Source organism: Chanos chanos, chromosome 4 (assembly GCF_902362185.1).
Source record: "Chanos chanos chromosome 4, fChaCha1.1, whole genome shotgun sequence".
NCBI lineage: Eukaryota > Metazoa > Chordata > Actinopteri > Gonorynchiformes > Chanidae > Chanos > Chanos chanos.
This window is the reverse complement of record NC_044498.1, coordinates 46,695,761-46,767,849: the sequence shown is the minus strand read 5'-3', so window position 1 is coordinate 46,767,849 and position 72,089 is coordinate 46,695,761. Positions and strand designations below refer to the sequence as shown.

General features: G+C 41.9%; 3 protein-coding genes and 1 non-coding gene across 4 annotated transcripts; 2 read left to right on the top strand and 2 right to left on the bottom strand.

Annotated features, from left to right (window-relative positions):
• Positions 1 to 11,664: 11,664 nt before the first annotated feature.
• hcar1-3 (hydroxycarboxylic acid receptor 1-3) lies at positions 11,665 to 12,661 on the bottom strand. Its single transcript, XM_030772381.1, has one exon. It carries the CDS (start codon positions 12,631 to 12,633, stop codon positions 11,665 to 11,667), a length of 969 nt encoding a protein of 322 aa, XP_030628241.1. The 5' UTR covers positions 12,634 to 12,661.
• A 5,274-nt stretch (positions 12,662 to 17,935) lies between these two features.
• On the top strand, positions 17,936 to 20,248 carry LOC115810781 (transmembrane protein 229B). The gene is made up of 2 exons (XM_030772790.1): positions 17,936 to 18,052; positions 19,264 to 20,248. Exons 1-2 carry the CDS (start codon positions 18,004 to 18,006, stop codon positions 19,746 to 19,748), a joined length of 534 nt encoding a protein of 177 aa, XP_030628650.1. The 5' UTR covers positions 17,936 to 18,003; the 3' UTR covers positions 19,749 to 20,248.
• Positions 20,249 to 20,597: 349 nt separating this feature from the next.
• On the bottom strand, positions 20,598 to 27,879 carry haao (3-hydroxyanthranilate 3,4-dioxygenase). The gene is made up of 10 exons (XM_030772789.1): positions 27,705 to 27,879; positions 27,263 to 27,341; positions 25,823 to 25,906; positions 24,763 to 24,869; positions 23,483 to 23,572; positions 23,316 to 23,359; positions 22,630 to 22,775; positions 22,090 to 22,158; positions 21,773 to 21,855; positions 20,598 to 21,277 (listed from the first exon to the last, which is right to left on the bottom strand). The coding sequence occupies exons 1-10, from the start codon at positions 27,791 to 27,793 to the stop codon at positions 21,202 to 21,204; spliced, it is 867 nt and encodes a 288-aa protein (XP_030628649.1). The 5' UTR covers positions 27,794 to 27,879; the 3' UTR covers positions 20,598 to 21,201.
• Positions 27,880 to 28,703: 824 nt separating this feature from the next.
• Positions 28,704 to 28,797, top strand: trnai-uau (transfer RNA isoleucine (anticodon UAU)). The gene is made up of 2 exons: positions 28,704 to 28,741; positions 28,762 to 28,797. It is a non-coding gene; the product is annotated as a tRNA-Ile (tRNA).
• The last annotated feature ends 43,292 nt before the right edge of the window (positions 28,798 to 72,089 follow it).

Here is a 72,089-nt window from a genome sequence, read left to right as displayed (position 1 = left end):
CTTATTGTTCTCATTTTTGAGTCCTTGATATTAAGTTATCAATTTATTAAACATGTTAAGGTTATCTTAAGCTTTCTAAAGACCCATACAAAACATGGATACATAAAGGAAGTCAGACTGTGTCTTGCCACTCCCTTGTGCTTCAGTAACCCACAGAGTGGGGGTGGAGGTGGGGGGTGGGGCGAGGACGCTTTGGTGTGAACTATGCCTATGGCAGTCAAATTCTGAGAAAGTTTAGTAACATTCTCAGAGTCAAGCTCTTTGCAGTTGCATCATGTGACACACAGAAGTGTGGAAATATTATGGCTTGTGTGTGAGCGCGCGCATTTGATTTGTTCAGGCATCTCTACAAATCTCTTACGGAGACATGATGCATTTTGATACCGAGGATATGAATTTCAATTGCATCAAAGAAAGAAAGAAAGAAAGAAAGAAAGAAAAAAAAGAAAGAAAGATGACATTAAAGAGTGTGTTTTGGCCTCAAAAACATGAAAGCTAAAACTTCTTTGGCCTTTTGCGGGCGTTGGTCCATTAAAGGGAGCAGAGAACTGTCTGACAGACAAGACGCTTCGTGCCAAACCCTTATCCCCCACTACACTCTTTCTGCCACTGACCGGGCAGATAATGGAGTTAAATGGGTCTGAGGTAGTCTTAATAAGACCTAAGGTTGGGACAGAAAAGAAAAAAAAAGCCCCATTCACCACCACTGTTCATTAGGGCTCTCCACAGCACTTTCATCCGTATTCTCAAAAGCCAGGCAATTTTCCTTCATACACAATCTCCAGACCATCTTCACACCACCAGCCACAAACACACTACACAACTGGTCAGAGGTATGACAACACGACACGCAGACATACGGGCACGCACACACGCACACACACACACACACACAGTGTTGTTTTGATAAAATGCACTGCTCCTTTGTTTAGTAGAGGACCTTAGAGTCAAAGGAAGTGCTTTTCTTCTTATTTTACTGTAGCTTAGTGCAAACTCCAACACCGATCTGATCAATGAGGTTATTTAGGAACAGACATTTTCAATTACTCTCCCTTTCCAACCACTCCAAAAAGAACTAAACACAGGGTACACCCAACGAGTTCCTCTCTGATTGATTATCTTGCCACTTTCAGTTCTTCAAAGGATTTCAGACGTACTGGCTTTCACTTCCTCGTTATTAATTGGAAATAAACGAGCCTTTGGATGGATATTCATCGTGTTGTTTAGGCTACAAAAGGCAAAGCCTAAAAAAAGATTTTTTTTACAAAATTTTGCTGACTTTATGACTGAGTGGAAGACTCCCTTTTCTCTTGTAGAACAGTGGCTGTCAAATTTAGGGAGGGTTCCGTCCGCTTGTCATCCACTTTTAGTACAAAGAGAGGCAACGACTCAGTGAAATAGTTGAGCTAGTCACGATTCCAGTCACAGTCTATGACGACTGACTTGCTTTAAGTGTAGCTTATAAATGGTTCGTACGACCGTGAAAACATAGCAACCATTTATTAGTCAATCTGCATTTTTTATGCACGCTGTCAGTTCTGCAATTGCTCTTTTCTCTGCAGGTTTTTCTGTTGACAGGCAACTCTCTTCTAAGAGATACAAAAGGTGGGTGTCGAGGAGCACATCAGATTATCTCCAATATATAGTATGTTTATTTGTTTACCTGTCAACTCATCTGGACTGTTTGACCCATTTGCGTCAAATGTATCATAAAATGGCGCGTTTAAGAAGTCTCAAAACACGACAGCATGCCTTCATACCTTCAGGCGTGTCATTTTATCGATCCGAGTCCGTGTACAATAAAGGACGGATGTGTCCGGAAAAGCGAGGCACAGTTCAGCAGGTTATATTCGCACAGGTACACTCCGGCACACACACACAACTCACAAAATGCACAAACAAGTAACGAACGTACATTGTCATCATCCGTGTCACCTTGAAGAATGCGGGGCGTAGAGAAGTGACAAAGAAAGTAGAACAGGTTGGGGGGGGGGGGGGGGGGTGGAGAGGGGGGGGGGGGCGCGTGATGTATTGTCATCACAGATGCACTCTTCCATTATTCAGATGTTTGATTAGATCGACTGATAATGTCTGACAGCATGACAACCCACAGACTTTTAATCAAATGTTGAGGTCAGTATCTGGACAATGACATCCTGGCTTTTTTTTTTTAATCTATTTTAAATAATGAAGTGATTTTCCTTAAAGAAGGAGTATAGTGTTTCTATACGCATCTGCTTGTTTAGATGGTTCCTTCTACTCAACGTATTTTCTCATCTCTTCCACCTTTCTCTGAGACTTCATTCATTTTTCAAGGATGATTGGACAATGACCTTTTTTTTTGTTCGACAACGCGAGGTGGCAAATGTGTCCACTTAGCGATGAATTTTTGTTTTTCTGTCTCTCTTTCTTTTCATCTTTTATCCATTTTCTTCTTCCAAATCAATGTCTTGCCTTGTTTTCACTTTGTACTCTTTCTTTTTGTGTGTGTGTGTGTGTGTGTGAATGCTTCTATTGAAAACAGAATTTTCAAACTCATTCCGTGTGTTATTATTCCCTTTGAATGCAGCACTTTGCTTTTCTGTTTTGACAATTATTTGTGAGTCTGATGAAAAGAGCTTCAGTGAACCTAGACCTTCACTGTATTGTGACTCTTACTGAATAGAGATCATTTTAGAGAAATACTGACCAGCATCAAACTGTGGTATAGCAACTCTTTTTCTTCCCCCATGCAATGGATCAGAACTACTCAAGACCAATGGTTTGGAAAATGCAGAGTCCAGGTTGCGTTGGAAACAGATCAAAGGACCTAAGGAGCAGTGAATTTTAACCAGGGCATCTCTCTGGCATGTTGTATCTATCCACCACCACTGTTCATCTCTGAACATTTGTTAATATACTGCAAGCAAGGCCTTTTTTCAAGTTTTTTTTATCAGCGACCCCCCACTGGTCAAGAAAATGTGGAGTCATTTCTACAGTAATGACATGTCCTAAAATGGATACACAAAGCTGTATTCATGTGCATCATTATTGCTGTGAATGAGACCATAAACAGCCTCATCCTTTAGCAACCAGCACAATAATGAATGCAAATGGGCCAACTCTCTTCACGTCTCATGAATATTCTGTCCATAATACACTTTACATAACTGAAATGTCTGTTTAGTGCTTTCATTTTCTTCACGGAAATGTTCTAAAGTACGACTTTCCATCTGTGCATATCTGTGGGAAAAAAAAGCATTTTGATACATACTGAATTGGGTTTTTTTTTTTTTTACTAGACAGCAATTCGTTATTGCAAGACTTTGCCAGAATTGTATTCGTCAACGGAGGCCTGTGAGAAAACATATTGGGGGAAGTTTTATTCAGACTTGATTTTCAATTCTTTAAATCTTTCAAACTGATACACTACAGACATTCCAAGAGAAACACTTTTAATGGAAAAATATAACATTCTACTTCTTATTTTCTATCTTCTATTCCTCTGTTTTGTACATGTGTCACGTTTTCCTTCTTCAAAATAAGCGATTTCTGTAAAACTATATATGTACTAATTTAGTGGTTCTGTTTTTGTTTTTTTTCTTACTGATAAAACTGGTGTGTAATTACAGAGGAAGGAGGTAGCACTACAGAGGTTAGACTTGTTATATTTAACTTCACGAATAAATATTTTTGGATCCTAGAACTTTAAAAGCTAACTTTTCAGTATCAACTGAAAACTGGTTTAAACAGGCAGACTGGTTTATAAGATGGAAATATTCTGTGAAGGAAATGGATCTTGTGTTTCACCTGTTACTTAGCTGTGGATAAACTTGCTATTTAACAACACAGGAGCGCAAATAGTCAGGGCCACACACACACCATAACCCAATCACAAAGGCCTTGTGTGTCATCAGATTGCCCTTGAGTGGTTTATGCCAAGATGCTGCATCCTTACAATCCTGTCCAAAGTGCAGCTTTAGATTTAGTTACAAATGAGTATGTCCCGAATCGAAACCCAAACCGGCCTAAGAGCTCCTATGTTATTATGAGACGGGAAGATCGACAATGCTTCATTTTATTTGAGTGGTAATAGGAAAAGAATAGATATCCTCAAATGCCTTTACTTTCTCTCTCTCTCTCTCTCTCTCTCTGTCATTTTTTCTCTTACCTGTGCTGTACCCTCTGCTGTGGTGATGTAAAATTCATCTGAACTGCACATGCTCTTGTCTGCTATGCTGCATCCCAGAGTCTACTGACAGAAAAAAAGAACAAAAAAAAAAACAAAAACCCGAAGTATAATTAAGCAAGTGAGTGTAATGTACCGGATGCATTGCACTGTAGCGCTGTGTTCCAGAAACTTCTCTGTTTGATTGTGCTGGTCTTATTCATTTCTCTTAAACCTGACAAACATCTGAACGATGGATATATGAGACACGCACAGCCTCTCGACTGCTCGCTACTGGATGCATTGCACTGTAGCGCTGTGTTCCAGAAACTTCTCTGTTTGATTGCGCTGGTCTTATTCATTTCTCTTAAACCTGACAAACATCTGAACGATGAATATATGAGGAAGGCACAGCCTCTCGACTGCTCGCTGAACGTAGCGCCGCACCCAGAGACGCGACTCACTTCTCTCCTCTCCCTTTTAGCAGACTTCAGGATTGTTAGGCATCTATGCTTTGCTTAATTTCTTTTGTAAATACTTGTTTTTACTCACTAACCATGAGAACAATACTTAGTTCTAAGGATTGTGACTCCGCTACATGTTGGACACACTACAGAATTCGTTAATTTGGGATTTCATTCATTCATTCTATCTTTCTTTCTTTAAGATTTGAAATCATTATCAAACCAGAAAGCTGACCAGTGCTTAATGGTTATTCGGAGCACTGCTATCCTGGCAATTCCTTTTCTATTTCTTTTTTTCCCTTTTGAAGACTTCTAGGCATTAGGCCAAGTGTGAGACATTGGCTGTGCATTTGAAGAGGGTTATTAAAAGACCTGTTTGAAGTAATCAAAGCCAAATGCTCTTCAAATCAAATGAGTTATCTCTGGTGTCTTCTGTGAGCTCATTTCATATCTGCTGGCAACAAGTCTCTGTCAAATTTGTGAAAGCCTGTTACAGTGAGTATAACCTTAGCTAGGTAATTCTCACTCACTCACACACACACACACACCATACCACACCACACTCACACACACAAACAAAGTCTTAATGTTTTCACAGAGGTGCCCCAGTGGTGTTCTATTTCAACAGATGGCTGAACTTCTGTGTACATATTCTGTTCCTTTACTTTCACTATGTGCTGAATTCTGACCTAGACCATCCATAGAGCTAGGGTGTAGTAAGGAGGCAGGGAGACAAAGTGGAACTACCAGCAGCTCCTTACCTCAGTCAAGCATTAATGGGATGCAAATGTGTGTCTTTCAAATGACAGGACTCTCTTCCTCTCTCTCTCCTTTCTCTCTTTCTGTATCTCTCTCTCTAGCTGTCTCTCTGTGCTGTAACATTGACTTGACTTCCTGTTTATTGTCGCATTCTGATTTGTATATCAGAAACATCCTTTTGTGAAGATTGACTAGTTTTCAAAGTAACTACGGGTCTGTTTGTGTGTATGAGCGTTAGCATACCTGTGTGCCTGAGTTGACCTTTTACATTTGTCTGTATTTGTGCTTGCTATTGTTGGTGTATTTGCGCTTTGAGTGAATGCAACTGTCTCCGCGTGTCCCTTAGCACCACAGCCAAAGAGCTAGAACTGTGTACAAAGGCAGCGGGTCTGTCAGAACACTCACTGCCTGTGACATTTAACATTTACACACTGGCCCCTCTGTTCAAGGCCAATTTTGGATCTTGAGAATGCTCCAGTTTTCTTGTCAAGACACATCACGGATTCCACCGTGAGAACCGATAATGAAAGCCCTTTCACGGTCCTCATTGCTCAACACCTCAGTCAAGGATGGGTCTGCAGACAAAGTACTGGAGAGAGAAATAAATTGCTCATTCATTCCAGGCTTAACGACATAGAAATATTCAGTGCTCAAGAAATTTTTAACGCATTGTGTAAACCCCCCCCCCCCCCCGTATGTGTGTTTGTATACATTTGTATGAGAGATTTTTTTTCTTTTTAATTGCAGAAAGCTGAACCTTTTCCATTTTCACAGTTTGTCTCTCCATCTGGAATGCTACTTGAATGCTGCTGTCAGTGTGTTCTTTAGACGGAGCTATTGGTTGTAGTCAAGGTCTGCCGTTCTGTTCTGGCAGGCTTTGTTCCTTGTGTTTTCCCAGTTTATAATGTACACCATCCTGCTGCCAGAGAGGTGGGGCCCTCCGCCAGACGATATTATCTGTAACCGGTTTACTGGTGCTTGTCTGGCTGTAGTCGTGGGATGGAAAGTACGAGGGCACACACCTCTCTCTCCTTCCATTCCCTTTCTTTCCCTTTCTCTCTCAGGGGCTGACTGTGAGTGAGGAGATAGGATCTGGCTGCCGTTATTTTTACCCCGGGCCTGTCGCTAGTACTGAGTGGGGTATAATTGGTAACGGCAGATCTAATTAATCCTGTTGGGCCTGGAGAGGTGAGAGGAAAGACACCCCAGAGAAGGATGTTAACACACAAACACACACACACACACACACACACACACACACACACACACCATATTTGGCTTGTCTTTTGCATAGATTAAATACATTACAGCTTTGGTCATTGTTGCCATCATCATCCTCATAGTGAGGATATGGTTTAAAAACATTTATGTTTTCAGCTTGTCTCAAACGATATTTTATTCAGAGTTTAATGTGTGTCAAGTCGAATGTGATGGTTAAGGCTGATTGAACGCGTAAGTTATTCGTTATCACAGACAGACCACTCCGCACTTCCATTGTCACCTTATTTACTTCTCTACTTCTAACAAGCAAAAACAAAAGGCATCAGAATAAGAGACCAAAAATTAGGAACCTCATCTTTCAGTGTCCATATTGCCATTCTCCAAATTATCCAAATACATTGTTTTGTATTTTGTATCTGGGCTCAATGAAGCCAAACAATAAGATGCAAATAGAAATCCTTTACAGAAACCTTCTCAAGCACAATTTGACTTTCAAATGTTACCACAGGAAGCCAACCTTCTAACTTCTCCTTTTTTCCTCGGACCTTTTGATACTTCCTTGAAGAAATAGTGCCCCCCCCCCCCCCCCCCCCCCTTCTCACCTCCATCCTCCTCCTGCTCAGTTTTGGGTGGCAGTTGTGGCCCAAAGGTTAGAGAGGCCAGCTTGGGACCGAAAGGTCACCGGTTCAAACCCCAGGAAAAATGTGGACGGGGGGAGTGAATGAACAGCGCTTTCCCCTCCCTCAACATCCATGGCTGAAGTGCCCTTGAGCATCCCCCAACTGCTCCCTGGGGGGCTATTCAGCTGTGTGTGTGCCCGCTGCTACATGGTGTGTGTGCTCAGTGCTCCTAGTGTCTGTGTGTTTAATGGGTTAAATGCAGATTCCTGATATCCCTCGAGGGACTAATGAAGTATCTATTATTAAAAAAAAAAAAAAAAAATCCTCCCACACTCCTCATGGAACAAATCACATGGAAAGTAAACAGGAAGGATAAACAGTTAAACAGTTCCTGGAGGTTTTGATTAAACCAGAATCATGCACAAAACTATGCAATATGAGACATTCAAAAACATTTTTGAGACATTCAAAAACTCATTCTCTCTCTTTCTCTCTCACATACAGACACACACACACAGCCTTGCGGAGAAATGCACTGACACTTGGACTACCATAACCTTTGTTAGTCTTACAGGACCAGACAACTAAGCATGACAGCTTCACTCTTATAATTACCTTTATAAGTCAGGGCATTTGCGAATGTTCTTACTGCAGTCAAATTCGTATCTAAGATGGCTAGATCTTGGCATTCATTAAACATTTCTCTTTTGAGCTAGCTTGTTATGTCTCTCTGAATATTTGGACCAGCTCCCTGAAGGTAGACACAAAAGCTTAGTGACTCTGTTTGACTGAGTGTTACAAGGTCTTATTAGACACTTTTTCCTTAGCAAGGCTCTGTAGCTTAGCTGCACTGAACAACAGCTAGTTTGAGCCCAGACAGTTGTTCTCACCAAACACAGAAACACCACATTCCAGCTCTCTGAAGGCTGAATGTCCTTACTCCTTTGCCAAAAGAAGTTCACACTGTGTTCAGAAATGTATTTAAAAATTAAATATTAAGAACACAAAAAAGCTTAACTTGTACCTTAAATCAAATTTTAACAGCACTTCACTTTATAAGCACTGCATTTAGATAAGTGTGCTTTGGTATTTAGGTTCCTGTCAGATTGTATGTGGTTCTTCTAGAATGCAGTTGACATGAAAAAGGTTATTGGTGTTGACGTTTCTGCGTTGTTTCTTCCCTCAGCTAAGTTTTGAGCTAATTTGCTTCTATTATGTCTGTAGTCTCCACAGCAATAGCAAAATTATAAAATCTTGCAATTATGGTCCTACCATTATGATCCACTATCAGACATTCATCACTGGTAACTGAATGGGAAATGTGCATTAATTTCATTTAAATGGGGAAAGACAGACACCATAGACAACAACAACAGATTATCCCATGCTTACTTCATAAAATTCAGTTTCATGGAGAGCTGATACAACCTCTGGTTTTGAGGGCCAAGTTTCAAATTAGCACACTTAGCTGGAAACAGCTGGAGTACGCGAAACAAAAATTTGACCAGCTCTTTTATGCTGTGACCTACAGCCATTACAGATTAATCAAGATCAATGTGATCATTACTTTAAAATATTTAATGACTGCAGCTTTATATGATATTTTAGAAAGTTTTTAATGTCTACGACATATGTCCACCCCTATGTAAATGGGTTCCGTTGTCTCCTCTTACCTTTTCCTCTTCCAGTTTATTGATTATTCTTTTTTCACTTCAATTATGTATTCTAAAAAAATGCTTGAGATAAAGCATGTTTTTTTCTCTCTCCCTCTCAAGATCACCAGACAAAAGGACCAATCTCAAAGAAAGTTTTCAGCGGAGCCTCTTTTTATTTATTTATTTTAAAATATCTTTATGCCAGCTCCCACTGGTACACAGACAACAGTTTTTTTGTGACTCTCGTTAAAGTCCACTCCCCTGCTTGAGTCAATCCCAGGTCACCCGTAAAGTGTTAAATGAACTTGTTAGCGTTGTTCCGCTAATTCCTCTAAAATGTTAATGATGATTCTGCAGAGGTGCGGAATGGGATTACATGGTGTATGATTCTATGCCGTGTATTTACACGGTAGATAACCGGCAGAATGCTAATTGAATCCTCGTGTTGATTTGCAGCCGCGTGAAAGCTACGTGTCAGTTTGCAGGTCAGATAAAATCACATCATTAGCATGCTAGGACGGTTTCCTAGCTTTATATCGTCCGTCTAACATTAATCGGTCTGGGCCGTGTAGTCATATAATTGACACAGAGCGCAAAATATTGTGTGGCGGGATGTGACACAGAGGCAAAGTTCATATCTGTAAATACCAAATGGTATTCATTGGAAGAATCCAGGGTTTAGAACTGCCTGGTTCCCTCAGGAGGAAATACCACAAGATTAAGAGGAAGTTAGTCTCGTATGTGATTCTGTTCTGACTCGACCCTGTCGATTTAGATGCTCCACTGTAACGTTTTAAGTAAAGCCATTTAAATGATATAATGTACTTGTCATTGATTATATTGTGAAACTACATGTAAATTAAAGAGCTCCTGAGGAGTATGGTAGAATAAAAATAAAAAAGAAAGAACTAAAAATGTAGTTTAATGAAAATACATCAGTCTAAACATACGTTTCCACTTTTGTGCCTGCATGACAGTGCCATGGAGAAAAAGAGAGAATGTATTTCTTTCCACTAACTGCAAAAGATCAGTGATCTCTTTGGGTCTCTATGTTAGGATTCTATTACTTATATAATGAGCAAAGCATGGCAGTTAAAAAATGAATTCAGTTAACCTTAGAAACTCAAAATGAATTCACTTAACCTCAGTAGCTCACAGGGGCCAGTATAAATTTAGACTTCTGTTTCGACAAATGAGCCTTTACTCCAGAGGCAAAAAAACAGAGACAGATGAGAACCACTCAGAGGCTGTTAGGCCTATGGGTGTGTTTGTGTGTATGTGTGTCTGTATGAGCAAGAATGAGAGATGGAGAGGTATTTTACGAGGTTACATATAAGAGACATACATTGATTGAGTCCAGTGGATCAGTTATAAGTAGATGGCAGTGTAACACGCCATCTCTGGAAAGGTCTGCAGAAATAAAACTGTCATCTGCTGTCTCTGTGAACTTCATATGATTGTACAGAGAGGAGAGATTACATTATAATAGAGAGAAGATGATTGACTGTCCTATTGCAGCAAAACTAGTGCGGGCTACAGCTGTGCAGGGTTGTTCAGAATGGCTCTGAGCTGAATGTGGATTTCTTATGATGTCTCTGTCAGCCCTAACTTGCATTAGAGAGAGAGAGAGAGAGAGAGACTGGGAAAGAGATTATCATATGAGAATTCATCTTTGTCGGTAGAGAGAAAGTTGCCGTCAAAAGAACAGTGCTCTGTGCTTTTGGCATAGCCAGGAGGATTTGGACCAAAAGTCTTAGATTCAAAGTTTTGTTTTTTTTTTTTGAATATTGTTGAATGGTATGAGCACGTACATTTTCAGCAGTCATATTTTTAATTAGCCATGAAGACCATTAAGTTATCATCAGTCTGATAATCTATACTATGGAGATTACTTAATGATCAAAGTTTAATTTTTGAGGAAAAAAAAAAAAGATGAAAAGTTGATGATCTCCCATTGCACATTTTAGAAACAGTAATTCCAGAGTCCAGGTTTAAGAGCTGAAATACATTATTGAATCATATATCACACACTATTAGGATTGGATGATTACTGGATTCATTTCAAACGAATGATGACTTTGAGAACACTGCCTATAGTTTGAAACTCTGTGCATGAGCAAATGAACTTCCAGTTAGTTTTGTGAAACTAAAATCAGTCTCTATTCAGTTATAGATAGAGTTGCCATCTACAGACAAATTCTTATTGCTCCTTAATGTAAAACCGGAATACATTATATCATAACCATGGCAGAGCAATGGATTGGATGGCTAACAAACAAAATGGTACATAACACTTAATTGGTGATTGCACAATAATTTTATTACAGAAAACAATACCGTATAAAATAAACCAACATACATTTATACATATTACTTCATTTCACTCTGAACAAAAACAGCAGCGCTATTGTAATACACAGCACAGCTCTCATATTCGACAGTGGCTGTGTGACACTAATATAGACCGTGAGAGAGAGACTGACAGAGTGAGAGAAAGAAAGAAAAAAAGAAAGAAAGAAGATCATTTGTTATTTCACACTATTACTTATGAGTACATGTATGCTCTTTTCATCTGGACTGCACAATAGTTTGTAACCAGTTGAATTTTTACCCTGTATGTTCTTCTGCTTTGTCTCAACATTCTCTAAACCTCTCATGAATGAATGTCTGAGACAATATGACTCAAAGCTTTTTACATTTCACAGCTATTTTCACACAGTCATTGTCTGCTGTTGTGGGTCTTCTCTCAGAGGAAGATGCCAGGAGGTGAACCCCTCATTTTAGCCTATGGTAATCCTTTAGCTGTCACTGACGGTGCTACCACGGCGACTCAACTGTAGATCCACTAGTCCCAGCCTGTTGACACACCCTCGTAGAGCATTCCGGAACATGGAGCTGGAGAAGCAATAGATGACTGGATCCAGAACACTGTTCAGGTAGGTGAACCCTATAGAGAGACTAAAAAACTGTGAACTCAATCTGAACGCTTTGCAGTTTTCTGGGGCAAATTTCTTTATGCTTAAACTGGCCAGCCCCGTTGCAATGCCAGGGAGAAAACAGAGGACGAAGACCCCGACGATCACCAGGACTGTCCGGATGGCCCGCCGCACTTTCTTCTCCTTGTCCATTTGTCTGCTACGTAAAATGCATGCAATTCGGGCTGAACAGAAAACCAAGAGCAAAAGAGGTAGGAAGAACTCAGCCAAGTATAACATATAATGTAACTTGATGCCTGGTGGCGGGTCTTCATAGGAATTGAAACTGCGACACAGATTGGTGTTGTTTCGAACACTCAGGAGGTTGTTGGTGAGCAGGGGCAGCCTAAGCAGGATCACTGCGGCCCAGATGAAGACGGCCACCCCGGCCATCTGCTTCACGGTAATGCTGTTCACGCCATGATGAGGGTGGACCACTTTAAAATAACGGTCGACAGCCACGGCCGTCATGAAGCCGATGCTCGCCGAGCGGTTGACGGCGAGCATAAAAAGATTGATTCGACACCAGGCGTCTCCGAACACCCAGTTCTCGCCTCGGAGGAGGTTGTCGATACGGAAGGGAACGCTCACCAGGAGAAGGAAGTCGGCCACCACCAAGTTGAAGAGGAGCAAAACGGTAGGCCTCCAGCAGTTCAGACGGCAGCAGAAAATCCACAGAGCCACGATATTTCCCGGCAGACCCAGAATAAGCTCAATGATCATGATGGGAGGGAGGACAGAAGCCACTATTTTCTGAGGGTCCTCCCCACAGTGATGAGAATCGTTAGGCATGACGGTACGGACGATCTTAACACCACGGCAGAATGGATTTCGAAGCTGATTTTTTGATGACACCAAATCCCTCCCTCAGAAAATGCCACATTCAGTAACAGGAAGGAGATGTCTTCTTCCCCTTTTTTTTTTTTTTTTGTCCCTTTAGCTAGAAAACGAATTCAGAAGAAAAGAAGAAACGGGAGGATGTCAGTCTTTTCTGTTTATATTTGCCTACATGTTGTTTTGTGGTGGAAACACTCTATTAAATCAACCATCTCTCTCTTCCTGTGTCACTTATGTTTCATAATTCTCTTCACCATTGTACCCTCACCAGCTCTTTCATCTCTTTTCATCTATACTAGTCTTTAGGACTAATCTTTACAGTGATGATCTTTGAAGCCTGTCTGTTAATGAGGAGCAGCACTTTGTTACAGTATTGAACTGCTTGCTAAGTGGCAGAGGGCTTATGCAGTTATCTTGTGGGTGGGGGTGGGGGTAGCTTTGATGTTCACTTAAGTGCATAAAGCCTTACTAATTGATGCAATTCAGACAAAGCAGCTAATCTAAAGTCTAATCAGAACAGCACTGCTGCAAATCCTGACTGTTAACTACACTCAAAATTAGTGAGTGTACTGAAATGTTAACAACCCCCCCCCACCCCCGCCCCCAGGTCACTCACATACACACACACACACACACACACACACTAATCATGAGTCATGTCTTTTCTCTCAGAATTTGGCACTCTCGTTAATTTGCTGAGATTCCTCTGAATATTGGCAGGTTGCATACAATGACTTATTTGGAATCAGCTGCTCTCTGACAAGCCAGTATGAGTAACACTGAATTTTTCATGAAGCCTTGAGACCTAAAGTGACTCCTGTTTAAGTGCAGCTAGTACAGAAGGAACCCAGTTTAGAGTTATGTGTACTTTCTTCATAGGGGTGTACTTGTAACCCAAAAGCAATATGCTTCCTGTTATGTCACTTTAAATATTTCACAGACCCTTTTGCAATACACCTAATGTGTAATACAACCGTGTACTGACATGCTCTCTTGTCTAAACCCACACTTTGTAAAGAGGAAACAACAAAAGCAGATAAAATCTTCCTCAGCCTACAGTGGTTGCCAGTAGCTATAGAGTGTCACTATTTTTTTAAACAGTTAATATGCACTCATACACACACACATACATATGCACATATATGAGATCTGCCAACCATAAAAATGATTTCTTCATCTGAGGAGTTTTGTCACTTACCAGTTTGGCTTTGTCTGTACTTGCTGAACCCGAGAAACTTGGGGTAAATGAAGTGTATCGGGGAACTCTTTGCTTGTAACTGGTGCACTGTCAGAAGTTCCTCAGCTCAAATGCATTCTGGAAGAGGAGTGGCAGCAAGACTGTTGGCCAAGTTTCCTTTCCTTGCACGACATTATGACATCATAAGAGGTTGTACTTATGGCCACCAGTGTCTTTCATCAACTCAACGTCTTCAGTGCTTAGAACATTAAAAAAAAAGATAAAAATAATAAATAAATAGATAAATAAATAAAAACCTTCTGGTTAGGTGCAAGTTTTTTTTTTCTCTCTCTCTCTGTGCTAAGGTCCAAGTTGGAAATGCCAAAATTCCCTCTCAAATGTACAACAAATTGTACAACAAACCAGTTTTCCCCAAAATAGCGGTAACAGTGGGAAACAGCTCCATTATTAAATAAATTCCTTATAAAAACACCTTATAGATTCCTTATAAAATACCTTATAAATGATCTGAATTCACTAAACCATGGTTCATCTGCTGGTTACCCAGATGCTGCTTAGAGATACATTAGCACAGTCTGATCTATGAGATAAGATTTCACTGAGTCAGAACAAAACCAACAGAAATCCTCTTCAAATGTAAATGCTGAATTCTGCAGTTTCGAACAAGCCTTTTGGAGGCACAATGCAGTGAGTCATGTCTTATGTCTATAGGTCTAGAACCATATTTTAGTTTTGTTAACAATACACATGCACAATGGCATCATCAAGTTAATTTGAAACTGTGCCATTCTATTTTTTGTTCTGTGCCGTTCATTCAATCTCAGTTCATCATTTGTAGTTTTGCTGTAAAATGATGCGCCGCACTCTCATTCGTTTTCTATCACAGAAGGGAGACAAATGTCGTTGATTTTGCGTGATGGCATGTGTTTGCAGATGTGGTTTTGTCGGTAGAATGGCTTTTAAACATGAATTTGGACATGAAGTTGTTAGAGCGGAGGTGTGGGCACACCCCACTGCTACGATTAAAATTACATTTCTGGTTCTGTTCCACTTCCTCAACAAAACCAACGGACTAAAATCTGACAAAGTGTCGCGTAAATACAGCAATACAATACATAAGTACAGCCCTCTGTTTCTGTATCTCAGAATAGCTACGTTAAACAAGTCTGAAGGCGCAGAAGAGAAGAGTTTGCTTTGACTGGTGAAAAAAAAGAGCCACTAATATATTGTCAAGATAAACCTGCCTGTAATAAATACATTAGGTAGTTTCTTTTCATTCATCTTGGTTTGCTAACTTTGACTGTGTTTCCAATATGAAAAATTTTGGGTGGGCGCTTTGTGTGCTGCGAGGTGAGTGCTTCACTCATGCGTAGCAACCAGTTTTAAACGCATCCAAAGAACACCTCCAGATCCTGAACCATGGGATTGACAATTTAACCTTGAGGTTTAAACCTCTTGCCAGTCTCCTCTTTGTCTGTTTTGGGACTTATAAATCTTATCGCTTCTTAGTTTGTGATGATATCTGGACATCAGCTATCAGCCTTCACATTCATGTGACTAGTCATTAGCTCCATCTAATAAAGCAATGGAAAAAAAAAACAACTTCCCTGAAATAAAAAAATTATGTTAATTGTTCCGAAACATACTTTTCAAGAGTGGTCGGCGTGGAGATGACTCAGTATCTGTCCAGGATATTAGGATATAAATTTGGCTTCTTGTAATGGACCAGAGCACACCTACAGTAAGTCAGAGCTGACAGGTTTCTGTAAGCACAGAACTATATACTATGGCAGCAGGGGTAATAGCACCATTAACCTCTATTGAGCATAGACCCATATTCAAATTTCACACTAAAACTGTCCTACAAGAACATTTGTTTAATGGCTGGTGGCAAAGTACACGTTTGCAGTTGAGGTTCATGAATCAAATATTAGAAGATAATAAAATAATGCTGGTGTTAAGGAGAGCATTACATATGATTCAGTGTCAGATCAGTCACTGTTAGCTCATTACAACAGCTATCTGATTACAGCACACATTCTGCCTGATCTACCTTTAGAACCATGGAATCCTGAGGGACCAGTCACTATTCAATAAATCACTGTAAAATACACATATGGTAAAAATATGCACACCAGTTTTTTTTTTCTTGTATGTTTACATTGATGACTTATTAACACAATTCTGGTTGATATTTAAACCAAATCCCTCCCAGCCCCCCAGTTTCTCATAAGTCAATCAAAATTTTCAGCAGCTCGGAAATAGTCCAATCACTCTTTGAAACTTTGAGGTTTCCTTTACAAGAAAACCTCCTACATTGTTTATGTGAATGTGGGTGGTGATGGTGTCAAACATCTTGAATATCAAATGCCATGATGCAATTTGTGTAAGTGAGTGAAAACCAATGCTATCAACCGCTATAAAAGCAAAACACTTAACAGAAATAAGTGCTACATGTTTTTTCGTTTATGGAGAGCAATGATTATGGCTGAAATTCTTCATGCGGAATACTTTAGCTTAGGCCGTCGGTGTAAGAACCGTCAGGCGAGGGAGCGTGAGCCGAGAGTCTGTAAATGCTGTGTCTCAGTGTAATACTGTGTTATGTACTTCAGATGCAGTTCTCTAACAATGAGGATTTGTTGAAACAAGCTATCAGCCTCAGAATCAGAGTCAGTCAGAAGTGTTTACTGATGTAAGTACAGTGCAGTGAGATGATGGTTCCAGAGAACCAAGGGTGTCTCGGAATTACAGTAGCAGGAAAAAAAAAAAAACAACTGCCAGCGCATACTTTTAGTTTGACAAAGGATTCAGTTTTAAGAAAGAAAGTAAGCGGAAAGAAAGAAAGTGAAAGTAAAGTATTGTACTATTTAATAGTAGATGAAGACTGTGTACCGCTCTGTTCTTTTTTGGGGGGGAGGGGGGGAGTGGGCGGTCAATGACCATCAAGTCAATTTGATCTGTGTGTGTGTGCGTGTGTGTTATGTGTGTGGACTCTGGTCTCCATAGGGCACATCTCATTTCTTTTTTATAGCACAAAGAAAAGCAAACATATGGGGCCCAATAAGAGGGCCATTACGGATTTTCATTATCACAGAGAGAAGTAAGCAGGCACACGCACACACACGCACGCACACACACAAACAAACATACACACACACACACACACAGAGGAAGAGAGAGAGAGAAATAGAGAAAGAAACACACACTTCATCACAAAGAACCAGTTGTTTTGCATGTGGACATGAGTTGTAAAAAAAAAAAAAGTGGCACCATTTAACCATTCTTCATGTAAGTATATTTCCTTTCATGACTTGAAATTGACATGAATTGAACGTTTCATAAACTTTTACGCTGGCATACTCAATAGAAAAACTTTTCTAGCTGTAAACATAATTAAAAAAAAGGCTTTTTTCATCAGCAGCAGGACTTGCCTGTGAGCAAAAGCCAGACGGGAGACCAACGAGGTAATAGTGAGGCAAGGTTAGCCATTTCAAACCCGGCACTACATTCACTGATCCTATGAGCTCATGTATAACTGGCTTTTCATTCATGATCAGTATACCTGTACTACGTTATCTAATCTCAGGAGCCCCAACAAAGTGACTCAACCCCCATTTTTCTCAACTCCTGTCCTACGCTTATCAGTCAAACATTGACCGGCTAAAGGACTTATCCACATGTCTCCTCAGGTGACGTGTACTTGGGTGTAACATCCACATGCACATGTACTCGCATGCATTAATTTAACCCTGATCATAACCAAATAAAAGCTTATAAACCACTTGTTTATCTTTTCAAAAAAGGAAAAAAAAAGGTTTTTGGAAGTGGCAACTGACAAAGTGGGGACCTTGATCTGCTATAAGAACATCGTACACACACACACACACACACACACACAGACAACCCACACAAAAATGATGCAGATGATCAATAAGGTGCCACAAGTTCACACACCTGTGCCTTCACATGATAGCAGGGATGCCGGTGTCAATCAGTGAAAGCATGAGCTGGTTTAATGTTTAGCCCAGGCTAACTCAGTAGTAAGGACAGACATGCAAACAGGGAAACGCTATTTAATGAGGAGCTGCGGTGTGGAGGTTCACTAGGTGAAGAATGACAAACTGAAGATGGAGCTCAGACCACAACCTGTCAGAAGGGTAGGCTCAAAGGGTATAGGTGAGTATAATATATGCATGCTTTTTTTTTTTCTCAAACAGAAATTGGACCGTTTTATATTTTTAAAAAATGTTATCATGCAGTTACAGATGTGTCACAGAAGTGTTATTTTTAAGGCGGACCATTCTACCGACGAAGGTGTTGCATTTCTCGTTTTATATACCCTTCATGCGATTTGATACAAATCCTTTTCTCATCCAGCAATAAATGTAAATGAATCCAAGCTGATTTACTCTTTTACAGTGAAGAAAATGATCCAGTAATATTAATGTATACCCCCATAGATGACATGAGACTGTTTGAAACTGTTTTTATTTTTTCAATGGGATAGCCAAATAACTAAAGCCGTACACTGAAAATTGGAAAGACACGTCAGTTCATTTGAGAAGTTCACTTGTAGTAGGTCTATTTCACAACTGAGCCTCTAATCTTTAAGCACCTATAAGTGATAACATCTGTTTACAAAACAGTAGCACTTAACGATGTGCGGCTCAATGGCGACGACCGGTTTCCTTCCGCGTTTTTCACAGCTCAGAGGAGAAGTTTCAGAAGCTAGGAACTGTACCAAGTGAACATGAGCTTGCTCTCACCATTTCTTGTTGACTTGGCACTATTAAACACGATGACGTGTGGGGTAAAACATCCCTTTTCAATAAATCTTATAGCCTGACCCCTTTCAGTAAATCTTATGTCCTGACCCCTTTCAATAAATCTTATGTCCTGAAACTTCACACTCTATTCCACAGCACCCGCACCTGTCGCACCGAAAGCAGAGGTGTGATACATTTGCTATTTGAGACAAGTGTTGTTGAAACTCTCAAGAACGCCGAAGCTCTTATTTTGTAACTTTTTGCATTTGCTGACGGAAAGTTTTAAGTTGTATGAAGAGAATCAATAGCTTCACCAAAATGAAAAGTAGTTCCGTGAAAGAAATCAATATTAGTCACACCCTCTTTCACTGAGAGTAGATGAGAGCGATTATTTGAATGTTATTTGAATGATTTGAGTATACATATACATATATATGTTAATATATGAAAATGTAGAAAAAGCCGGACGTCATATTTGCAGCACAGGACACAGAAACCAAAGTCTGACAGGCGCTTATCAAATATTTGCCCATGTATTAATCACAGAGAGTAGAATCAACACGTTTTCCATTGTCTCTGTTTTTGGTGAGAGGAAGTGGCTGTTGTTTTATCTTACCACAGACCACTATGGTGATGCTGAAGCCCCTGCTGATCCCAGCGATGAGATTATGTTCATCCCACTCTCGCCCCTGGCACGACTGTACATCTACGCCCTGCACGGATGTCTCTGTGAGGTGGCGTTCACCGCTGTTTGGGACTGGCTCTATACCAGCGACCAGAGGTTACCGGGACACACTAGCCTTTGGGCATTGCTCATATACAGTTCTGCCATTTACTTTATGGAAGGCCTGAGCGCTAAAATGCAGCAAAAACGCTACCCCCTACCTGTCCGGCTGACCATCTACACCTCGTTTATATATCTGTGGGAGTTTAGCTGGGGTTTTTTGCTGAGGTTGCTGCAGGCTTGCCCCTGGGATTACTCTGGTTTCAGGTATAATCTGATGGGACTTGTAACTCTGGAATATGCTGCACCCTGGGCCCTGGCTTCACTCATAGCAGAGAAGCATGTCATAAGGAACACGCTAAAGATACGTCTGCGCATCTGAACAGAGACTTGAGGCCAGTTGGCACAGGGGCTGCTGAGTCAGAGTGGAAGTGAACTCTGCTCTCTTTCCGGTGTGTGTGTTGTAAGCATGCACACACAGATGACAAGCACACAAAGCAATAATCAATGCTATCATACTACTCTGCAGTGAAGAGGCCTGAGGTATGACTGTATAAAACAAACTTAAGAACTGCTTAGCAAACGCCTCTAAAACTACATAAAATGTGCACCTTTCACACTTTGATTTGAGGCCCTGATAATATGCCTAAAATTATATGTGATCAAAAGTACTTAAAATACTAAGTATAAAACACTTACAAATGTATTTGAAATACTTCCTTCTCATTCAAAACACTCAGCGTGTATTTCTGTCTTCCTTGTTACGCTGTACTTATGTCTATTACTCATCTACTACCTATGTCTTCAACCCTTAATCGAGGCAAGTTTCTGGAATTTTCCTCGGAAAATAACCATAAAGTAAATGACACATAGACAGGGGAATATATATTCGTGTTTGGGTTTCCTGGATGAAATGATTACACAAAAGGGGCAACCTATATTGTGGTAATGAGTTTTTATCAGAGTGATGATCTGTCCTGATGACGAACCAGGATGTGTGGACATGATATTTCTAACAACCACACGAGGAAACTTATTTCTGATGCAATCCCACAGTGATGCTGCCAATGTAAAAGATGACACTTTGAAAGATGACTCAGACAAAACAAACAAAAAAAACCCACTCTACCTGAACGAACATGAATTCATCATAGAGAAAAGGCAGGATTAACCAAAAATCCCAGATAATCTGGAGTCAGGTTTCACAGTGAAAACTGAAATGGCACTTGCATACAAATCTGTTTGTTTTTTATTGCTCTATTCTAACATTACAGAAAAAAAAAGATTCATGATCCTGTAAACATCGTTGGATTATCTTGCATCTTAAACTGCCATCATTAACTTTCATTAACTCAATCTAATCTTGCAAATTCTAAATAGGGGAGGCATTGGTGGAACATCTGAAGAAAAAATGTGTGAATTTGTGCAAGATGTAGTGATGTCAAGTTCAACAAAACAGGAAGCAATATGCGGTTCAACTAGAAACTATTTTTGGCTTAGAACAAAACATAACAGTTATAAATTTGCTGACCGACATTTCCAGCTGTCTGTCTTCACTCAGGCATTCAGTGCCTTAGACTATTTCAAACATTCTGTCTTCGCAGTTCTTGGTTCTAAATCTAGGAACAAAAATGATTAACGAATAACCAGTAATTAAACTAGGATTTCTATGATCACAATGCTTCTTGCTTACTGGTGTAGCAGATACTCTTTACACAGCAGTGCTACAAGTCAGAAGCAGGCACTTAGAGGGTCTCTGTGTTATATGTGTTAAGATTAGTTTACAGACTACTCTGATCCAAAATCAGCATTTAAGGTCAGCGTGTTGACCCGGTTCAGAACAGTCTCTTCCGTGCATGATCTTGAGCAACATACAGTGCGATACAGCCCTCTGTCCGCTTCCACTTATAACTGCAGAAACACACAAACAAACGATCAAGAACGCAAACACACACACACAGACACACACACAGACACACGCACACACACACACACAGACACATGCACACAGACACACGCACACACACACACACACACACACACACACAGACACACAGACACACAGACACACAGACACACGCACACGCACACACGCACACACACACACACCCATTAAATCATCTGACACAAACATTTTAAGAGAGGTACTTAAGTTCTGAGAGCTTGTTATTTTTCAGAGAGTGTTCTTTTATCCTTTTGCATCCTCATCTCACTGTTCCGCTGCTTCGTCAACATGCCCTTCACTCTTTCACCAACAGGACAGAGTTCAAGTTTATCTCTCTCTTTCCCTCCCTCTCTGTCTCACTCCTCTTCACCTCCCTCCTCTCTCTTTCACAAACACACAGACGAGGAAAGCAAATATTCACTTAGCCCTTTGTCGACACGTTGAACTAAAGACACACTTACTCGGTTTGTCCTAGTATAAGGAGACTGTCGCCAACTGAAAGACTGAATTCTTGGCCGTTCATGGTAACACTTGATGATCCTTCCTGGAGCAGCAAGAAAAAAAAAGAGAAAGAGAGAGAGACAGAGAGAGTCAGACAGACAGCGCGAGAGAGAAGGTGAGAGAGAGAGAGAGAGAGACAGAGAGACAGCGCGAGAGAGAAAGAGAGACAGACAGACAGCGAGAGAGGGAGGGAGAGGGAGAGAGACTGTGAGAGATGAGGAGTAGCTGGACATTCTTACTAAGTGAACTTTACAGCAAAAGAAGGTCGGAAACAAACCAACTGCCAGATCCAGCCATCAGTTTCTCTTCTGGAAAGTTCTGACTCTCCCGCACCATACAGCATAGTCTGAGAGACAGTGGATAAAAACCAAATATACTCAACTTCACATGGCCGTGACTAACGTTCTTTGCAAACTCGACCCAAAACCACCCTATTCCAAAGCATTCAATAACACTCTCTTTGCAAATCTGAAGACATTAGATGGTTGTCTCACCAAAAATCAAATGAGAAATATTACAAAAGTGTTTACACATAAACCGCATTTTCTGATAAGTCTAGTATTGGGAAGGTATGGTCCATTTTGACTTCATCTTTTCACACCCAGATTTATATCTTAAACAAACTCTGTTTCTCTCTCTCTCTCTCTAGTATAGACACCCTGCAGCGAAAAACTCACAAAGACAAAAAAAAAAAACAAAAACAAAAACATACAAACAAAGGAAAAAGCACACCAGCTCCTGTCTTGACATACAGACTGATCTCTAAGAACCTGACTAGCCCTGACCAATGGACTGCTTGATTTGTCCTTCCTGTCACCTCAGTCTCAAACTGAGCTCCAAACATATCCAGTGGTTTTCCGCCGGCCAGCGAGGGTCGCTGCTTCTCCACCCACTCTTTGAAGTTAAAGGGTGTCATCACGTTCATGTCGTTAAGGGGGAAAGGGGCTGGTTTGGTGGGCTCCGCTACAAAAACACACAACAGAGTGGCCATGAAACACTACGTTGCCACGCAACAATATGACACTGGTAAAGATGAAGATGAAAAACAAAAAAACAAAAACAAAAAAAAACCCTAATGTTGCTCATGTTGCCAGTGTCGGTCTATGCAAGGTCTGGCTTACTTTTTAATTTCCTGCAACAGCAAAACAAATTTATAACAAAACTCCCGTATTATATCAGGCTTCCCCTTTCTAAGTCTGGCCCTGACAGGCAGGAAGCACAGTGCTGATTAAAAGCTTGTTAAACCCTGAATGAAATAGGGCCTTCAAATAGCGCAGTGTTCTAATTCTCTTTTTAAATAAAAAGGCTGTGATTACGAGATAAAAGAAAACAAAACAGGAAAGCACTGGATACACCTTTGTGTATTCAGACGAAATCCCTAAACAAGTTCGACCAGTAACATAAACAACAACACTGAAGTAAGAGACTTTTTATTGGACGTGTTCTCCATTCGCTTCTAGCCTGTTTTCTCTCAGAGTAGAGGTGAAAATAATGTTCCTTTACCTGGATCGGGTTTTCCAGTCCTGTGCTGCTCCGAATCCATAAACCTGACACACGAGCATGGAAACTTTAGTCAAATACATTCATACAAAACACAGAAAGTGTATTTCACCCCTACGCGGATGAATACTGTTCACGTAATGGCACATACGCAATAAAATACGACTTACTCTTTAATAATGGGTATCAGCTGGGTCCCCAGGTTTTCGCAATAGAACCAGCGCTCAAACAGGATGTCGGTGGAGTTGTCCACATAGTACCTACAATCACAAACAGCCAGCTAAACAGCTTGTGTGTCTGCTCTTTACTGCTGCACCATGTCTCTATGATCCAGTGTTAAACACGACCTAATAGGGATTTTTTTTATTCATAGCAGTAGTAGTGCATAGTCTAAACATTAGGGCCGCTGCGGTATAGAAATTCCCTTTCTGCGGTATTTCCCCCCCCCCCCCTTTTTTTCCCCCAATTATTCATTCACTTTTACTTGTCCCTTAATATGTTGAAATCGACATTTGACGGCATCTATTCACCCGTTATTGTTGGTAAAGATGCTGTACCTTCCTGCTCTGGCTCCATTTTGACAAAACTGCAAGAAAATAAAGACTTTTTGTGTGCTTTCACTTCTCGAGTGCTGTTTCGTGAGTATAGGTATGAAATACTCTGTCGGGGATCCCTCCCAGGTGATAGATCCTGTAATCTGTGAACACTTGTCTGCGCTCGGTTGTGTAATGTGCGCACCACAACGTCGATAAGACATCAGATTAAGAGAAAAAATGTTGTGTAATTTGAGCGGTTCTGCGATACTAGATTTTTTGATGTCGTGTAGTCTGAACCTGGCCTTAGCTCACTTCACTGATTCATACTGCCTCTTCTAAAATACCTGGTGCCCCCTTATCATTGGGTTCAAACTCAAAATGTCCCCAAACTGGCGATCACACATTTGGCTTTGCTACAAGAAACATCGTTTCTCCTGTTTTTATCGCTTTCGAAAGACAAAAAGCCATCGATTAGAGGGGAAATTGAGAAGAGCAGCCAGTCGCCTGCGTTAAAATGAGGAACGTGGAGCATTTTGTGACGCTGTACTTCAGCATGGGTTCCACAAATAACTACGTAATCTTCGGCGCCATGTTATCAGAAGCATCAGGGCTTTGAAAAGATTGTGTGAGAAACTGTGTCTATTCTGAAGAAAGAACATTCAGTCCATGCACAGTTGCGGCCAGCCCCGTCTCCTAATACCGCGGTATGGCGGTATTGCGGTTATTGTTGCAGCCCTACTTGACATGACAGCACCTCTGATGCAAAATTTGCCACACAGAGACAATAACATTGTAATATGAAATGTTACGAGTTAAGGAATAGTGTGAGTGAATCTGGGTGTGTAGTGGGTTAGGAGCACATATAGCGGTGTAATACGGGTCTTATGGGATTATGGGATTTAGAGTTCTTTTACCTGAGGCAGTCTGTCTCTGTGCGGAGTCTTCGTCTCTCTACCACCAGTCCTACTGTGTTGGCAAACCTCTGAGGCGAGTGAGGGATGCGTGCGGGCAGCAGGAACATCTGAGAGTGAGCCCAAACAGGCACTATGACACCCGTGCACAGTCCGCTACGCGTGTCCATAAATACAATCGTTTTAAACAGAGACGTGCTGTAATGCGCACAAACACATACACGTACGCACACGTGCGCTTGTTCAAGCGTATGCCAACATGCAAAAATTCACATGCACACACTGAGACACACTATTAAGATCCCAACCCAGACACACACACACAGGTACATCCACACAAAAACCCACACAAACACATACACACACACACGCACACTTACCACCACGGTAAAAAACATTCGTGAAACACAGTGGTGTGCCACATTGACAGACAAGTCTAAGCTTTGGACACAAAAAAAGTAAGTTATACCTCATCGTGTGAGAAAGTTAAACTGTGTTCACACTGTAATGAGGTTTTTCCCAAGATTACCCTAGCCCTTTGTTAACAGTAACATGACGCTGTCTATGTTCACACTAACATTCATTAACCTCCAGGGTAAGGTTAGTGTCTGATTCCTTAAAGTACTGGTCTGTTACACAAACATACAACTGATATTTATCTTTTTAGCTTACATGCAACCTTATTTTGTAACACCCACTTAAGCAACACTGACACAGTTAACAGTTTTTACCTTTTTTTTTTTTACCTCGTGTGACACCTCCTCACCGCAGCATAACGCCTTGACATGTGATAATACGTTGCTATAAGTGTGGAGCTGTGAGTAGACACTGAAACAGTTCTATATTGTCACCTTTTCAAACATGTTTCTGTTCACACAGGTCAGGCTAACACCTTGTCCCTGGGTTCTGTCTGGGACTATAATGTACTGTGGGCTAGGGCATGCTAGCCTGTGCTGGCCCACAATTTACTTCAGCCCCCCCTCCCCCCCTCCCCTTTGCTTTGGGCTTTATGGATCCTTAGCCCTGGGGAGTCCTTTAGTCAGATCAGCGATGGTTCTCTCACCTCTCCCTCACGGATATGCACGTCCTTATGCTTGCCGTTCTCGACCACTTTCAGCACCATGTCGCCTTTGACCTGGTAAAAAAGCTGTGAGAAAAAGCAAGGAAGAAGAAAAATGATGGACAAAATACATGGAAGCTGGTAGTTTTACACAGAAGAATCGTAACATGCTAATGTGTGTCATAAGCTATTATAGAGAAACTTATGCCCTTCTTATTTATTGGGTTGTTTTTGGGGGGGGGGGGGTTTGGGGTTTTTTTGGCAGAATTGAGGCTGGATGTTCAAGGTGCTATTAGAATCAAGGCACTGCGCACTGAATTAATTCTCTGTGCCCAACCTACAACAAAGACAGAATATTAAAGACCATGTAGGAATCTGTCCAGACTTCCAAACTTGGACCTAAACTGTCACCAGTCTTTCAGCAGGTCCTTCTTAAAAAGTGCCAAAAGCCATTCTGTTCTCACCAGTTCAAGAAGTTACATGAGGACAAGCTGTGAAATGCAATGCGCTTTAAGTGCAATTACAAGATGAAATTGTGCTGCCCTCTAGCGGTTTATATGAGAAATGACCGATTTGCATGGGAATTCTTCTTAGTGCATTTCTTCTGCGGGACATACAGAGCACATAATCACTTCATTTTCAAACTCAGCGAAAGAAAGAGAACGAACTAAACGAGCAGAATATGAAATAATTCTGGTCAAATTGCTCAAAGGTCTTCACTGTTTCTCTCAATGCTGAAAAATAATTTTATTAAAAATATGAACAAGGAAAAGTATATATACTTGAGAAAGGGGTATTACAGGTCGCTTCAGGAAAGGTTGCTTAACTTACTTTAACACTATCATTCAATGGCTATAACTGGTAAAGCACTTGAAAAATGGCACCACCAACAATCTATCTGTAGTGTGCCTACTGCACCAACATGGCTATGTTACTGACCAAAGATGCATTTCAGGAGACTTTGTCCACAAGGTTGCTTAACTTACTTTAACACTATCATTCAATGGCTATAACTGGTAAAGCACTTGAAAAATGGCACCACCAACAATCTATCTGTAGTGTGCCTACTGCACCAACATGGCTATGTTACTGACCAAAGATGCATTTCAGGAGACTTTGTCCACAATATCAGGTTAATGATGATGGTTTTGGAAGTTTGTGAGACAGACTGTTGTAACTGAAAGTCCAAAGCCCGTTGACTTACTGAGGACGGAGATACTTGAACCAGATGGAAAATCATTAACCAGAGAATTCAGAGAATCAACAGCATCAGCGAGTCAAAGAGATGAGCACCGTTAGAGCACAGGCTGTTTCAAACAATGACTTCTAGCTTTTAGCTTTGTGAAAACAAAGAGCTGCAGACCATTGCCCAGGTCCAAAGTTTATGCAGGAACTATTGTGGTTATGTCATGAAGTGAGTGAAGGGCTTAATGAATTCCTCACCTCTTCACCCTCTTCTATGTGGTAATCCTTCCTAACGTTTGGGCCCCCAACAAACATGATGTTAAGCTGATAAAAGAACCTAAACATTGCAGGAAAAGACCACTTTTAAATGACATTTCACATTGGTATGTTAAATAATATGGTGCCCATTAAACCGTCATCGATAATTCAGAAATATTGGTTTGTTTTCTGTCTTTCTTGGAAGGTTTTTTTTTTGTTTTGTTTTGTTTTTTAAATAAAAGCGCCTCTTAAGTGAATAAATGTAAAATGTTAATATTAATTTATCTAAAGCGTATCCGTCGTTCATTAATAGTTCAGTGATGTGCTTTCTAATCAGGCTTCCAAGATAACAGTAACAATACACTACTTCAGTCCATTATAACGTTGGTTTAAACCTCGAGGTAGGGATCTAACCTATAACAACTGGTAAGAGGCCACTTACATTAGTTTGTTGCATACTGGTGGCAAGAAAGAGTTTTCATTTTCAGTAATCCATTTATCCACGTTGACGAGAAAAGATTTGTTTGTCATTTTTGCCGTGATAGTATAGTTCAGCGTTAAAGCTCAAAATATGGGCCCAGCCGCTCTACATGAAGAAAGCTTACTTTGAACTTCGTTTAGTTACAAGAAATGACCTTCTAAACCTTCACTCGACAAAGTTGGTTGATGAGTAACTGGATGGGGGAGGCATTGTGTTTTAGTGACAGGTCCATACTTATCGAACATGAAAACTGAATCAAATTCAGGTTTGTTTTGAAGTCGATGAAATTCAAACTTGATGCTTATAAAACTGCAGGTTTGCCTATAACATGAAGATTTACAGCTTAGCTGTTCTTACCCAATGTAGAAACACACCCATATACGCAAAGGCTTCATAAGGCCTTTAGGACTCAATGTCACTTATTCTAATGAACTTAACCGTGATCATCAATGTCATAGTCTATCATGTGCACCACTAATCACAAATACTGTTAGATATGTTGTTAGGTAGTTAGCATAGCATGCTAACCTGCAGACTCTATTTCAATTTAAGTCAATTAACGGACGAGCCTCGACAAATGGTGTGTTACTGAACTGAAACTAGGCTGTAATTGCAAACCAAAATTGCATTGCACAATGAATAAAACCTGTATATTTTACAGAAACCGTGTATAACATTATTGGCTGCCAGTAATGGCTAACTAGCTAACAAGCTCTCCAGAACCACAATGTGCGTTAGCAAGCTAACAGTTAGCATATATGCACTGTGGGTCCACATCAAAAACGGTTGTTTAAAACAAATACAAGTCTGATAGTGACCGGAATTGTGAGCTGTGAGTGCTTATAACTGAAAGCCAGTTGCATTCGATTAAAAGTGGAACACAAGCCACGTTCATTAGTAAAAGCTAGATTGAACACAATGTGTCAATCATAACCAGTCCTGCTTGCGCACAGAAGTGGAGCTCCAGTGGCGCAATCGGTTAGCGCGCGGTACTTATACAGCAGTACAATGCAGAGCAATGCCGAGGTTGTGAGTTCGAGCCTCACCTGGAGCAGTCTCTTTTGTAACGGACTGGTGCTTTCCTGTAGAGAGGGGCAAAGAAAAGGAAAGCGAAGCCCTGCTATCCTTGGACAATACACGTGACAAGTACAGCAACCTTATTTTCCGAACGAAGTATTTAAAATTGTCATAACATGCAGAAAAAAAAACATATAATTCTAATGTATGAGTTATATATTAAAACAAACCTTTTTTTTTTTTTTTTTTGCAGTATAGCAAATCATAGCCTACATGCATACATACCTTCATACATATACACAGAGATCGTGTGTGTGTGTGTGTGTGTGTGTGTGTATGCATGTATGTAGGGGCGCGGTAGTGGAGGGGGGTGGGGGGTAGTTAGGACAATTCCAAAGGCCCAGCACTGACAGAGGGCACTCATAGAGCACTGTATTATTATTATCAAAAGTATATTATATTCTTTCATAGGGCCCAAAATTTTTAGCGGCGCCGCCGTTTGTATGTTTGTATGTATGTATGTATGTATATATGTATGTATGTAGGTATGTATGTATATATGTATGTATGTATGTATGTATGTATGTATGTATGTATATATGTATGTACACTAAAAAACAAACAACAAAATTCTGTCAAAATGGTAAGTATGTGGAAAACCCAGAAGAAGGATAGTTTCTTTCTGGAATATCTTTGAGTGTTTTGCATATTGTTATCTGAATAACAAAAAAAAAACATACATTACTAACTGCAGCACTCAATACAGAACAGTCCAGAATAATTGGGAAGGCAAGTCCCCCCATGAGGGCTATACCGTACATGATGTCCTGTTTAATCGTAAAACTAACTTACCTTATGGCATTAAGTGATTTACTCTGGTTCTTGGAGGTAATTCCTCACGTGGTCTACAGATGGCACCCTGAGAACATTTGTAATTCTCTAAAATTTAATAGCTGGGTGTCACTGCAACCGTTTTGCCTATTGATGGCAGTGTAGTCTACAGGTTTTGTAGGCTGGATTTTCTCAATGATGGCTGCTAGCTGATTAATAGTTGAGTCTTTTTGAATGCACATTGGTATGTACTCCTCAGAATGCAACCAGATGGACGATGTCCTGTACACATTCAACTAAAAAAAAAAAAAAAAAAAAAAGATGACAAACAGTAAGTAATAGGCAAAGTGACGCAACAGCCATGACGCTGTAGTCCATCAAACTGTACATGGCCATGATTGGCGATGAACCCCCAAATGATTGACAGCCCTACAAGAACAGAAGAGCCAAGCATGTGCCATGATCAGTTATGATTGTACCACCTACTAAATACAGAACAGGTAGTACTACAGAGCCGAGCTCCAAATCCACCTTAAGAGAATCGTAGGAGAACCATTCCATGCTTATAATTCGTGTAATTCGTCATCAAGTTTGTCTGATTATACGAAAAGAGCATTTTTTTTTTGTGCCAAAGTTTAAATGAGATCATTTCCAGTTGTCTATCGAATGGCAAACATTCAATAATTACATCTCTGTTTTTAAGGGCTTCAGACATGATTCCTTTAAATGCCGTATGAGGATTTTCCGTATGCTCTAAATTAAAACGTTCTGTCAAAATGCGAAACTGCTGTTGAGTGCTGCTCGGCTGTCGGTAGAGGTGCACGGCTCATCGAGGTTTACGCCTGACGTTTTGATCATCAAGGCCACCAATCTCTGTAACCTTTTTGCCAATCAAAACAGCTGACCCTGGATCTACCTCGGCTCTGGTCTAATCCAATGAGAGATCAACCCCATTTAAGAGCCTTTCAGTTAAAATGACGAGTAGCCTTTGTAGCATGCTATTTCCCCAAATGTGTTCAGGCAAGCTTTGCTCAGTTACAGGACATTGAACATGTCAGATTTCCTTCATTCCAAGTTGAGTTTTATGTTATTAATGAGTGCTTTGGCCTAAGTCCCAATATCCTGTATTTTCACTGGCTAGGTCTCAGCCCAGTCTAACATTCACTGTTTTGTCTTGGGCAAGATTAGGGCCAATTTGATCATTCCTCATTAGAGGTCCAATGCATTAAACAGAAAGGATCTTTTTGGAACCACAGCTGATGAGAGCCAATGATATGTGGCCACCTGTAGTATTTAGAGTGTCTGGAATGAGTGACTGGGGTTTACTTATATTTTTATAGAACACTTTATAAAAAATAATGTCTTTCATGCAATTCAGCTTGCTCCCAACCCTGATATGCTGTTTCCAGTCACATCATGTATATATTTGCCAGTTTTAACTTGATATCATCCGAATTTTTTTCTTCCCCTCCGACCTGCAAAGTGCCCCTGAACTTTTCTTCCTTTTTTTTTTTCTCTTTTTTCTTTTTCTTGCATGGTCACACTGAGTTTGTATGCATTGCCCCTTGATTTCACCATTCCCTAAGTCAGAAATAGATTGTGTGATTGAAACTCAGCTGGTGTTGGTGACTGAGCAGACCTACTGGAGTTTCATGCTTTGAATAGATCCCATAATAAATCAAATGAGATGCCCATTGAGAGAGTTAGTCAGCACATCAGGGTTGGGTTGTCCAGGCAGCTGGCCATCAGCAATCCTCCAACCCCCCCCCCCCCCCCCCCCCCCAACCCATCCACACCCCCACCCTCCAACCCACACACCCCATCCCTAAGCACCCAAACTGCGCTTTTGACATCCCTGCCAATTAAATGAATAAAATTCATCTAATTGACTTGCAAGGGACAGGACATGAGTGATGTTAAAAAAACATGGCTTGCTGAGGGATTTATCCTCACTCTGGTTAGTAGGTCTCCCAGGAGCACTTGAGGCCAGATGCAATTAACATGAGATCAGTGGAAAACAAGGTCACCAGTGACAGACACAGTCCCTCTCTCTGTGTGTGTGCTTGGCAAAAACAGACTCTGTATTAACACTCTTCCCAGTGATGGATGACCCCTCTTCATATGTCTTCCAGTTAGGAAACACTTTTTCATCCTCCAAAAATGAACAATGGGTAAAATATATTCGTATTAATTTGGAAAGATCCTGATGAAATATTGAGAAGAAATTCAGAAGTAATTGGGAAGACTCTTTATGTTTTGACATTTGTCTCATAACCCAGCTCAAGAGAGGTGTGGCGAATTGATTTCATGTGTGTGTGTGTGTGTGTGTGTGTGTGTGTTTTGTCTCAGATCAAGTTTGGTCCAGTGACATATTATTTACTGGAATAGCCACTGCAGGAGATGGACAGATGTTTCTTGGCTCTGATGGAAAAATGCTGCCAAAAGTTTGCTTAAGATGAGGCCTTAGCTCATCACTCTACATTGTGTTGTTAAGTACCATGCACAGATCAGCAGCATGACTGAAGATCAAAACAAATCCAAAACAATTAAAAACATTTTTTTTGATATTATAGTCAACTGAATAATTGTGTCTCTTCTGTGACTAATTAGGATGATGTCATCTGCCCTAAAAAAAAAATAAAAAAATTGGGCACTGGAACAAGTTGCATGTCAGTCATCGCCTTTCTTTCCTTTAGCTTATTCACACACTAGTACTTTTGTTGTGAAATGTACGCTCTGCCCGTACAGGCCCTCTGTCACTGGAAAGTCAGAAGCTCTGTCTGCACTTGTGGAGCTCTATGTGTCAGCTCTATGCCAGCTTGTCTCTGGGCCACAGGCAAGGCCAAACACACAGTTATCACCACAATGCACTTATCTGTCCAAACATTTTCCAGGAATGTTTTTCTTAGATACAAGTTCCTACACCCCCCCGCCCCCCCACCCCCCCCCCCCCCCACACCCTTTTTCCCCTCTGACTGCATTGTTCACTCATCAAAAACCTACCTAACATGTAATAGAGAGATGGAAAGAAAGATTTCATCTATTGCTTTTAGGAGCATATCTGTCTGTGCATGTTCACTGTACATGCTAGTTTCGTTTGAGGTCTCATTTAAGAATATTAAAGAGTTTAGACACAATATACATATGAATGTAGAGTCATGAACATGCAGTACCGGGTATACTGATTTTTTTTACATAAATATTCATAAATATAAAAGACTAATTTTGTAATATTGCATGGAACAGCACTAAAGTATATGATTTTTTGCAGCCTAAAATAAGAATGCGCTGTGTTTGCAATACTGACCACAAAAAATTCTGATTCAAAACCCTCTGATGTGAAAGGCATATGTTTTGGTGGAAGAGTGTACAATGTGTGTGTGTGTGTGTGTGTGTGTGCGTGTGCACGCACGCGTGTGCGCGCGTGTGTGTGTGTTTCTACGTGACACGCGGTTGAGCATTTACGAAACAGGGTTTACCTCTCACCTCGTCTGCCCTTAGGTAGCATCTGTATCATGCAATGCAGAATGAATCACTCTCTCTCATTACTGAGTCATCCCTGACATTCCGCTTACCACAGACATTCACGGTGTCCACATAAATCACATTTCTTCATAAAGTTTGCTTTGGAAGTTGTTTTTTTTTTTTGTGGCCACACACAACCTACACCGTCAGGAAAATATAACCCTCTGACTTTCAGTGTTTATGTAACACACTGGATTTTAGAGATGAATTGCTATGATTGTGTTAGCCGTAGTCAACACGCGCTTTCTAATCATCGAGCAGTCACAGGTGGTTATTTTAGTAAAAGGTCTTCATATGACGGTCGTCTCTCTCATCTCTGTACTGTTAAAAGCTCGCGTACCACATGTGTCATAAGTAAAAATGAACATGTCCGTCTGGCTATCCATGATTGTGATTTTGAGCCAGTTCATTGGCTCAAGGATATGAATCGTGTTCCTCAAGCAGTGCTCATTATGGTGAAGCATATGATTATTATCATTATTTGGACTTGCTTGGGTTTTTTTTTGTTTTGTTTTGTTTTTTTCCACGCTTCATTTTTACCTGGGGCATGCTAATAATGGATTGTTTGTCTGCATGCCAAAGGGAAGTGATGTCATCCTCTTTGGCATGAAAAACAACAGATTAGGGGTGTAAGGTCATACTGTGTTCTCTCAAAAGAGTTTAATTTGTTTTGTTGTTAGCTTAAGACGAGATAGAACAAGTTATAGTCATAATATTAGTAAAGTTAATATTGTTTGTTTAATGAGGGAGTTTTCTTATGGCAGAGGATTTTTATAAACTTTTAATAAACACAAAACTTGGGTGTATAGGTATAGTCTATTATACATGCATCCTACGTCACATTCAAACTGTATTTTACAGAAAGCTGTTAGCACAAGCCGTGCTGAAACATGGCAACTGGTTCTGAAGCGCTTTTTGTTCTCGGTTTGCAACTTGCCCTATTGTCAACCCCGGTGGCTCATTTCTCTTCTGTTTGAAACCTTGGTCATCACCACTTCGCTCGTGAGTTTGTTTCTAAAGTCTCACCTAGACGTGTGAAGTTGCCAGACCTGCTCCTTCGACGTTCATTTTCGGTCGTTGCACGATGTTTGTATTTCTTGATTCGCACCGACTTTCAAGAGCAACTGCGAAAAAACACAGAACCTGAGCGTTGTTCTTACTGGCAAATGAGGGGAAGTCTTGGAAGGAACAGCTCCACGGGAAGATGGAGTAGAGTTCCAGAAGGTTCTGAGCATCCACCGAGCATATTGGAAGAGCCAAGTGAGCTTAAGGATGGGTGGGGAACCGGGCCTCTGATCAACAAACCCCCGCCTGCTGCCTTTTCAGCCTAATTAAATCTCCCTCTCTCTCCCCGGGCTGCTCTTCTCTGCCAGATCCCCTCACAAAGCACATTTCTCCACTTTGGTGGAAATCTGAGTGGATTAATAGTTGTGCAAACGAACCTCTTCACACTCCCTGAGGTCTACATCATGATTCTTAATGTGCCCCACGCACTATAAATCTTTGTACATGCAGTCATTTGGTTTCTGAATGAGAAATAATTTTAGATATTTTACTGCCTATATTGCACCAGTGAAATCTGCAATTACACCATTATGCCATTGTTAATAGGTCTGTTTCAGTGTTTATGGCTTTGCTGAAAGGTGCTACATACATCTTTTTTTTTTTTTTCTTTTTGAAATTGAGTTTCTGTGAATCTTTTTTTTTTTTTCTACGCTGTGGTTTTTTGAGCACAAGTTTCCTGATTGCGTAGTGATTTGGGCGATACTGTAATTTAGCGTTTTTAGGCACAGTCTTTTGTATTGACTTCACATAAACGAGTCTTTTGTTTCAGCTTGTATGTTTTTTTTTCTTTTAAATCTCTATTTTGTCTCTGTATGTTGTCTGAGAATTATTTTCCTCATTCCAGAAATCTGGCTCAAAGTTTCCAGGGAATCTTTTAAATTGTCCCCCTTTTTTTTATGGGGAATGGATTATTTGTTTTGCTCTCAAAGGGACTTTGAATCTGTCCCATTTTTTTAAGGAAGTCCATTTGGCCTTTTTTTTTTCTTTACTCTCCTTTGATTTATCAGTCAGACTGTAGATACAATGTTCTCTACCCTCTTTCTCCACAATCTGTTTTTAGTGTTTGAAATGGATGCTGCTAGACCACATCCTCCGGATTCATTGCCCATCCAGATACATGTCATGAGTCAAGAGCCTTGACTGGAAGTGTTGTGTGTAATTTATATGCATTTTGGGCGCCTGGCAGTTGGTCTCCGTCTACGTGGAGGGCCAGGGTTCCCTCACCAAACAGGGATTTTTTTTTTTTTTTTTTCCAGAGAGGCATCCATGCCAGGAGAGCTGAGCTCATACTGATCCAGTCTTTAATGAAGTGTGTTAACACTAAGGTGGCTCTTAGACAGCTGGAGAGGCTCTTTGTCTGAATTTGTCATCTGCTCGTCCCTTTTCTCTCATTATTTCCCCCTTTCAATTGTTTCCCACTTACCTGATACACACAAACACTTAATCAATCATATGTTTCCTCTTATGGCTTTGGTCATGCCAGAGTGAATGATACATGACAGTACAATATATTTTTATCGGCTTTTATTTACTGTCACGCCCCAATGCACATGAACTTTGGGGTTTGACGTGTATGCGTTGTATAACGACTTAAAGTCATTCAAACTGTGTGCATGTTCAGCCTTGATTCTTTTGTTATAGCACCTGTGTGATTGTCTGAAAATCAGAGCAAAAGGACCTTCAGTGAAAATGAACTGCGAGAAGGAGCCTAGATGAATACCATTCTTGTTGAATTGCTTGTTTGTCAGTATATCAGAAAAAAAAAACCCAACAACTCTGCCCTCAGAAGCCCACGGTTATTCTGGCGCTGGCTGCGCCCCAGGTCCGCAGCTCATATAGGGGGCTCTATTGTGATATACATGCAGGAGTTTGGTGGTATCGCAAAGACAGGGAGTTGCTTGGGCGGCGTGAGCTGGAGTTTTTGGCACCTCAGCTTTTTGTTCCCTGTTTGGACATCAAGGCTGGTATTCCGAGTGTCCTGGGATCTTTCGACACTAGCCCTTCGCTTCAAAGAGATCTCCAGGGTGATTCTGGCACCGATTGGCCACTCAAGCAAAGAAAACAAGTTTCCTTTTCAGAGGAAGAACTGAGAAACGTCTGACAGACCTAGACAATTTTGGCCAAAATCTTTCGGAAAGCTCCATCGCTTTCCAGCATAGTGATTCATGGTCTCTACAAAGTTAATTGCTGTTCTCTAGTCTGTCCACCATTTCTTTGTTTCCTCCATGAAAGAAAATCCGGCAGTATTCGCAGTATGATTTTGCATGATAATTATTTTCTGTTTCTGACGAATTATACGAGTATGACGTTTGGTTGTCCTGCTTTTGCTTCTTTAAAACATGTGTTACAGAAATCTAGGTCTCTCTTCTAGCATTTTGTACTTGCATTTGGCTACAGTCTTGGTCTTTAACCTTTCAGCCACATAGCTACTTCATTTGAAAGAAAAACATGAAACACCCACTCAGGTTGTTCACTGCGGTCACCAAACTTTGCGGGAGAGTAAGTCTGTTATATGCTATTTTGACAATGGGTGCCCTCACTCTTTGCCCCCCCCCCCCCACACCCCCCAACATCCCACCCTGCTCTCTCACTCTGTGCCAGTCTCTGATCCATCCAAAGCAAAGGGTAGGCTACTAACGTCATTCCTTCCAGGCCTTGGAGCTTGTTATTGCTACCATTCTGGGGCTCAGTGTTGGAGCTGGGCAAACATTTCAGAGGACTTCAGAGAATCCATGTCGTACAGGAATCATGGCCTGGCATTGGGATGGAATGCAGCGGATGAGAAGAGACAGTGTTAGCTTTAGTTATATGCCACTGGGACCTGTAGTGTACGCCGCAGGCCCAGTTGCATTGGCAAGTCCACTTAAACTTAAACTATTTGTTAATCAACCCCTTGAAGAACTGTAAAGGTTTTCATTTGAGGAAGCTGTTCTGCATCAGCATCTGGTGCAAGAGACTCCTCTTGAAGAATGACACAAATTACACAGCTCTCGTAAGAGCTCATATACATCACTGAAGCTCATGTAATGACATGATTAGAGTGTCACTGTATCCTGAAACACAGACCTGTCCTCATCATTTCTATTCTCTTTGTGAGAGAAAGTGAGTGGAAAAAGAGGAGCTACACAAAACAGATTGAGAATAAAGGGTCTATAAATCTGCCTTTGAAAAAAAAAGGGTGGGGGGGGTTGGGCTGACAGAAGAGTAGATGACTGCCGACCAGTTTGACATGAACATATTGCTCATTGATGCAGGAATGATGTGCCAGAGTGCTTCTCATCTCCTCAAACTCAAGCTCGACATTGTCTGTCTAGCTGTGTGTATTCAGCACTCATGGCTGAGATTAACTGACAGCTTTATCAGTGTAGTTCAAACTTCTAGCTCCCCACTTCACATTCTCATCCTAACTCTCCTAACAGTGGCTTGCTTCTGAACCAGAATCTACTCTGTTCTATTTCTGAAGTACCAATTATGACTACCTCTGACTTTTTACAGCTAACTCGAATATAGTGCTGCTACTTCTCTAACCTTTGAGAGTTTGAGGTCCCTCTGGGCAACATTCTGGGACCCCTGCTTTTTTCTCCAGACTTGTAAAATCAACACGCGTCCAGGCCATTATATTCTGACGTGGCTGTTGGTTCAGCACCAGTGGATGGTTTTGACAGAGGCTGATCCAACTTAATTCCAGCGAGCGAGATCTGGACGCAACCGTTTTTCTATCCGCTGTGCGAGATTCTTGCGACAAATGACTTGACACCTGCAACCAACCAAACACACACAGACACAGACACAGACACACACACACACATGCGCACATGCGCGCGCACACACACACACACACACACACACACACAGACTTTATGCCAGAGAAGTGCACTGCCTGTCTTCATATTGATTCTTATGAGTGATAGTGTGATTGATGTATAAGCAAAGGTTTTGGTTTTTAAATCCATATGGGGTGATTGCTTTGCACTAATGGAGACATCATGTTAAAGTTCTCTTGTGGGGTCTATTCTGTGGGGGGTTTTATTGGGGAGGATGGCTGGTTTCATTCAGGCCTGTTCTATGTCAAGGCTGCACCAGCACATAGCGCGATGGCTTTTGTGCTGGTGTTTCATCAGGGATTACTCCCCCGCCCCTGAGCCAGGCCAAAAATCACACCATGCACAGCCACAGTGTTTACTCAGAGCTGTTCCATGCCTTCATAGTGCTTTTGCCCTGAGGAGATAGAGAGCTAAGTTTTCTCTCTCTCTCTCTCTCTCTCTCTCTCTCTCTCTCTGTGCTCTGTCTGCCTGTCGTTCTGTCTTTCTGAAGCCATGCAGTCTCCATCTCTAGATAAGTGTGTGATAGAAATTTCTTACATACAATATTTCTTACACGCAACCACAGTTTGCCTCATTTATAACCTACTCTACACTGATGATGGTATTTCTGTTATTACATGTAGTACGTCATGAGTTATTACTCTTCTCTTTCTGTCTCACTAATCCTCATATTTGTCTTTCCTCCCCCATCCGTGCCTAACGCTGCTTCTGCCGGTCATGTCCATATTCTGACAGTTTACATTCAGACGTCTGTCAGGGCTGACTCATAGTTTTCTCACAGTTAAACTTAATGCACAGTCAGACTCCAGTCCTCTTACCCATTTATGTGATGTGGTCCAAAGCAAAGAGTTTCGATTTTCATCCAGAGTGATTTTCGTTCCCCTATGGATTCTGTGCCTCGTAGAAGTGACAGGATAACACAGTCCAAACTCAGAGGGCAGTTTTGATTTATGCAAGTTGAGTCACATTCGATATTCATTTCCGCAACTGTGGCCAGCTACGAAAACAACCACAAATAGAATTTTATCGACAATGGAGCACTGTTGCCCTGCGTGCGTGAGTCCGTCCTATTTTAGGAATGTTTCTCTCTTTTTTTTATGAGTCAGTTAATATTCAGCAGATGTTTATGATTTGACAGATGCAAATGTCTATAGTTATTAAAAACACCTTTTGGTTACGCTGTACCACTGGATTTGTTTCATATAATAGGCACTGCGGTTGTGGAAATGAGAGCTCCAGAAAGTTATTGAAAACAAGAAATACAGCCACACAGTGAGAATTTCCTGAGAGGAAAGCTCAAAGAACTATTCTAATTCTTTTCTGCGCTGAATATGGAAGGATAGGGGATATTGAAGAAAGGATGATGAAAAATAAAGTTATTCAAAGTCACTTTGATACAGAAAATTTAAGAGACATCTCACAGCGTTGGGACTATTTGAGAGGAGATTGCAAAAAATTGTTGATGGGGGCGGTTGGAAAGAAAACCGTTTTTTTTTTTTCTCTCTTTGTCCATGCTCATTTATTAAACTAGCTTTGATGTAACGTTCATGACTGAAGAATCGAAAATAAAACAGATTTAAACAGGCTCCCATTAACCATGGAATAGATTCACTTTTTCTGAAACCCTCTCTCACAAGTCATAAGTTCAGAAGATTTCCAAGACATGCCTGACGTTTTATGCCCATCAACAGTCTTAGCTCAGCACTTTAATAGAGTCATAAAAGTTTTGGAAGAATATATCCGTAGACCTCTTTTGGGGGGGGAGCGTAAGTTTGTATTTGTGTGTGTGTGTGTGTTTTTAAGAGGAGCAGGCGAGGAGGGGTGCTTGGGTTGTCAGACTGGATCTGATTACTGGTAGGAATGGCTGGGAGGGTTTTTGCGGTGGAGCGCTTTCTCAATCGTGCATTCCAGTGTTGAAACAAAGCGCAACAGCTCTGCATGTCGGGGCAGGACGGTATGTGTCTGTGTGTGTGTGTGTGTGTGTGTGTGTGTCACAGAGAAACAGACAGATAGACAGATAGATAGAGAGTGAGAGAGAGAGAGAGAGAGAGAGAGAGAGAGAGAGAGAGAGAGAAAGAGAACTGAGCAAAATCACCTCAGGAATATCAGCAGTGTCTGGGTTGGGCTAAAGCTCTGTCCTCTAAGGCCCAGTTAAAACTAAGCCTCTCTGATTTGAGGCCTCAGTGTAGGCCTTAGAAATCTGTGGAACAGCTTGTGCCTGAGAGATAGATTAGTAAAAGTACCTTGATTTGTATTCAAAGTGAAATCACTACACGTGGGAAAAATAGCAGGAATTGATTTGTTTCTAATGAAGTGTAATTGTGAAAAAACAGTAAGAGTAAAGTGGGCCTATTCGCTCCAGATGTAAGTCCTTACTGAAGGAAGGGAAAATTCTAAGCACTACTTTTCAAGTAACTCTTCCAAGTTTTAACTCCTGACTAACTCACTAGGCACAGGCTACAAAGTAGGAATCCAGCTGTATTTAGGCATTACAGAAAGAGTTACTGAGTTACAGAGACTGGTATGTTTCAGCCAGAGAATAAACAGTTTTTATCAAAACCAAGAAGCATCAAACCATTGCCGTTCTTTACAGCATATTAAATGAAAGTGAGACATGCTTGAACGGCCATCTTTGGCTTGGTCTAAAGTGAGTCCTACTGTATTAAAAACAACAATGGCTTAACTAGCTCTAATTTTATTTATCTAACAAACATGTTTTTTTCGCATAGGTCTGCTTAGCCTGCATTTTTTTTTTTTTTTTTTTCTGGGTTCAAGATGTTCCTCAGCCATGAAGCCTTAATTATGTTTTGTTGAACAATCTATCAATGTCCCTAGAAAAAAAAAAATCAACCTGTATCCTCCTTCCAATTAACATGTTTTGGATTTGGACTGTTACTGCATACGTGCTGATGTCATTTCACAACTTCATGTCTTAGAGACTCTAACAATGGTTGATTACTTTGAGGAACATTTAAAACAGAGCTAAAATGGTATTTCTTTCAGCGTGTAAAGGCAGCAAAGGGACAATTAGTGGTTGTAGCAGACGAGGTAAGTATTGGCAACGCTTCATGCCAATGAGACTTCCAGTTTGCCACCAGGAAATTGCACACAATTGAAAAGCTCTGCTTTTTTTTTGCGCGCTGCTTTTTAAGAGTAAACAGATGTGCGTCAGTGACATACAATGCACTTCCAGCCTTCTCTGCTCTCTGCTCTCTCTCTCTCTCCCTAGCGATGGAAAATTCCGTTCCCATTGAGCGAACGCTCACCTTATCGCCTCTCCCATCTGCTGTGGCCTAAGAGCTCTGGCCAGTTGCAACTCAACACCCACCTCACATTCACACACACCTCATACACACACACACACACACACACATACACACATACACACACACACACACACACACACACACACACTTCCAACAAGCCTCTGTCACTTGCCCCTGGGTCCTAGTCCCGCACACCTGCTTATGTCTTTGAATGTGTCTGTAGCTCTTTTCTCTCCTCGTCATTCTGTCTTGGCACACTGTCTCTTTCTCTCTCTCTCTGCGCATTCATGCAGGTGGGTAGACAGAAATAAGGTAAAAGTAGACAGAGTTCACGCCTTGACCTGGCCCCTTTGTTCTCTCACTCTTTCAGTCTGTAAACAGCCCACAGACTGTCGCTGGGATATCTCCTTTTGCACTGTTTGATTTACGGTGGAAAGGAAAGAACATTAAATGGCAAAAGGTTTTGTTCCCTGTTTTGTTTACTATACTTTGTACAGAAAATCCTTCTGGAATGTTGAGGAAATGGGCGTGTCCTTTGGATCCGCTACTTTATGGAGCTGGAAGATGAATGGAGCGGGTGAGGGTGGAGATGGGGGGTTGGGGGTGCCTCAGGTGCATTGGAGCTGAGCATGTTTGGGTGGAGCAGTCTTTTATAGTCAAGTGGTGATGAAATAAGCCTTGCTTTTGAGGATCCCACTGAATATACTATATCCTCAATCAAGTGAGAGTGTGTTATGCTGCAGCTAGGGTTCATAAAATGAATGCATTCCTGAGGAAAATCCCTCGCTTCCTCTCAGGGTTTTGCCGGCTCTTCCTGTTTATCCCTTTCCCTGTGCTCTGAATCTCTCTTTCACCCGGTAATTTATCAGCTGAAGTCACAGTCACTTTTTTAAGCTGTCTGAGTTGAGGAGGTCCTCTTCAGTGATCCAGGACACACCTACACACCATACACACACACACACACACAAACCTGCAGTTTTCAACACAGCTGCACTAATGGGGCGGGGGGGGGGGGGGGGGTGTTCCCACCCTCACACCCACTGACATTCTGTGTCCACACAGTATGGCAGTTTAGATGGACGGACAGCATTTAGACAGAAAAAGATTAATCTGTGAGTGTGTTTGTGTGTTTGTTGGGCTACAAATGAATGCGTATGTATCAGTTTCATTATGAGCAAACATTTCTGATTTGAGTGTTTGAGTCAAACAGATGCTGATACACATTAGTGAAAAAGCAGCATGCCAGTGAACATAAATCCTATCTGTGTTTAAGCAAGACATACATAAACCACACAGTACATAACCACAGCGGCAGTAATTCATAAGTTCTGTGTTTTTATTGCAAACTTTCATTTACGCCTCCATCGAGTGGGGAGAAGGCCAAAGTTGTGATTTTATTTTTTTTTGTGTGTGTGTGTGTGTGTGTGTGTGTGGCTTAGCTTGAACTACAAACTGACCGTTTTTGCGAACTCCTCACATGCGGTCACCACGCATCAATAAATTTGCTCATAGTTTCACAAAACTTTACAGTGCAGTTAATGGTGCACCAACAAACATGAAGTATTTACATTTTTAGCTTTTTTACATACCTTTTGAGGAAGTATTTGAAAATTTTAGCATTTGGCTAAAGAGTAAGCTGCAGCAGGTTTTTTTTTTTATGGGTTCTAGTTCAGCCCTGATAAAAGGATCAAAGCCATCTCTATATAATGGCTGAACATTGGATGATGTCATTGCTTGCTTGCTTATAGAACATGAGGATCATTTTATGTTCACAAATCAAATAAACCACGTGGAGAAAAGAGCCTTTAACGTCTGTAATGCGTTTATGATGCCAAATGAAACAGGTCACAACATCAGCAAAACACTGGAGGGCCAACAAGCCTTATGGTGGAGAAAGAGAGAGAGAGAGAGAGAGAGAGAGAGAGAGAGAAATCTCATTCTATATATGCACACTGGGTCCGTCTCCCAGCAGATGTTAACACAATGTTTACCATTATCTGATGAGGAGGTAATCTGATCTCCCACCGGTACTGTAGCTCGGCTGGAGATGTATGAGATGGAGAGATGAATGAAGGGAGGGGTAGATTATGACCAAGAGCACAGAACAACACATGAGGGTGGGTGGGGTGAAATGGGTTGGGGGGAGGGGGTGGGGGGGGGATGGTTCCTTGTGAGTCCTAAAACACCTCATGAAGCCTCCCTCCACGCCACACGCCCGAAGGAGCACTGGAGATAAGTTCTCCAGACCAGGGTTATGGCCACCTCTTGCCTGCAGGGCATCTGCAGTGGCTCCTCTGAATTTTTCCATCTTACCTCCAACCAGTAATGGCTCCATTGAAGTCATTATCTGGGGCTAGGAAAGTCATTAAGCTGTATTGCTCCAGGTGTAAAATTCACAGGCTAATTGAAAGGTAACTAACTCGCTGCTTTCAGGCACCCTAGTAGTGAATTTAACGGACCATCCGCCCACTTGTTAAAAGGGGACCAGACCACACAGTTCTCCCTGACAAAACCACACTCTGCTGGGTCCTCTTATCAAGCTTATCAGGGCACGGGGTGGGGGGCAGTCTCCATACCAGTGGAAGTTTGGTTGAATGGAGCAGTGTTTCGCGTATTGTGTTTTTGTTGGGAGTCAGCTTACACAGGCTTCAAAGTGGTGCCAAAGGCACAGGCCAAGGTAGGGAGGAAACCGACCAGCGGGAGGTTGGCAGGTCTATTTTTCCGCTTGAGAGGGGGAAAAGCATCACAGTTTTTTTTTTTTTTTGTTTTTTATTTTATTGTTCTTCAATATCATAACACCAAGAAATATAAAGGCCTCTGACATCTGAGCCAGAACCGTAGAGTGGCCTTTCTTACGGTTTGGTCTGACTGTTATTCACCACTCTGTTTTCCTATGTATGGAAATCCAAGCCATCACGGTGGGACCGTCTATAACCCACCTTATGTACTATCACGCGGAACAGCATGAAGATCATGGAACTTTTGCTGTTGCTCACTGAAGAGGTGTTAATAAATATTGTGGAACTCCAAAACCGCTTGGCCGAGGTCTTCTTGGAAGAACGGGCGCTTGCGCTTTGAGGAGCTGACATCCAAACAAGCTTTTAATGATATGCCCCATGCACATATTCACCCAGGCTAGGGTGGGACGCACAATAAAGCCAGATTCTTTCAATGCTGCTTTGTCACATCCAAAGTAAACCTTGAAATCTCAGTCATGCAAGGTATATTTTGACTAAAGGGTTCGCACTCCCTCCCTTACAGCACTCACACAAGAGAGAAAAACAGCTCTTGTGCATACAGGGCCGTAACGCTGTTCACGCTTTGGAAACGCTGGGGTTTCAAATGGGTTTAAACAAGTGTGTGTACAGTAGGACTCCATGAGTTCAGCAGGAAAAGATATATCAAAATTATGTGCTAAACTTCCGTGACTCTACAGGGTAAGTTACATCATACTTGAAAAATCCACAATATTTAGCATTTCCATTCTTAAACATTGTACCATTTCTATTTAAAACTCCCCCTTCTTTAAGGAAAGCAGATCTGTAGCCAGGGTTTTTGAAAAAAGGCAGGAACCAATCACCAACTGTCTTGAAAGTCAACAACTCAAACTGATGGCTTCAGATGCTATAAAAACATTTCATTATATTGTGGAAAATGCCATAGTCCTTTATTTTATCCTTGACTTACAAAGTGAGAATTCCCTCTTGTCTCTTCCCTGATTGATAGGGCCAGAGAGCCAATCTCGTGTGAGGACCAGAGGGGCCCAGGGCTTGAAACTAACCTAGTGGCCCCTAATTTACAGCCCAGTCTGGGGATGAGGGCCCTGGGGCATGAAATACACATTGTCTACACTGAGACGATAAAGCTTAACACAGAAAAACTGCAAAGTCCTTGGAGGGGCAGTCGCTCTCTGCGGGAGAGAGGACATGGTGTTCACAGAGAACATTCTGTTGGAGAGCTGTATTATCAGAGCTCCTGTTAAAGAACAAAAATGTGTTAGCTAAAGGGAACTGACACAAATGAAGTCACACATGTGTTTGCACACACACACACACACACACACACACACACACACATACATGCACACACATACAAATATCCACAAAACCCCTCTCGACACACACACATTCATACATATACTCCCCCCAGCAAACACACCCACACCCACACACATACACACACACACACACATACACATACACGCACACACATACAAATATCCACAAAACCCCTCTCAACACACACACATTCATACATATACTCCCCCCAACAAACACACCCACACACACACACACACACACACACACTCATGCTTCTTGATCGCAGTTAGCAATACTATAGCTCTACCATTTGGATTCTGGAACCCTGGGCCAGTTCTTAAACTCATAAATAAGTGCGATCTTGTCACTGTGTTCTTCTGCTTGTAATTCACCACAAAAATTCCTCAAATGAAAACTGTTAATGTGCAGCTGTGAAATGATGCTGCACATCTGTCTGAAGGACCTTGTTTCACACTGACAATACAATGTGCTAAAAATCCTTATGAATCCGGAGAGCTTTGACTCATTTACAGGGCTCAGATGGCCAGATTTTTACGAGGTCAGATCATGCTTGTTTTAAACCCCTACATTTACTTGCGTGTACGTGTGTGTGTGTGTGTGTGTGTCTGTGTCTGTGTTTTCTGTGTGCGTGCATTTGTGTTTGTGTGGTTGTGTGTTTTTGTGTATGTGTGTATATGTATCCCTGTAGCAGCCACACATGTACGTGCCTGTGTGCACGTGTACATTTGTGTATTGATGTGGGTCAGGGGGTGTTTGGGGTTTTTTTTTGTGACCCACAGAAGAAAACATCAGTCAGTAACCTCTAGTTCTGTCCTAAGGGAGAAACAATCGACCGTTACGATGAAGCACAGAGAGAGAGATGTGTAGTTGTGTTCCCTTCATAGTTTCTCAAGAGAAGACCGCAAAGCACACATCTCCAGAAGGTCATGCAATGCAATACAATCCAAACAGTCGCCCGCGCTTCCCTTAAAAGGTTCCTTTGCCCTTGTGCTGGCTAGACCTCCATTGCACTTTTGTGTAGTGACTGTAATAGCTGATGTCAGGCATTTCTGATTAATGTTATTTCTACAAGTGAGAATGAGGTCAGAGAGTCAGAGATGGAGGTAGAGTAAGTGTGTGTGTGTGTGTGCCTTGTTTTGTTTTGGGGTTTTTTTTTTTGCATGTTTGGATTTGTGTATGGTTGTTTATGGGGTATTTGTAAGAGTTAATAAGTGTACTTAAGAGTCTAAGTTTCTATCTTTTGGGTTTTGTGTGTGTGTGTGTGTGTGTGTGTGTGTGTGTGTGTGTACGATCTGTGATCTTGTTGTTAATGCAATCTGCATCCTGAGCAAGCCCTACAAACCAAACTACTGAAATATGAACCTCTTTGAATACATTTAAAGTCCTGGCCTATAAATATAATTTATTAGCGTTAATTAAAATTAGCATTATGGATAGCAGGCACGTCTGTATATTAAACAAAGCAGCTGGCCAAGAATTGTTCTGTATCTACTGTAACTGTAGGCATGTCTGTGTGCATGCGACATTCCCTCATTTACAGATGAACATTGTCTTATTCACATATTGAATCATTTATTGGTTATTGCTTGAATAAGATATTCACAATGACACGGCGAATAATATTTCAGCTCTGACATTTGGAAGACGCACTATAACATTCAAATGTGTATGTGTCCGTGTGTGTGTGTGTGTGTGTGTGTGTGTGTGTGTGAAGGAGACGGAGAGAGGAGAGAGAGTTTATATGTCTGTATATGACAGTATGAATGAGATGGCTTTTGGGTTGAACCACTGGCGTGCCTTACTGGAGCGGAGCAATGACATCAGAGAACAAACTGTTCTAATAACAATGTGTGTTACTATGGCGACAAGCTGCGCTTGGCTTTCGGCTGCAGGTCCATCGTCATGGTAAAAGCAGTCAGCATCTTAAGAACAACAGCCCCCCGTCTGCTCTGATCGAGAAAATCTCAAGATCGTTTTCTCCATTTGGCACTAATAACTGACAAATCCATCACAATTGAATTGGACAAATTAGGGAGTATCTTATGTTGCATCTTGGCCAAGTATTCATAGTCCACATCTGCTTGAGCGCTGGACAGCCAAGTCAAATCCATTATCGCTGTAACTACGGCACTTGTGTTATGTGAATGTCCAAACTTTCAGATAGAAGTCTTTCCACAGGGTGTCAGTGCTAATGCATCTCTTGAATATGTGTGTGTGTGTCTGTGTGTGTGTGTGTGCGCGCGCGCGCGCGTGTGTGTGTGCGTGTGCATGCGTACGTGTCCCTTTGGGCCTGTGTACATTTACATTTACAGTCTGTCATCATTTTCAGCAGTATTATAACATTCAGGAATAACTAATCAAATCCCTTCATTACAATACTAATAACATTTTAGAATTCTACAATTACATCTCTCTCTCTCTCTCTCTCTCTCCTCTCTTTCTTTACCTTTCTCTGTTGACTCTACAAACTCAGTTAGTAAGGCTGTGCTACAGGGCATCTGGCTTCCATTTGGGTAATGACTGGCAGAAAGAGAGGATGACAAATGGACAGGAATACCTGAATGAAAAGCTATCAGCCCCTGGGGGGAGCTAGATCTGCTACACACACTATCTGACCCAGAACTGGTGCCTTACGCAGTGGAGGCCGCCAGTGGCTGTTACTCTCAAATCAGCTTTCGTTCCCATTGTTTGCCATTTGTTGTAATGGTTAGCATATGCTATTAGTCTCTGGATTATGTAAGGTCCCTCGGTGCAGTGTATAGTCTGTTCTGCTGATAGTAATAAAAGGATGATAAACCTGATCAATTTGTCGGTCTTGTAAGATCAGAAGACGTTAATGAACTGTGGTAAGGATCATAGCATTTTAATTTTGAAGCCTGTTCCTCAGATGCTTTTTCCGCGATCGTCACGGGCACCTCGGTTCAATATTCAGCCTTCAAAATGGAAACATGATGTTCAAACCCGTTTACAATTAAGTCTGTAAACTGAAAATAGGAGTAAATCATCATTTAGTTGCGAGTTTCTCTCAGCGGGAGTGAGAGAGAGAGAGAGAGAGAGAGAGAGTGAGTTTTGAACGAGACTGTCATGGTTAGAATTAAATTGAGAAAAGTGGTTCAAGATCAGCCCCCAGAATTAACTTTTTTCTTTTTGGGAGCTGGTTTGATTCAAATTGGCATCTTATCCAACAGCTCAGTGCTTGCAATTAGCACACATACCATTATTATTGTTCTATGTCCTCTTTGGCTCAGCCAGGACAATCATAAACAGTATTTGATTGCAAATGGCTGAAAATCCGTGGAGTCTATGGGGGAAAAAACAAGTCTTAGTCATCTTTGCCATAAGAGTATCTGTCATATTTGTGCCAGATGGAGGCATAACTTCTGGACAGCTCAGTAAAGCTTACTGTAAATGTAGTCCCCATTCCCACAGCGGGATACTCACCAAAGCAAAACTTCATGGATTAACTGTTGCCTCAAAGGAACAGTAAAAAAAAACAGCATTAGTGAGGGCAATGGTTTTGGTAAGGAATCTCTCTCTCTCTCTCTGTCTCTCTCTCTCTCTTTCTCCCTCTGTCTCTCTCTCTCTCTCTCTCTCTCTCTCTCTTTCCCTCTCTGTCTCTCTCTCTCTCCCTCTCTTTCTCTCTTTCTGTCTCTTTCTCTCTCCCTCTCTCTTTCTCTCTCTCTCTCTCTCCCTCTCTCTCTGTTGACTGATCTCTTTTTCTTGATCTCTCTAATGCTCAGATGAAGCTTGAGTGTCAGACCATGTCAGAAGTTCCCTGTGAATTCTAAGAATACAGACAGTGTCTCACATGACAAGCTAAACACAACAAGTCAACCAGAAACGTTTCACAAAGAGCAGGTTACTTCCTCATTCAAATGTGGACGATGTTTTTTTGTTTTTGTTTTTCAATTTGCTGTCATCGTTGTTGTTGCCATTGTTTTGTTGTTTTCATTTTTTTTTCATCGTGAAACTTCTTTTCGTAGTCTCTCTGTCAATAGTGAAGCTGGTGTGACAAATTCTACATTTTAAAAAAGTAAATAAAACAATTGCATAAATCTTGTTTTTTTTGTGTGTTTGCTGTCATACACAACAAAGGAAAATAAGAGCTTATTGCAAATTCTAATAAAGAGTTTATCTGTAAGTGTTTGTGTACTCAGTGGAAAATCTATGTGAGACTCCAGGTTCAATAACAGTCATAGCACTGAACAAACTCAAATTAGTTGAATAACTGATTTTGATCTATGATTCATCTTAAAAAAAACTTTGGCACAAAAACATCCCATCGCATAACGCAACTGCTTCATTCCACACAATGCAATTTCAAGGTTCACTTAATAATTTCTCACTAAGCTTTCTATTGTAACGTAAGACCGACCTCTGTGTGGAACAGGAAGGGTAAATATCTGATTATATTTAGACCATGAAACCGCGTGAAGAAGAAGGGTTGATTGTTGAAAACCGAGAGGTGACAGAGAATACCGGTCGCTGACTGATCTTGACAGGGGGCCCTGTCCACACGCAGTGTACCTGCCCTATATGATCTGTGCCTCTTCTGTTAACGCCACAAGTATTTTTTTCCCTATCTTTTTTCCAATCCACTCCCCAGCACCTTGTGCCTTCCTTCCCCCATCTTACGTTCATGCATCTCTGGATCTCTCTGACTGCCTGCTCTTGCTGCCTTGAGTTTCCTTCTGCCTCGTGATCGAACATGTCTCCCCCACTTCCAAAGGTTTTGAAACATTCATTAAATATCGATAAACATCCCAATGTATCTGTTTCCTGTCCAGATTATGATAATTTGTTGTTCAAATCTGTACAGCTCCAGTTGCTGCGCAGTGATCTTCAAAGATATGTCGCAATAGATTTTTCCTTTGACCTCTCAATGCTCTTCCTTGACTGGTATTAAAATGAGAGTGCTTGTAATGAAGAATTGCTGTGTTCCTAAAATATTTATACAGGACTTATTTTGGTTTATGGTTGGATCTGTAGAGGATTTGGCTTTTGATTTCTTGGTAAATGTAGACAAGTTGGTTCATGCAGTGCTCTTAGGGAACAAACCATGCCTGGGTAACTACACACACACACACACACACACACACACACACACACAAACAAACTTCCTGCTCTTAACTGACACAGTGTCATGTGTCTTCGTACAGACTACGAGCAGAGCTGAGAAATGAGACCTGGAACAATGCAGCTCTCAAGCTCATCTCTCTCTCTCTCTCTCACACACACACACACACACACACACACACACACATGATCCCAGACAGCTGGAAAGCATCTAAGCACCCCAGCACAGCAAGACGCAAACTGTGGCCTCCGAAAACCTACAACAATTATAATCAGAGAGGACTTATGGCTGGAACAAAAAGCAACCGAACAGGGTAAGAGGGAAGAGTTGGGACGAGAGAGAGAGAGAGGGAGAGAGAAAACTATGGACATCTCTTTTCTCTTCCTGTCTGTTTACATGCTTGGACATGTATGATATATGTTTTGTTCTTGCGGTCCACGGGAACAGGCGACAGCATTCAGTTGAAACATCCCATCGTTGATTTCCACCCCTTTAATCGTTAGCCCACTTTGTGCATCAAAGAAAGATTGCATTGCATCACAGCCACCATAAACGTAAATACTGTGGAAAAAACACAACACGCTACGTTTGAGTTGCAGGTATGGTTAGAAGCCACAATTTGAGTCGGAGTGTTGACAGGACTAGAGTTTAACACCGTGTCAGCTTATTATTCTAATTACCGTGTTCCGTTTGCAAAATCCTCCCGCAATGTTGTTTATCTCTCAAGACGAGGACGAGGAGTTTCAAAACAGCCCGGGTCCGCCTCGCCATGTGTGGCATCAGAACCTATTAAAGCATCTACGCAATACACAAGGTCCAAAAAGCGCTCAGTACATATAGCGAGTTTAGCTAGCTCAGCATGACATAACCAAATGGTACATTCCACGGAATTTACTCTCGCTCTCAATCATCTGATACTGATTTTAACTGATACGAAACTCAAGACCCAAATCTTATCGTCTCAGCGTGCCGTCTACTGTGAAGGTTTTATTTAGCGTGTCGTAAAGCCGTGTTATTTGCAGTAGTAATTTACCGTAGTGAGATTTACACAGTCTCCAACTCAGGATTAGACCATCAACTTTAATTTTAGGGTCCTGCTACAGCGATGGGGAAGCACACTCATATACTATTAGATGTGCTGGGAAAGGACAGACAGAGAGAGAGAGAGAGAGAGAGAGAGAGAGAGAGCCCTTATCTCACCCTCATAATCAACAAGCGATCTTATCTATTCTTGCCTGCTCCAGCACTCTTTCATCTTGCCAAGAATGTTTGTTTATCTTTTTCTCAGTAGATAGTGAGACAAAGGCATTTTATGTGGTCAGAAATGCGCTCTGTATCTGGTTCTCAAGTGCGCAGGGTACGTGTAAATGTGCAGTATGTGTATGCCTACACGTAAACGTCTGGATGTGCGCGTTAGTATGTAGCTGCTCTAACATCACGTTGTGTGTTTAAAGAAGTACTTAAAAATAATGCTCACTCTGGTGGTGCCAATGTGAATCTGTGTGGAACGTTAATTAACAGTGCACATATGTCTTTGTGAGTAGGTGCAGTTAAACACGGCATGTTCTCTTGTGTAAACCTCGGTTTAAAAGTGTCAGGGGTGTGTCTATGCGCTAATTTGTGCTTGTGTGTGTGTGTGTGTGTGTGTGTTTTGCTTAATGAGTGTGAGTGTGTATAGGTGTGTGTCAGTTTCTAAGTTCTTGTAAAGTATGTCCAGAAACTATTAAGTGTTATGGTGACAGCAGTCTCCATTCATAGCTGCACGTTTTTCAGTGAGGACACAGAGAAAGAATCTATGAATGGTGGTAGTTTGGAGTCATCTGAAGTGTGGGCACAGTATGGCCTTGCACTCAAATGAATGAACACACACACACACACACACACACACACACACACAAATACATTTACAGTAGACGTCCAAGACTGAACCAGGGTTGTTGGGTGTTTGCAGCTTCCCACACATGGGTTCCCTCTCACCGCTTTGGCTAAAGGAATACGGGGGTGTCTCACTGAAATATTTAGGGAAACTCTTTTTAAAGCCAGTGGCCGTTGCTGAAAACGACGTTTCCTCCTGCAAAGTCATTTAAAAAGAGAGAGAGCTCTGTAGAAGCTCACTGGTTTCCTCAGGCCAGAGAAACCATTTACACAGTTTGTTTGCTGTTTATTTGCATGTTTTTTCCAAATGTTCTTCACAAAACAGCCTAGCTGAGTGTTGGTTCACGTCAAGGAGACAAAAAGGTGGCTCCCACCTTCCTACAGAAATAAATATTTGTTTATTTATTTGTGTGTGTGTGTGTGTGTGTGTGTGTGTATGTGTGTGTGTGTGTGTGCGCGTATGCATGTGTGTGGGTGGGTAGGTGGGTGGGTGTGCACGTATGTGTGTGTGAATGTGCGCATGCAACCACTACACGTGACATATCTGAATTCAACATAGTAAAAAACACCTCTTTTTTGGTTTAAACATCGCAAAAAAAAAAAAGTTTGTGCTTGCATTGGCCACAGTGACTATGTCTCAGAGTAACATCCAGTAAAGTCATTTATTATCACAACAGAGCAAAGAATGTTACAGCTGACTTATGATCATACGAATACTCCCTGTTACTGGAAGTGATGATCTGTGTCTAATTTTCTGCTAGCGTGTCTCTAATAAACACAACTTATACATACAGCAACTACTACAACAGCTAAGTAATTAAATAAATAAAGACCTCCTTGAGTCTGTGTAATGTAAGACTGTTTGTCTGAGGGGAGTGGCAGTGCTAGCTTAGAAAAGAGAAGGGGGTTGTGGGGAGGGGGGAGGGGGGGTGGATATGAAAAGCAATGAAAACCAGCTGTACATGGAGAACTGCACCAATCTGAATGCGAAACATAGTTCTGTTAGTTACTCACAGTGTCTATAATTATGTTGTGTTCTTGGTAAATAAGAAAAATGCAAATGAGTGGACTCGTAGTGAAACCTAGACCTCACATTCTTGCGCATGCTATTAGTAGCGGCCCACGGTCCGGATTCTGCTTGCATTTTTCTAGAAAAAAAAATAGAAAATCTTGCCCCCCCCCCCCCCCCCTTTCAGGAATAATCTGCCTGGAAACTGTTCTCAAGGCCTCCAGAGTAAGTCCAGAGAGACCTCACTTCCTCCTGCTGGACGAGGGCCAGAGGCGAAAGGCAAGAGAAAGGTCATCTGTCTGACAAAAGGCTGAGGTGGAGAGAGGCAGAGAGAGAGAGGCAGAGAGAGAGAGAGAGAGGTAAACAGGCAGACATGGCAAGAGGCTAAGATTAACGACCCCACAGCCTTTACAAATCAGGGCAAACAGATTCTAACCATGTGTTAGCATCGAGCGGTCACCCAGCGGTTGGACTAGAGGATTTGCATCCTCTTTGTTTCCCGCAAATCTCCTATTTCAATCCCTCCAACCCCCCCACCCCACCCCAAAACCTAAAACCCCTTCTCAACCCCTCTCTCAACCCCATAATTAGAGCATAAGAAATCAGCGCTTGTAATTTTGATTGAATTTGCAATAATGGGAGCACTGGTTTCGGGAAAACACTGGTTTACTGGTTAGGTTTGAGTTCAGCTGGGCTCTCTGGGTGATGTGGACACTTAGCGAAGGCCAAAAAAAAAAAAAAATTGGTTTTTAAAGAGTGCAGAGGGAGAAAGAAGGCAACAATCCTTGTTTTTAACTGCAGACCTTTAATCGCACAGTCCCTTCCATCCACAACCCAAGCCTCAGAGCCACTGAATGCTCTGTTCACCAATAAATGCATTTATACTGCTGGGAGTCTTGAGGGGACTGAGCTCGGCCAAGCACTTTACGCAAATCAGACCCAATATGTGTGTCTTTTGTATTTTATGCTTGTCATTGTGCCCCTTTACAAGTCTGAGGTTGAATAGGTGCCTCTGTGTGAATGTACCTTTGTTTGCTTGTTCTTGTGCTTGCGTATATATTTGCCAAATTTGCATGTTTTAGAGTGGGCATGAGGGTGTACACGGGGTGGGGGTTTGATTTTTCTACTGGAACACACTGTCTCTCAACCCATGTGGCGTATTAATGCAACTAATCGTCCTCTCTCGGCGACCAGGAAATTGCATAGAGAATAAATTGAGGATTCGTGCTCCTTTACTTTATTGCATCAATTTAAATTTACTGAGTCGTTCCGCATTGCTCATGTTTGGCCGCTGGTCACTTAGCAACTGGTATGAGAGTGATTGAATGAAGCCTCTCATGCTCGGCTCAAGAGCAGGGTCGACGTGACGTCAGTCAGATATTTTTATTCGTCTGGCTACACCACACAACGGTGCTCATCAAATTACTAGAGCCCTTTGGGATCTCGAGACTGCAAATTTTTTTTTTTTTTTTTTTATTAAAAACAAAATCTTTTGAGGCCTGAGAACCATAGAGATCCTTTCGTGTCTTGTCCTGGTGTTTGACTGGCTCGGCAGTTGTCAGGTTAACCACAGACAGTCTAATCTCAGAGCCAAGATGGCCCACAAGACAGCCCCCCCACCCCCACCCCCCCACCCCCCCACCACCATTCCATCACGTTAGTTACAGTTTCTCACAAAGGAGCTCTCCTGAGGACGTTCACTCATTTCATCAAGTCCGCGATGGCCGCAGACTGCGATCTTAGACACAACAGCGGCTTAATGTTCTACTGGAAGCCCAACTCTACAAGCCTTTCTCACAGTTTCTGCCGTGTCGGTTGGACCGTCGGTCCACAGCTGCCCGCTGGGTAAGCTGCTGATCCCTTTTACTAATCCTCTAGTAATGACCCCTCCTGCTCCTAGCAACACCATGGAGGTCTACAACATCCCCCCCGCCCCCCCCGGCCAACATGCACCCCCCCGCCTCAAATTGCTGAAGCACATCCTGGAAACTCAGAAAGGGTATTGACAGGTCGGGGCGAAGTTTGCAGTAAAAGGCCATTAACTCGCGTTGCTCTGAAACACTGTCACAGAACAAGAGAAGACATATTATAACTCGGTTTATAGGTTTCATTATCGGTCATACCAGTGCGCATAAAACGTATTTTTCAAAAATAAACCATGGGAGGGATAATTTGGCTTGACATTTTTTGCTTGTTATTCGTGGCGGCCGTTGAATTTTACACAGTATAGGTGTTAATGACATACAAATGGAAAGAAAAACGGGGGGGGGGAAAAAACGCAGAGTTTATCTTTGCTAAAGCTGTCCAGCAAGTGTTCATTTCCCCTCAATCCTCCGCAAGTCAACTGCAAAGAGTTAAAACATTTTTGGCAAAAAGTGAGACGTCTGTTCTCTGATTGCATCTCTGCCAAGAACACCCCCCCCCCCCCTCCGTATCCACCCACGTAACACAAACTCTCTCACACTGTAATACACTCACACTTCTCCTTTGCATCCCTTTCTTTCCGCTGATTGGGTGTCTTGGTTGGGCCTAACATATGTCATTGTTCATCAAGACAAACTATGGAAACGGTGAATGGCTGCAGATGGGGAGCGGTAAGAGAGAGGTTTTTTCGGAGATGGTTTTTTAACGGGAGTTGGGGCCTCCTCAATTTCTTAGCTCAATCAAACCAGCTTAAAGTAGGACTTGATGTACACATACTTCATTCTTGCCATCATCCTCCATCTTATACCACTGAGCTCTGGGATTAGGGACTAAAACCCTCTCTGAATTTCCCACCTACAACGAGATAGATTGATATAGTGCATGGGAAGGGGGGTGGGGAGGTGGGGGGGGGGGGGGGGGTTAAGGGCCACTAAAAGTCAGAGATGGACAAGATTTCGAAGGCATTAGATGACTCAACAGTCCTAGATGGGAACAACCATCCCTAATGGAATTAGGGTTTCTTCACACTGCCATGTATCATGGTTAAGCCCCTGATGTCATTTTAACCGTACTGAAGTAGTTTGGACTCGCTGAGAGCATGGCCGTGCTAATCGCGCAGGCATCCGGACGAGGCCGGCTGTAATTGGCCCGGCTGTTGTGTGTGAAAAGCGTGTAGGATGCCGCGGCTCTTTCAGGTCTCTGGGGTAGTTGGATAAGTTATTTTCCTCTATCATTTTTTTTTTTTTTGGATATTGCCCTGTTTCTTTCAGTGGGTTTCTCATTTTACATGCCAAGAAGTCGCGTATCGCTAATTTTTTCGACTGCAACGTGCATTTTTTCGACTCTCTCTCTCTCTCTGTCTCTCTCTCTCTGTCTCTCTCTCTCTTTTGAATAAATGCCTGCACCCATGCTATTCCCTAGGCCTGTGATAACTGTGATAAGACTTGTGTGCATGGTTCTCGTTGCGGGCAACAGGAATTTCATTTGCTCGTGATGTCATCAGGTCAGGAATTCAAGCGGTAAGCGACACATGAAGGAAACATGAAAGATGTCTTCCGGGCTCTGATCCGTGTGCTGTTCTTTACGCTTTCCATAGGCTCATACCCCCACCTATTTCCCTCACACTATCAGCATGAGCAGGCGTTCCCTTGTAGATTTAATATTGCAAGCCACAGTTTAGGGAGTCACTTCTAATAAGTAAACAGCAAATGCCGGGGCCACGTATTTGCTTATTGTCTTGACTATCTTACAGTATCTGGTATGGAAATCGGTCATTAAATCTCTCCTTGACTGTCTAACAGAATTACTATACAAAATTTTAACAATGAAACTGAATATAATGCTTTTATTTTTACCTATACTGATATCATACCAATATTAATCTAAAAAACCTGATGACTACTGAGTATAGTATATAGGTTGCATGACCTCAGTAAAAGAGACTGCAAGGTAATGGAAAAGATTGTTCTTGATCTGTCACCACCGAAGCTGTTAAATCTTATGCAACATAATCAGACCCTATTTAAGGAAATCAAGTAAAATAAACACTAATGTGAATTCCTCAAACAAGTGCACTTATATAATGCTGAGATTGCTTCATAGATGAATTGCTTTTGGATCAATGTTGATTCCCAAGGCCTGTGTTTATTTTCACTGGTCTTGGAATAGCTCCATTTTGCAAACGGATCCAAGAGGCAATGGAGAAAGGAGAGAGAGAGAGAGAGAGAGAGAGAGAGAGAAAGAAAGAAAGAAAGAGAGGAAGAGGGCTTCACAGAGGAGAAGAGAAGACAAAAGATGTTTCATTTTCGACCTTTCTGCAACAGCTGTCATCACACCAGTAAAAGGCATTAACAGAAATTATTCCCAGAGTTAATTTTAGGTGAGGAAACTCGGTCCATCTCTGTTTCTGAGTTCAGCAGAAGAAGAGGCAGTTGGAGATGTTTCCTGGCTGTTAAGATAGAGTGATGTCATCGGACTGTGGCCAGGCTGGTACTTTACCGCTCAGTTACAAAGCGGAGCCCGGGATCACTAGTATCTTGAAGTAAGCATTTGGCATCTCCTAACTGGATTATTTTACATCATTTTCTCATCGTAGCATAAACCCCTTCTAGACCACACAGGAATAACCTGAAAAAAAAAAGAACAAAATAACAGACTTTTTTTGTTTGTTGATTTTCTTACCAGCAACGTTAAGGTGTTTTCCCCCAGTTCAATTAAAACTTTTTTTTTTTTTTTTAAGTCTCCAAACAGTTCTTTTAACAGTATGCCCACGAGAGACCCAGGGTTAAAATTTTCTGGCGTGCCAGTTGAGGTGAAACAGTTTTAAATCAGTCGTCACAGACAGAAAAGTTCCCGAGGCCGCTCTGGAAGCCGGGGCCAGCATGTTCAGTCTCCCTCTGCACCTGCGGGGTGTATGACTAATGCACCTCACCCTCGCTGTCTTCCTCAGGGCTGTTTTTGGAACAAGCCTCTGATTGCATTCGTGTTCTGACATGATGGCTATGACAAAAAAAAAAAAAAAAAGAGAAACCTTTAAAGTAAAGATCGCCTTCTGCATTTTTGTGTTTGTTTTTTTTTTCCCCCCCCGACTTTCTATGACCGGGGCTAGATGGAGACATACTTGCCTGACACATAATGGTAGCAGAACCATTACCGCCCTCTATTGTAAAGGCAGGCATCGTTTATCTACCCCGCGTTCCCTCTACCTGTTGGCCACTGTGTTTAATTTATGGGTCAAGAAGCTTCCCCCGAAGCCTTTCAGTATTCTTTCATCCACTGTACCGAGTAACACAGAGACGCTGACAGGTAGCTGAGCTTTAAAAATAGAACAGGGATTATCTAAACTCAGTGAGAACTAGTCTATGATCTCTCATTTTCTTTGTCTGCATTTATGAGAGAAGACAGAGACAGAGTGGTTTAGAGTTTGACGCACTGAAAGGGGGGGGGGTCGAACGTTATGGCTATCAAACGTTTTCAGATGCTAAGCACTGCAACCATCAACGAATGAACTAACGTCACCGTACGGTGGTGCTCCGAAGAGCAGGACACTCTCTCTGAAAGAGGGATTGAGGGGTAACAGAGGAGAGGTTCATGTGAGTGAGGTTGTACGTCTACATTTACACATTTTTTAAAAGTGACACAGCTACAGTAAGTAGATCACTGAGACCTACCAGGGGACAATGGACGTTGGGTGTGTCAGAGGTTCCTCTGGGTTGTCATGATCTAATCTTACTGGTTGCCTCACTAAAGACAATATAAGTTTCCTGTCCTCTAGAAAAGATCCGTGATAGTAATGCTTTCCAGTTGTGCAAATCTTTACTGATAATGGATGTGATAATTACAAGCCGTGACAAAGGAATGTTTATGCGTGATATAACCATGACAACCTCTTTCCACAGTTCCCGTCGGCTCTTCACATTAAGGATGTTATCCTGGTCATAGACTCTCTGTAGTGTTTTTCCTCTCGATGGGCCCTGCAGGATTTCTGCAGGATGTGGAAGTGTCTGAGGTGTGACTGTGCCCGGGTGGGGGTGGGGGTGGGGCTCACAGGGAAGCCGAGCGGTGACCTGCCCTGATGTTGACTTCTGGTTCCACAAGGCCCGGGTGCTCTCCATCACCCCCCCCCCCCCCGACATGTGTTTCCTGTTGTTCTAGACTCACGCGGGGTCCCAGGGCTCTGTTCTGACAGCAACGCGGCCTTTGTTAAGGAGCTTCTTGGAGGGGCTGGGTTTCAGTGGGGATGGGGGTAAATTTAGGCATGTTTGACAGGGACACTCCCGCGGGCCGCATGGTGTGTGTTGTCATTAATACCACTGAACCGGTCGTAAACACGGCCCCTTGACCGAAGCCCCCCCCCCCCACACACACACCCCATGCTCTTTCTCCCCCTCGCAGAGAATTACAGGCTACCCCGGGAATGAAAGAGAGTCTGGCTTCTGAGACAGAAAAGATTAGATGTGAGTGGCATAATGAGGCATAATAGGTGCTAGGGTGTTAGCGTGCATGTGAGCGAATGTGCGTTTTTTTTGTGTGTGTGTGTGTGTGTGTGTAGGTGTGTGAGCGTGTGTTTTTGCATGCCTGTGTGAGCAGTGGTTTCAGTGCTCTGAACATTCATCTGTGTTTGTTTAATGTGTTTGTGTCTCTGTGTTATAAGAGTTTCAGCATACTCACGTTGGACCCATTAAACCTGAATGAGAAAGTTTAGCATAGGAAATTTTGGGTCTGTCGATATGCAGTAGACTTGATCTAGGATTTTTATGTATTTATTTATTTCTTTGTTCACCATGTGACAGAACCAGCAAGGCATAATATATGATTTTATATCAAAACCAGCAGTAGGCTATTTCAAACCCTTGTATCATCTGCTTTTGGGGCTCATGTCTTTGGGTGAAACTTCAATGGCGGGTGTTATGTTCTGGGTTTAATTGAAACGATGCTTAACCGCACACAAGCACACAGTATTTTGAGAGCTTTTCTCTCTCTCTCTCTCACTCTCTCTCTCTCTCTCTCTCTCGAAGTCCTGAGGCCTCTAGAAGTTTTTTGTGTGAATGTTTTCCATCAGGGAACGTGCTAATTTATGGTGCGGTGAAAAAGTAGAGGCTCAGCATTTTCTTGTACGACCGCCCCCCCCCCCTCCCACAATCCCCACCCCACCCCAAATCCCCCCAAAACCCCCCACCCCACACCGCCATCACCACACCAATCTCCACCTCCCAAATTCTGCCCCAAACCCCCCCCCCCCACCTCCGAAACCCCCTTTCCTGACGCAGCACTTCGCCTGCTGGTGCTCTGCAGCCGGTCCGTGACATCACAACGCTCATCGTGGTAAACGTCAAAACATACTCTGTACCGATGAGTCTCAGATGCCCGGGTTAACGACTTCCATATGGGCCCTGTATAACTCGCCCCCCCACCCCCCCCTGTGGGGGAGGAGGAAAGGAGGGAAAAAAAGAGAGGATGAGGGCTGGGGGAATAAGAGACACTTGGCAGCTTATTTGGCTGAGGGAATAGATAGCTTTCATCTCTGCTCTCCCCCTCTCTTTCTCTCTCTCTCTCTTTCTCTCTCTCTGACTTGGCCGAGTATCACCGCAAAGTCGTTATTCCCTGAGAAGTTCTGTCTGTTTTTGTCCTCTGTTGGGTCAGCTCTCTATCCGTCTCTCTCTCTCTCTCTCTCTCTCTGTCCAGACTCAGGAAGCAGAGGAATGATCATTTTCCAGTATTGTGTGGCTGCCTTTGCTCCAGTTGCCACAGGTTTGACTTGGCAGTCCTCCAGCCAGCTGCCTGCCATCATGGCCTGGGAACATCCTGCTTGCTGAACAGGAATAATACACTCACACACACATTCACACACACACACACACAAACACATAGATTCATTTACACACATCACATATACCTTTGCCTAACATTTATCCGTGTACAAGTGTACATGCAGGCACAGACACAAAGAAAATGCACGTAGTCTGAAAAATTTCCAGTGACTGTAGCAACTAACAGGTTTATTGGTTGTATTTTTCCAAAAAACTCAAAACTCATACGTTTATCTGCCATATAAGCATTCAAGAGCACATTGTGTGCAAAACTGCTCGTTAAGAAAAACCTTGGAAATTTTGTCTGAACAACTAGCAATACACACATGCACATACACACACACACACACACACACACGAAAGTGCACACATTAATGTGTGTGGAAAGCAGATTAGAAGGTTCTGGGCCTCTAAGAGAAAGAAAGTCTGGACGGGTAAAATTTCAAGCAACTGAACTCTTTGTTTGGGCCGCTCTCTCTTTTCCTCCATTAATCATTGTTAATGTTCACTTAATCCCTCGTTCATTTTCCTGATTACTGCCCAGGGGGTCAGAAAAAGAACCACGCTGGGAATAAAGATTTACAACCACACGATTTTGACCTCTGACCCCCGCACCATTGTTCTCTTAATTGATTATTGTTGATTGGTTGAAAATTTTCAAACATTGAGACCACTCCTGATCAAAGCACCCCTTCAATTAAGCTGTTTGACTGGCCCATGGATTAAAAGATTCTTGAGCAGTATTACCATGCAATGTAAGGAGACAGCTTCTGGAGGGAGGGAAGGTTGACCTCTAGGCGACCCAGAGGTCGTAGGCAAAGCCTGTCCTGCAATCAGGGGGACTTAACTCATATTTTTTTTCCCCCTTTACTAAAAGAACTCCTTGTCTGAGGGGAAGAAAGATGAAAAAATAAAAAAGAAGAGAAACGAATACCAGTTGAACATAAATATTGTTCCATTAGTTATACATGGAAAAAGTGTAAGACTCACTCATACATCTTGTTTTTCTTTTTTTTTTCACTCTTTTCCCAGGCTGTGAAATGAATCCTCTTTAACGGTGGCCTCTGTTTGTGCGTAAGCCAGAGCTGGTCCCTCCAGCTCTAACGTGTTAGCTCTAATTAGCCATTTAATCAAGTAGAAAAATAAGGAAAGAGAATTTGGGTGTGTGCACCTGTTTGGCACTGATGGAGACGTTATGAAAAAAAAAAAAAAAAAGAGAGAGAGAGAAAGGCACAGTCTAACCTTGTTAACCTCAACACTCCTTTCTCACTCTGTCTATCGCTGAGAGGAGTGGAGGAGAGAGTGAAGTGATAGATTATGAATGAAAGGAAAAAGTTTACACAGGGCTGAAATAGGAACAGGTTGTGTTTGGATATCCTCTCTCTCTCTCTTCCTCTCTCTCTCTCTCTCTCTCTCTTCCCGGTGTGTACACAGTAAACCCTGCAACCACCTGGAATACCAAGCGCCTTGTAATAAAAAGTCCCAGTGGTCAGGAGAGATTTTAGGCATGCTTTGCTATTTGTAAAAAAAAAAAAAAAAAATGGTTAGGATCAGTCACCTCCACATTAGTTATTAATGACAAGAGCAAACACAGGTCTGAGAGTAGCCCTCTGTAACCCATCTGACATAATGACTATTCTCAGTGAACGGTGAAAGACTGGAGGACCTGTTTCAATTAGAGAGAGGTGGCCGAAGAACTTCAGTCTAAGTACACAAACTGGAAACTTTCTTTCTCTCTCTCTTTTTGTGTGTGTGTGTGTGTGTTTGTGTCTGTGTGTGTGTGTGTGTATGTGAAAGAGAGAAAAGAGAGAGAGAGAGAGAGAGAGAGAGAGAATTGGGCACACCTATGATATGGTAGTTGGGATGCGTACCCTCCTGGCATGGCACCATAGCCTACATAACAGTTTCTCTTCTCTTTTTTTTTTTGCCTCCATCAGATAAGACGCTACAAATCACAGCCAGTGCGGCTCACATGAACCTGCATATGCCAAACCCTATTTATCTTTTGGCAGCCTTTAAAAACGGAGGAGAACAGATTTGGAAATTCCCATTTCAGCGACTGTTTAATGTTTTCATTATCATTTTCGCTGTGATTAACAGCTGTGATGTTTTTCAGCAAATTTCCAGACGTGTTATCTCAAAACAACATTTTCTAACGCGCAGTTCAGTGAGATTATGCATCGTTGCTATATGCGATCCAGAATGTACCGGAATGTGGCTTCTTTTTTCTTTTTTTTCCCAACCGAGTACTGTGCAAATACGCTCCAATGACACGCAATGAAAACGCATCACATATAAAGATGGAATTCACTTTCACAAAATAATGGAGAAAAATGCAAACTTGCGCAAAACAAAAAAACAAAAATCCACAGACATTATAAAACAACAGGGGGGGAGAAATGGTTAATGAATGTATGTCATCAGTTTCAACTCAAGATTAACCTCAGAGGGTTTCTGCATCTGTTGTGAGTAACCGGTTGGATGTCCCAGAGGGGGAATCGCTGTGTTTGGACCTGGGGCACAGATCAGAGGCCTGTGTTTGATGCTGGAGAGATTCATGGGTTTGCTCTTTGTTCCTGCATCGACGGAGCCGTGTTCAAACTCCTGGTGTCTTGGTGATGTTTGGAATTCTTAAGACAAAGATTAGGAGTGCGTGTTATTCCATGTGCACGTGCATGTGCGTGTGTGTGTGTGTGCGTAGCACCGTGGCCGCATAACTGATGAGTTTTTAGTGCATTGGTCAGGGTAAAATATGGTCTGTTAGGTATTGTGGTCACAAGTATGTTCTTCTTAATCTCTACACACATTCTCGCAAATATACACGGATTTTATCATAGTAATATATCTATTCACCAATACACATCAGTCATTTCTCTCTCTCTCTCTCTCTCTGCCTTTACACACACACACATTCACCCTTACACACACACTCACAGATTCCACCAGTCTGAAAGCCTTTCATGTTTCTGACAGAACAAACATGGCAGCGTTCTCTTCCTCTGTTTGCTGTAATACACTCGTTTCCATGACCGCTTTCCTCTTTTGGAAGAAAACAAAGCGCAGATTTGAATGGGGCCCGATTTGAATGGCAAGCCCATAAAAAAAAAAAAAACACACACACACACACACAATTCAACATTTGCACTGGCATGCGTGGTTACACCTACTCTGTTCCACTGCTCCACAAATAAATTAAAGTCAAGCACGGTTTACTACCTAAACAATACTATGCTCACCAGAACCCGTGGGTAGAAGTTTTGTTCCATTTTCATTGGTTTCCTGATTTTCAAAAAGTCTCAACTTGCGTTGTGAACATTTAAAACCTTAGTGAGATGGGCTCTTCAGAGGTCCAGATAGGGCCCGTAAAGATATGTGAGGCCCAGCTTGTATGGCTCTGGTTTAGAGAGGTCTGTTCTACAAGTATGAGCTGAGTGTAAGAGACAGTGGACCTGAGCTGTAGTCTGAACAGAGAGGGAACTGTGAGTGTGTGTGTGTGTGTGTGTGTGTGTGTGTGTGTGTGTGTGTGTGTGTGTGAGAGAGAGAGAGAGAGAGAAAAGTGTGTTAACATGTGTTTTGGGAAGGTTATCGTGAGTGTGTGTGTGTGTGTGTGTGTGTGTGTGTGTACGTCTGTTCTTGTGGTAAGTGACTTAGTGTCTGAATTGAAATGAAACACTTTGCGTGGAGATGTAAACATGAAGGACCATACACATCAGTGGTGCATACTATGCTGTACGAGAAGAGAGAGAGAGTGAGAGTGTGTGTGTGTGTGTGTGTGTCTGTGTGTACATCTGTATTATGGTTAATGGTTGAAACAGTCATGTGTGTTGTGTGCCTGTTTGTGTGTGTGTGTGTGTGTGTGTGTGTGTGTGTGTGTGTGAACACATTAGTGCCAGCTCTTGCTTTGCTCCATTTACCGTTCAATCCCGACCGCAACGAGGAACACATGGGAGCTGTTTTAGGACCCCTCATCACTGGGCTAATGCTAACACCCCCCACCCTACCCCCCACCCTGTCCGCTTCCCCCTCTCTCTCTCTCTCTCTCTCTCTCTCTTTCTCTTTCTCTCTCTGTCCCCCTGCTCCTGCTTCAAACTGCTGGAGCAGACTAGGCGAAGCAAATCGACCTCAAAATTTCCATTCTGAGAGGAAAAAACAAAACAAATAGATTAAGGGAAAGAAAAGAGAGACGAAATGCAACAACAACATTCGCGAGAGGACTGGACGAAGGCGCTCGGCCGATCCTGTTATGCTTGGCAAGCCATGAAGCACCAAGTCTCCAAGCAGGAGAAAGAAATACAGTGAGAGGCAATGAGGTGGTGCTCTTGCCAGCCGTGCATGTTTGAACTTCGGGATATTTCACATGGTTGTAATTTTCATATTAGAGTAATGAGGAATTCTATCACAGCCTCAGATGCACAGATTGTGGGGATAGTGGGCTTTTTTTTTGCTAGTGCTGTAAAACAGGGTATGACTGTAAGATTGTTGTGTGAATTTATGTGTGTGTGTGTGTGTGTGTGTGTGTGTGTGTATGTGTGTGTGTGTGTGAGTGTGTGTGTGTATGTGTGTGTGAGAAAGCATGTGTGTGGGTGTGTTTGTGCTGGTCAGTGTTCAAACGAAATTTTCAAGGATTTCTCAGACAGGACTGGAAGTTAGAGAGAGCAGCGTTTTTTTGATTTGTTTTTTTGGGGGATTTTTTTTTTTTTTTTTTGCTGCCTCTGTAGTCCTTGTTTTAATACATACACAATGCAAGTGGAAAGTTTACCCTGTCGTACTTTTCGAACAACATCTCTCTACTATTCAACATTATCTCACTTACATAAGCATGCACTGCGTATCACATAGAACAGTTTCACCTTCTTAACTCTGACAGGAAGGCCTCTGGAGGCTGGGTTTATCACTGTGATAGCCAGAGGGCTGCATACAACTCAACTACACCTCCCCTTGACCTTTTTAAAGTTATATATCATCTGAAAGTTATTGAGCAACCGTCTCTGTGCTTCATTTAATACATTATGCCTTAATCTTTAATCAAACACATACCAGCAGTTGTTGGAGTTCCAGTAGACTGAGCTAAGCCATACACAAAAAGGGTAAGCTGAGTTCAAACACGCACTGTCACACAGTTTCAAACTCAGGTGACATCATATTTAACAGGTGGCGTTTGCCAGCCTGTGGTATGTTTTGCCCTGCCGGTGCCCCTTTTGCGTCGCGTGGTTTGTTGTGAGGGAAAACACCTTTTGATTGGACTCTGGTTACCACGGCGACAGCTAACGGCTGTTGATCCAGCGCGGCCTGCGTTTAGCAGCCCCCCCAGGCGCGTTGTATCTTTCAGCGGCAGGCCTTCATTTTTAGGGTCCTCTGGGTGTTTCCGATCAATGGGTGGTCCCAAAATGAGTCAACCCAAGGCCATCGCCGTACCAACCCCAAACAAGGTTAAGAAAATCACAGAGATAATGTTATCTTCCTGCTTCATTACTATCACTACATTATTATTATTATTATCATTATTATTATTATTTATTATTATTACTATTATTACTAGTACTACCATTATCATTATTACTGATCTTTCCTACTAGTATCATTGTCACTGCTATCACTTATGATTACTCAGTGTTATAACTATACCGATGATGATGATTATTATTATTATTGTTGTTGTTGTTGTTATTGCTGATATTGTTATTGTCCTTTTTCTTCCTCCTCCTCATCTACTCCTCCTTCTTCTTTCCCCTCTTCTTCTTCAACTGTACCATAAAAAAAAAAAAAAAAAAAAAAAAAAAAAAAACATATTTTATGAAATTAAATTGATCTACTATGCAGTTACTGTTAGAAAAAAAAAAAAAAAAAAAAAAAAAAAAAAAAAAGAAAATCACGGAGAACCAATAATCTTACTGGGCCTTTTAACCAAAAGGCCTCGTATTGTGTTGATAGGCCTTAAATACAATTACCACAAACATTTTCATCTTAGAAAAAAAAATAGATAAAAATGAGAATGAATTCAGTTAATGTGTTTGAACAGTAACTGTGGGCCGTGGGAAGAAGAACGTCATTACAGGATTGGAACTGGGCATCCCCAAGTTTTGAGAGCATACGGTTATTTTGGTTATGGAAGAAATTCCTACAGCAAGTATAGTGGGTTTTTGATTTTAAATAAGACGATTCTAGCTTGCAAATGCCTTCAGTAATATGTTCGAATGTGTCGAAGATGTAGTCAAAAGCCCGTATCTCTGATGAGTGTATCCTCTTGTAATTTTCCACTGTCTCTGTTGTATGACTTGTTCACTCTGTGAAAAGAACAATTCCGTGTAAAATAAGGTACTCATGAGAACCACAGGGTCAAAGAAAGTTCGATTCCACGTCATCATGAGAACAATAACGTCAAAGAAAGTACAAATGCAGGCAGTCAGCCGCTGCTCTATACAGATCGTTCTGGGTTTATACGAATGTCGTTGGTTTCTCCAGAAGTATCTTTCCTGCTTTCCTCTCTTCCTGATGCTAATCCCTCTGAAAGTATCTGCCTTTTTCCACAAAAGTATCAGTATCTGCTCGAGAGCCAAATACCTGCAGGTTAGTATCTGCATTTGGCAAAGCCAAAAGAATTGTGTTGATGTAATGAAAACATCAGCTCACCTCCGGCTTGTTGAACCTTTCCACTAACAAAAGCCCTAGCATATGTACCAGCGATGTGATTACTGTTTACTCTCGAAAAATCTTTATCTATGAAGTGTTGCCAATATGGGCTGCTTGAAAAGTATGCCAGTAACTACGGCCACATTATAAGGAAAATTTACCTATAACAAAGTTAGCTGTGGATGAGTCGACAATAAAGAAAAGTGTGATTGTGTGTGTGTGTGTGTGTGTGTGTGCCTGTTTATATGTGTGTGTGTGTGTGCCTGTTTATATGTGTTTATATGTGTGTGTATGTGTGTGTCTGTGTCTGTGCCTGTTTATGTTTGTGTGTGTGTGTGTGTGTGTGTGTGTGTGTGTGTGTGTGTGTGTGTCTGTGTCTGTGCCTGTTTATGTTTGTGTGTGTGTGTGTGTGTGTGTGTGTTGCATGCGAATGAGGGTGCGAAGCACTGTCTGTGGGCACAGCAGATTTTCGTCAGTTAAATGTGAAGAATTCTCAGGATGTTCTCCTAACCTGCTAATGGATTGCGGGTTTGTTGAGTTCTTGCGCCCTGGTGTTTGGCTCTGCTGGTGCCCTGGAGTGCAGCTATTTGAGAAGCATCGGGCCGTGCCAGAGAGCAGATTAGGGAAAATTGTGCAAGTCAGTAACTTTGCCGGGGATGAGCGGGGGTGGGAGGAGGGGGGAAGGAAAGGATCATGAAGGTGGTGTGTATGCGTGTGTGTGTGTGTGTGTGTGTGTGTGATTTTTTTTTTTTTGGTGGTTTAGGGGAGGAGAGACACTGGCACAGGCTTGTGAGTTCTTTGCGGTCGCTGGAGTTCACTGAAACGTCGCGCCTAGACAGATCCCCCCCCCTCCCCCTCCCCGCTGGAGGGGAAAGCTGAAGGGGGAACGTGATCCAGACTTAATCCTGACTGATCCGGACAGGTGGATCCTTTGCAGGACCCGAGGCTGGAACTGATGGAAGGGTTAGGCTTTGTTTGGGCCAAAAATAAATAAATAAATAAAAAGCTTGATTCTCTCTATCTAGAAGGAGATGACCGGCTTTAGGTTAATGAAGGACTTGAGTCAGTGCTGGTATGGTAGACGTTTGAGGTGGAGATGGAGCTTTTTTTTACTGATCATTCACAGCTGGTCTCCTTTCTCACAGTGTCTTCCTCTTTAGCCTCCTCCACACACTCGCCCATATAATTTCCTCTCTCCAACCCCCTGCTTTGAGTTATCCAGTGGACTATACGGCACATTGGGGTTATGAAAAGTACCAGAAAGCTGGCCAAGCACATGTGTGTGTGTGTGTGTGTGTGAGTGTGTGTGTGTGTGTGTGTGTGAATGCGTTTCAGACTGTCTGCTACCTGATCCTCCCCTGTCATTATCTGTTGAGCTCTGGCCTCTTCAGCTGGGCCAAGTGTGGAAGTCTCTCAGGGCGTTGATTGACAGATCGTGGTTTTGGAGACAGAGAAGAGATAGAGGGCTGACTGACAGGAGGATCAGGTAACTACTTGTTAAAGAAGGACTGTATACGCACACACGCGCACACACACAGGCATACGCACGCGGACACACAAAAGAAAAGCAGTCACAATTCATGCACAATTACCCTGCACACTCACATAGTAATCGTGCATATACATTTCCAAACGTATGCGCTCTCACACTTTCAGTACACTCTCGTGCACATATTACTGTCTCTCTTCCCGTCTACCTGTCAGACATATGGAGAAATCTCTCCCAGCACTTGAGTTCAATAAACTATGAAAAAGGTTTGCTGTTTTTTTATCAAGTAATAATAATAATAAAAAAAAAAAGGCCGGTCTTGAAAGAATGGAAATGAAATGGAGCGCTGAAGTAAGAGACAAAGAAAAAGAGAGAGAGAGAGAGAGAGAGAGAGAGAGAGAGAGAAACTGAGGTGAACAGAGAGGGTTTTAAGGGAATAATTAGTTTCACATAACCAAAAAGGATTTTAAGTCAATCTCAACAGTTCCACTGCACTCAACTTACCACTGCACGAGGAAAATATGAGCAGTTTGGACATTTACGCAGGGATTTCTGTACACGTCCATAAGTGAAAATGAAGTAAATACAACAGGCCTCGTTTATCAAACTGGCTTAGCCGCAGAAATCTCCTCAAATTGTATGTTTGTGCCAGTTTTTTCCACAGAAGGCAGCGTTTATCAAAACTGATCTTTGGAGAAAACTTGGCACACGTTTACAGGAATCTCATTCTGTGCCTACGTACATTTCCCCTTCAGTTGAAGTGGAGAAATTCCGTCAGGACAGCCTGCGTAATTACAGTTAACTTCAACAACAAATTCTGGCGCGTGTGTGTGTGTGTGTGTTCAGTCAAACGTTGTATAAAGCACTGCGGATTTTACATTTTAATGAATGCACAAATTCGTTTTGGCATCCGAGCCTACAACCATTAATCTATCGCTTAAAAACGATGTTAAAGATACCAGTGACGAAGCAAAAATAGATTTTATAGTACTATTAAATCCTTAGGCCTGGCAAGCATGTGACACAACATGGTTTTCTCTGACCTAGACAATCAGACAGTTCACTGTTGTAGATATCTAAGAGGCGTGTTGACCTCCTTTCTTGGGTTGGCAATAAACTGTTAAGTTCTATTGGTTCCTAGTTGATGAGCAAGGAGATCAAGGGGTATTTTTGTGGAGGTCACCAACCACACCCCCGCCCGCCTGAATCTCAGCCCTCGTATGAAATCTTACTTACCAATTCTTACTTACGCACTTATTATTATTATAAGTCTTACTTCCTCAGATTTTTTTATATTAATTTTATTTAATTTTTTGGTAAACAGAGGATTAGCAAAGTAAGAATTTCATTGTACAGTGTAACCGTCTGTTTTGCTGTGCATATGACAATAACACTCTTGAAACTTGAAACTCTTGAAACTTGAAACTCGAAACTTACTGTTTTAAGTTTTTCTAGCAACACTGATCTTCGAAGCAAGAGAGCAAATTGGTCAGGAACATCCGGAACATTCAAGAGTGTCTTTTTTTTTCTATACAATGGGATCATATGTCTTTGTCTGAGACGTAGATGCAGATGCAGCTGGGGAAAACCAGCATCAAGAAAAACTGATGATTTGATCATTTGAGGATTTTCAGAGGCAGAGAATAATGGGAATATACATGTGACATGCAGACTGGTAAATGCAAACAATCCACAGCATAGTTAGTGTCTGTACATAACTAATATACGGGCCTGTATCTCACTAATCATTTTCAAATGAACTCCATCCCCTTCTAACTCTTTCTTCTCTCTCTCTCTCTCTTTGACACATTATTCTTCCTCTTCTTTCACGGCGTGTCTCACCCTGACCGACTTGACTCTGTGACTGGTACTAATATTGTACGTCAATATTTGCCTTGACTTTTGCCCTTCTTATTTACCAGTCTGCTTAACCGAGTTACCGCCCTGAGCCGGGTCCCTGTTTCTCTGACCGTGAGTGCGCTGTAGAGGAGGAAGAGGGAAGGAGGGGCCGAGGGACTATGGGGAAAAAAAAAGGTCTGAGGAAAGCAGAGGGGGCACAGTGAACAGAGCAGTAATAACAGTATGCCCAGCACAGGGAGTGCACCCGAGGACTAAAATGTTGTTTAGAACTAGGACAGGGTGTTGGAAAACACCCACCCCAAAGTTCATGCACTGTATGTGCTAGTTTTAGCATTTTTTTTTTCTTTTTTTGAGTACATGGTCACACACATACATATGCACACACCAACACACACACACACACACCATCAACAAACAACTCAATCCTGTCTTTTTTAGAGGGCCAATCTGATTTGGGGTTAAATATAGCCATAGACTAATAGACCTCTTATTACTGGGCACTGTGAGCAGTGGATCAAGGGGTCTGTCCCCTCCCCCCTCCCCTCCAGTTCTGGCCCAGTGTAAACACAGTCTTTCAGAAATTTGTTTTTGTAAAATTAGACGTCCAACCACATCCTTCGTGATTTCATCTTGGGCTCGACCCTGGGTGGCTGGACAAACAAACCCAGCAGGTTCATTAAAGACAGGCTTTTTTCTCAAGTCCTTCTCTCTCTCTCTCTCACTCTCTCACTCTCTCTCACTCTCTCTCTCTCACTCTCTCTCTCTCTCGTCTTCTCATCTGTCTGTGTTCCTACACAGACCTTACTCATCAAGTTCTTCTCTGGAGGAAACAAAACATTTTGTAATGGTTCTCGTGAGATTTTTTTCACGCTGGAAGCTTTTAAACTACTGCAGTTTCGAGTCTTTTTTTTTTTTTTTTTTTTTTTTCATCTATGTCTCTGAGGGGCTCACAACTTGAAGTTTAGAAAAATCACATCTGTTCTTAACATACCTTTACAATTTATCCATCTTTCGTCTTTTTATCGTCCTAATCCTAATACGTCAAAGAAAAAAAATGACTGTGCTAACAGTGCTAATGTTTACA

Excerpts from the sequence above, each read along its gene's own strand:
- LOC115810781 (XM_030772790.1), top strand. The coding sequence starts at position 18,004 with ATGGAGCTCAGACCACAACCTGTCAGAAGGGTAGGCTCAAAGGGTATA. Across the intron at positions 18,053-19,263 it reads GGTAGGCTCAAAGGGTATAG|ACCACTATGGTGATGCTGAA; the intron begins GTGAGTATAATA and ends ATCTTACCACAG.
- hcar1-3 (XM_030772381.1), bottom strand. The coding sequence starts at position 12,633 with ATGCCTAACGATTCTCATCACTGTGGGGAGGACCCTCAGAAAATAGTG.
- haao (XM_030772789.1), bottom strand. The coding sequence starts at position 27,793 with ATGACAAACAAATCTTTTCTCGTCAACGTGGATAAATGGATTACTGAA. Across the intron at positions 24,870-25,822 it reads TGCATATCCGTGAGGGAGAG|ATGTTCCTGCTGCCCGCACG; the intron begins GTGAGAGAACCA and ends GCTCACTCTCAG. Across the intron at positions 21,278-21,772 it reads CTTATACTAGGACAAACCGA|TTATAAGTGGAAGCGGACAG; the intron begins GTAAGTGTGTCT and ends GTGTTTCTGCAG.